The sequence below is a fragment of the Bos indicus genome, chromosome X, assembly GCF_029378745.1.
Source record: "Bos indicus isolate NIAB-ARS_2022 breed Sahiwal x Tharparkar chromosome X, NIAB-ARS_B.indTharparkar_mat_pri_1.0, whole genome shotgun sequence".
Taxonomy (NCBI): domain Eukaryota; kingdom Metazoa; phylum Chordata; class Mammalia; order Artiodactyla; family Bovidae; genus Bos; species Bos indicus.
Window position 1 is genome coordinate 51980063 of NC_091789.1, and position 72089 is coordinate 52052151.

At 39.1% G+C, this 72089-nt stretch overlaps 1 protein-coding gene across 1 annotated transcript; it reads left to right on the top strand.

Moving 5' to 3' along the window:
* Positions 1 to 30750: 30750 nt before the first annotated feature.
* Positions 30751 to 52489, top strand: TNMD (tenomodulin). The gene is made up of 7 exons (XM_019955686.2): positions 30751 to 31008; positions 31180 to 31311; positions 41406 to 41546; positions 41758 to 41859; positions 49680 to 49833; positions 51450 to 51619; positions 52112 to 52489. Exons 1-7 carry the CDS (start codon positions 30961 to 30963, stop codon positions 52319 to 52321), a joined length of 957 nt encoding a protein of 318 aa, XP_019811245.1. The 5' UTR covers positions 30751 to 30960; the 3' UTR covers positions 52322 to 52489.
* The last annotated feature ends 19600 nt before the right edge of the window (positions 52490 to 72089 follow it).

A 72089-nucleotide genomic window follows, 5' to 3' on the forward strand; every position in this document is an offset into this window, starting at 1 on the left:
CTGCCTTTTCTAAAACCAGCTTGAACATCTGGAAGTTCACGGTTCACGTATTGCTGAAGCCTGGCTTGGAGAATTTTGAGCATTACTTCACTAGCGTGTGAGATGAGTGCAACTGTGTGGTAGTTTGAGCATTCTTTGGCATTGCCTTTCTTTGGGATTGGAATGAAAACTGACCTTTTCCAGTCCTCTACCCACTGCTGAGTTTGCTAAATTTGCTGGCTTATTGAGTGCAGCACTTTCACAGCATCATCTTTCAGCATTTGAAATAGCTCAACTGGAATTCCATCACCGCCACTAGCTTTGTTCATAGTGATGCTTTCTAAGGCCCACTTGACTTCACATTCCAGGATGTCTGGTTCTATGTGAGTGATCAGACCATCGTGATTATCTGGTCGTGAAGATCTTTTTTGTACAGTTCTTCTGTGTATTCTTGCCACCTCTTCTTAATATCCTCAGCTTCTTTTAGGTCCATACCATTTCTATCCTTGATTGAGCCCATCTTTGCATGAAATGTTCCCTTGCTGCTGCTGCTGCTGCTGCTGCTAAGTCGCTTCAGTCATGTCTGACTCTGTGCGACCCCATAGACGGCAGCCCACCAGGCTCCCCCATCCCTGGGATTCTCCAGGCAAGAACACTGGAGTGGGTTGCCATTTCCTTCTCCAATGCATGAAAGTAAAAGTGAAAGTGAAGTCACTCAGTTGTGTCTGACTCTTAGCAACCCCATGGACTGCATCCTGCCAGGCTCTTCCATCCATGGGATTTTCCAGGCAAGAGTACTGGAGTGGGTTGCCATTGCTTTCTCCGAAATGTTCCCTTGCTATCTCTAATTCTCTTGAAGAGATCTCTAGTCTTTCCCATTCTGTTATTTTTCTCTATTTCTTTGCATTGGTTGCTGAGGAAGGCTTTCTTATCTCTTCTTGCTATTCTTTGGAACTCTGCATTCAAATGGGTATATCTTTTCTTTTCTTCTTTGCTTTTCACTTCTCTTCTTTTCACAGCTATTTGTAAGGCCTCCTCAGACAGCCATTTGCTTTTTTGCATTTCTTTTCCATGGAGATGGTCTTGATCCCTGTCTCCTATACAATGTCACGAACCTCCGTCCATAGTTCATCAGGCACTCTGTCTATCAGATCTAGTCCCTTAAATCTATTTCTCACTTCTAGTGTATAATCATAAGGGATTTGATTTAGGTCATACCTGAATGGTCTAGTGGTTTTCCCTACTTTCTTCAATTTAAGTCTGAATTTGGCAATAAGGAGTTCATGATCTGAGCCACAGTCAGTTCCCCGTCTTGTTTTTGCTGACTGTATAGTTTCTCCATCTTTGGCTGCAAAGAATATAATCAATCTGATTTCGGTATTGACCATCTGGTGGGTGCCCCTAACCCTCACTTTATTCAAGGGTCAACTGCCTATGGCTTTGCAAGTGTTTTCTTGCAGTCTTTGCGTTGTCTTTTTCTTTCACGGCTGGTGCTCTTGATATGACATCTAAGAAAAACGCTGACTAATCTGAGATCATGAAGATTTCTTCCTATGTCTTCTTGTAAGAGTTTTATATTCTTAGTCTTTATTACATTTAGGTCTATGATCCACTATGAGTTAATATTTTTATGGGAGATAATGTAAACAATCCTAATTCATTCTTTTGTGTGTGGATAGCCAGTTGTCTCAACACTGTTTGTTGAAAAGACTGCTCTTTGAGTGGACCCAGTGAATTGTCACTGCTTCTTTTTCAAAGTCAATTAATTACAAATATTAGGGCATATTTTTGGACTCTCAATTTTATTTAATTGATATATATATATATCCTATATCAGCACAACATTGAGTTATTATTTTTAACCATGTATACATATGAGGAGAAAAATAAGCAAAAAATAAATACATCAAATTATTTAAAATAAAATGTTCTATTGTATTGCTTACCATATGCATTTAAATATTTTCCTCTTGTTTGGCATTTTAAGCTGCTTCCACATTTCATTTATTATAATTAACACAAAATAATCTATTTCAAAGTATTCCTATCAGTGGACTTACTGAATCAAAAGTAAGAATATTTTTAAGATAGATGATAGATAGATATGAAAAAAGGAAGGAGGAAAGGAAGAAGGAAGGAAGGAAAAGAAGAAGGAAATATAGATTTTGAAATTACTTTACATAAAACTTGTATTGATTTACATTCCCAACAAGACTCATTATTTAGAGCAAGTCACTTATCTCATGTGTCAGGTTTCTTATTTGTCAAATAAGGTTAGCAAAGCAAGCCCTCCTCTGTTTATAAGGATACTGCAAGCATGAAATGAAATCCTTGATATAACAGAGCTTTAACAAGTTTTAAAAGTGCTACAGACATATAGCATAGTATTATTTCCATTTATTTTGTCCAATTATATTCAAAGAGAATTTACCTGCCTTCTATAGAGAACTATGAGAGACATACAAATAAAAGAAAAATAAATTTTAAAAGTAAAGAAATATCTATTTTGGACTGTAAGCTGCTTGAAGGCAGAAACCGTATCAGGAAGAGGATATTTAAAAATTATAGTATAAGAGAATGTGATAGATGCTATAATAAATGTTATAAAAATCCTTTTAATTCACAGGAGATGAGGAGGTTAATTTTAGAAGGGGGAAATGGAAAAGACTTCTCAAAAGAGGTAGTATTTGAGCTAGGAATGGAAAGAGGATTATTACGCTGGGTTTTCCTGCCCCACTAAGAAGGCAACATTTCTGCAGAGAAGTCTATTCTACCTCTGACTCTGTTTATAATTTGTATAGTAAAAGTTGTTTATTACACTTGTTTTATTGTAATAAGGAAACAATTGTTGTTGTTCAGTCACTAAGTCGTGTCCGATTCTTTGCAACCGCATGGACTACAGCATGCCCGGCTTCCCTGTCCTCCACTATCTGCTGGAATTTGCTCAAGTTCATGTCCACTGAATCGGTGATGCTATCTAATCATCTCATCCTCTGTTGCCCTTCTCTTCCTGCCTTCAGTCTTTCCCAGCTTCAAGGTCTTTTCCAGTGAGTCAGCTATTCACATCAAGTGGCCAAAGTGTTGGAGCTTCAGCTGAAAGGAAACAATATAAAAAGGTAAAAGTAAAATTTTACAATTTTTTAAAGTTACTCACAATATGATTTGTTTTTATTATTCTTTTTTTCCCTCATTATTTTATTCATCTAACTAGAAAGTTAGGCTTACCATATCAGACCTGGAGTTGTTAAACACGTGTTAGTGGTCAAGTAGAATACAGAAGTTTGGATATGCCTTCCCCCACAAATCTATTCTAGCCTTTAATACAATTTGAAAGGGTCCATTTGTATGATTTGACTTCATCCATCATAAGAGGAACTGTCAAAATTATTGACTCTGATTGATCAGGTAAGTTCTCATTTAACATATAGCTATCATAATCTTACAGAATTTTTACTACCATCATCAAAATACAGTTGTTCTGCAATACTATTGTCTTTGTACTGGAAGACAATTATGCATGAGTCTCTCACATTTCCACATGTCTTGCAAGCAGAGGCTCTTGCAAGAATGTTCATATAGCAAATATCCATGAAAGACAAAGATAGTATCCCCCTCTGGGGTAAAATTCAGATTTGTTTATTGTCCAGTATAATCACATCTTCCTAAAGAAGCCTGGGGACACCTCATCCTCTTGATACCACAAAGCTTGCCTCCCACAGCCCCTGGTTGTTAACTGTGTTCCTGTATGCAATCCCGTGTGCCCTGCAGAGCAGGTCATGTTCTCCTACCCTGAGCTGTGAATGTGTGTGACTAATAAAGCGCTATAGCTCTCCTCTGTGCAATGTTGGGTGTCACATTTGCTGTTGTTGTTGTTCAGTCGTTAAGTCGTGTCTGACTCTTTGCAACCCCATGGACTGCAGCACATGAGGCTTTCCTGTCCTTCGCCAATTCCCGGAGTTTACTCAAACTCATGTCCACTGAGTCAGTGATGCCATCCAACCATCTCATCCTCTGTTGCCCCTTCTCCTCCTGCCGTTAATCTTTCCCAGCATCAGGATCTTTTCAAATGACTCGGCTCTTCTCATCAGGTGGCCAAAAGTATTGGAGCTTCAGCTTCAGCATCAGTCCTTCCAATGAATATTCAGGACTGGTATCCTTTAAGATTGACTGGTTTGATCTCCTTGCAGTCCAAGGGACTCTCAAGAGTCTTCTCCAGCATCACAATTCAAAAGCACCAATTCTTTGGTGCTCAGCCTTCTTTATGGTCCAACTCTCACATCCATACATGACTTCTGGAAAAACCATACAACAAAGTGATATCTCTGCTTTTTAAAATGCTGTATAGGTTTTTCATAACTTTTAATCCAAGCAGTAAGTGTCTTTTAATTTCATAACTGTAGTCACCATCCACAGTAATTTTGGAGCCCAAGAAAATAAAATCTGTCACTGTTTCCACTTTTTCCTCATTTATTTGCCATGAAGTGATGGACCCAGATGTCATGATTTTAGTTTTTAAATGTTGAATTTTAAGCAAATTTTTTCACTCTCCTCTTTCATCCTCATCAAAGTGTTAGTCACTCAACTGTGTCTGACTCTTTGCGACCCCATGGACTGTAGCCCACCAGGCTCCTCTGTCCATGGAATTCTCCAGGCAGGAATACTGGAGTGGGTTGCCATTCGCTCACCCTCATCAAGAGGCTCTCTAATACCTCTTCACTGATATTATCTGCATATCTGAGATTGTTGATATTTCTCCCCAATTCAGTTGCTCAGTCATGTCTGACTCTTTACAACCTTATGGACTGCAGCACACCAGGCTTCCCTGTCATCACTAACTCCCAGAGCTTACTCAAACTCATGTCCATAGAGTTAGTGATGCCATCCAACCATCTCATCCTCTGTCATCCCCTTCTCCTCCTGCCTTCAATCTTTCCCAGCATCAGGGTCTTTTCCAATGAGTCAGCTCTTCACATCAGGTGGCCAAAGTATTGGAGTTTCAGCTTTAGCATCAGTCCTTCTTGTGAATATTCAGGACTGATTTCCTTTAGAATGGACTGGTTGGATCTCCTTGCAGTCCAAGGGACTCTCAAGTGTCTTCTCCAACACCACAGTTCAAAAGCATCAGTTCTTCAGCACTCAGCTTTCTTTATAATCCAACTCTCACATCCATACATGACAAATGGAAAAACCATAGCTTTTACTAAATGGACCTTTGTTGGCAATGTCTCTGCTTTTTAATATGCTGTTTAGGTTGGTCATAACTTTTCTTCCAAGGAGCAAGTGTCTTTTAATTTCATGGCTGCAGTCACCATCTGCAGTGATTTTGGAGTTCCCCCAAAAATACCAAATGGATATTTCTCCTAAAAATCTTGATTTAAGCTTGTGAGTCATCCAGCCCGGCCTTTCACATGATGTGCTCTGCATACAAGTTAAATAAGCAGGGTGACAATACACAGCCTTGATGTACTCTTTTCCCAATTTTGAACCAGCCCATTGTTCCGTGTCTGGTTCTAACTGTTGTTTCTTGACCTGCCTACAAGTTTCTCAGGAGACAGGTAAGGTAATCTGGTATTCCCATCTCTGAGAATTTCCCACAGTTTGTTGTGATCCATATAGTCAAAGGCTTTAGCACAGTCAGTGAAGCAGAAGTAGATGTTTTTCTGAAATTCCTTTGCTTTCTCTATGATCCAGCGTATGTTGGCCATTTGATCTCTGGTTCCTCTGCCTTTTCTAAATCCAGATTGTTTGGCCACATCCATAACTCTAGGGTGAACTCCCTCTCACCAACGGAGTGAAGAGGAGGTGATTAAAACTTCCAGGATAATAAACAATGTTTCCCTATAAAGTAAAAGTTGAACAGGTTAATGTGCAGCCAATTATGAATGACTCAATTTCCCTAAGCTCAGGGTTCCTTAGCTGTGATGCAAACCCACCGTGTGCACAGCTTTCACTAAGCCCCCTCTTCATCATCTTGAGGGAAGAGGAGTAGGTGTGGCAAGGGTGCTTGATATGAACATAAAGCTCATGTTGATTGCTGTGCAATAAGTAATGAAGTCCTCTGTTTCTGACCCAGGGGTTTCATATCTTCTGCCAATATCCTTGAAACTGGCATGCAAATAAGTCTCAGGGCCTTCAGAATTCTTGACATTTGTAAAGCCTGATATACCTACCTTGCAGTGCTTTCTTGAGTGTCTTTTCTTTTCAATCAACCAATGTAAGCCCATTTTGCAACGTTTCTAGGTAGGACATAGTCTGGTTCATTTCAAGTTAAAGCGTTTGATCAGTCTGGTTCATTGATATCAGAAGTTTTCTTTCTCATACATTATTAAGACCTACAACACTGACTTCTATTGGTTTAAAAATATTGCTACCACTGGTACACTGAATAATAAATCAGTTTTTAAATCATAGATTGATGCTTATGGTAAAATAATCCTAATTAAATAAAGATGGAATTTATTGGATGTTCAGAAAGGTTCTTATTATCCAAGTGTTCATTATTTGAGTCTACACAGTAATTTCCTGCAGGGAGCAAAATTTTCCATAACACAAAAAATTTTCATCAATGTGTTGGTGCTAAGTTGCTTCAGTTGTGTCTGACTCTTTGCAACCCTATGGACTGTAGCCCACCAGGCTCCTCTGTCCATGGGATTCCCCAGGAAAGAATACTGGAGTGGTTTGCCATTTCCTTCTCCAGGGGATCTTCCTGACCCAGGGATGGAATCCATGTCTCTTCAGTTCAGTTCAGTCGCTCAGTTGTGTCCAACTCTTTGCGACCCCATGGACTATACAGTCTGTGGAATTCTCTATGACAGAATACTGGAGTGGGTGGCCTTTCCCTTCTCCAGGGGATCTTCCCAACCCAGGGATTGAACCCAGGTCTCCCACATTGCAGGCAGATTCTTTACCAACTGTGCCACAAGGGAAGCCCAGGAATACTGGAATGGGTAGACTTTCCCTTCTCCAGCAGATCTTCCCAACCCAGGAATTGAACTGGGGTATCCTACATTGCAGGCGGATTCTTTACCACTGAGCCACAAGGGAAAATGATAGGTATATATGACAAAAGTTACAACTATGACACATAAAGGACTCAGCTCAGATGATAAAGAATCTGCCTGAAATGCAGGAGACTCAGGTTCAGTCCTTGGGTTGGGAAGATCCCCTGGAGAAGGGAATGGCTACCCACTCCAGGATTCTTGCCTGGAGAATTCCTTGGACAGAGATTACAGTCCATGGTGTCACAAAGAGTCGGACATGATTGAGCGACTTTCACTTTTAACTTTCAAGGTATCAGACACAAGTGTCAGGCATCTTCAAAAGATGATATCCAATGGCCAAGGGTGTGTTGAACAACAGAGTCTCATATTAGTGATTGGACAGGACTTTTCACATTGTAATCATTAAAACAAGACCCAAGTACCCAGACACGTGTAAAACTTTCCTGAAACAATAGTTTAAAAAAAGTTAAGGACAGTTTTTTTTTTTTTTTTTTTTCCCATCTCTCTTCTCCCTTCTATGTATGTCACTGCATTTTCCTCTACTTTTAATCACCCTACACCCCCATCCCTCCACATTCTTACCCTTCTTAACTGAAGGCTTGACCCTATCACACTTTCTTACAGCTATTCAGTCTGGAGGTGCAGAGTACTTTAAAAGCTTCAGTACTGACCATCCCAAACATCAAGAAAGCAAAATGGCTCTCCCTCTAAGTGCAGACATGTTTGTGTTTGTGTGTGTGTGTGTGTGTGTGTGTATTGTGGGAGATAGTATGCAGGAAGTCATGGTCATGGGCTTCTATCTTTATTTTCAGTTCAAATGCTTTTTCTAATAAATTAGTTCTTACATCAATTGTTGCAGGAAAGGGAAGCTCTGATGAAAACTTCACTAAGGCTTTTGAAACATTAATCAAGAATGTAGGGGGAAAACTTGATTTTAAAGCTTTACAATATAGTGCTTTCAAGTTTTCCAAACTTCAGTCATCTATCAACTCTCAGTTTTTGCTATGTCCAATTATCTGTGCTATAATTCACTTAATATGTTTCTTTAAATCAAGTAAATTTTCTTACTTTGCTTCATTGAAGCACGATACTTGTGAAATTATAGTTTTTTGCCCTAGTTACATCTTCTATACAATTTAAAATATATAATATCCAACATTTACTGAATGAGTACCATGAGACAGATACTGTTCTAAGTGCTAATATGGGGTATGTTAAGTCGCTTCAGTTGTGTCCAACTTTGTGTGACCCAACTTTTTGCAACCCAACTTTTTGCAACCCTATGGACTGTAGCCCACCAGGCTCTGCTGTCTATGGGATTCTCCAGGCAAGAATCCTGGAGTGGGTCACCATTTCTTTCTCCAAGGGCTTTTCCCAACACAGGGTTGAACTCACATCTCTTAAGTCTCCTGCATTGGCAGACAGGAAGCCAAGTGCTTATATTAATTACTTCATATAATCTACACATCAAGCCTATGAATTAGATACTACCATTATTTTCATTTTACAGATGAGAAAACTAAGGCACAGAAGATTAAGTAACATGCTAAAGGCCACATAGCTGGAAGTCTGCAAGAACTAACAAATGAATTGCACGAAGTTACAAGAAAATCAACACAGAAAAAAATCAGTTGCTTTCCTATACACTAACAATGAATTATCTAAAAAGTAAGTCTACCCAAACCCATGTCCATAAAGTCAGTGATGCCATCCAACCATCTCATCCTCTGTCGTCCCCTTCTCCTCCTGCCCTCAATCTTTCCCAGTATCAGGGTCTTTTCAAATGAGTCAGCTCTTCACATCAGGTGGCCAAAGTACTGGAGTTTCAGCTTCAACATCAGTCCTTCCAATGAACACCCAGGACTGATCTCCTTTAGCATAGGCTGGTTGGATCTCCTTGTAGTCCAAGGGATGCTCAAGAGTCTTCTCCAACACCACAGTTCAAAAGCATCAATTCTTCAGCTTCCATTAAAAAAAAGAGACTTTTTAAAAGCTTACATTAATATCCCTAGAAAATTAAGAAATTATCATATCCATAGTACAAGAGCAGAATTCTTTGAAAAAAGAATAAAAAATAAGAAGATACTTTTGGAATTAAAAAAAATCAATTTCATTAAGATGTTAGAAGATAAAGTAGAGCAAATCTTCTGTTTAAAAAGCAAAACAGCCAAAAGTTACACAGGAACAAACACTCTATTTGAATAGCCATATACATATTAAAGAAATGGAATCAATAATTAATAACCTTCCAAACCAGACAGTACTATGCCCAGAGGTCACTGTTGAATTCTGCCAAACATTAAAGGAAGAAATTGTACCAATTCTATATGATCTCTTCTAGAAGATAGAAGCAGAAGGAATACTTCTTAACTCATTCTGTGAGACCAACAACATCCTAATACAAATACCAGACAAAGACATTACAAGAAAAGAAAGCTACAGACCAATATCTCTCATGAACATCAATTCAACCAATACAATATTGTAAAGTAAAATAATAATAATAAAATTTAAAAAAAATCCTCAACAAAATAGCAGCAAATTGAATCCAATAGAGAATTGAAATCCAATATAGAAAGGATTTTACACAATGGCCAAGTGGGATTTATCTTAGGTATGTAACACTGGTTCAACATTTGAAAATCAATTAATGTAACCCACCAACAAGCTAAAAAAGGAAAAATCAAACAAAATCAATAGACGTAGGAGGAAACCAGAATTGAAAGAGACACGTTTACCCCAATGTTCATCACAGCACTGTTTACAGAAGCTAGGACATGGAAGCAACCTAGATGTCCATTGGCAGACGAATGGATAAGAAAGCTGTGGTACATATACACAGTGGAATATTACTCAACTATTAAAAAGAATGCATTTGAATCAGTTCTAATGAGGTGGATGAAACTGGAGCCTATTATACAGAATGAAGTAAGTCAGAAAGAAAAACACCAATACAGTATATTAATGCATATATATGGAATTTAGAAAGGTGGTAATGATGACCCTATATGTGAGACAGCAAAAGAGACACAGATATAAAGAACAGACTTTTGGACTCTGTGGGAGAAGGTGAGGGTGGGATGATTTGAGACAATAGCATTGGAACATATATATTACCATATATGAAATAGATCACCAGTCCAAGTTCAATGCATGAAACAGGGCACTAAAAGCTGGTGCACTGGGACAACCCTGAGGAATGGGATGGGGAGGGAGGTGGCGGGGGGTGTTCAGGATGGGGGCCATATGTACACCCATGGCTTGTTCATGTCAATGTATGGCAAAACCCACTACACTATTGTAAAGTAATTAACCTCCAATTAAAATTAATTAATTAATTTAAAAAATAGAGGTAGAAAAAGCATTTCACAAAATCCAAGAATCATTCATGATTAAAACTCTCAGCATAGTAGGACTAGAGGGTGACTCAATAAAGAACATTTATAAGAAACCTACAACTAACATCATATTTAATGGTAAGAAACTAGAATCTCTTCGGCTAAGATGAGGAACAAGACAAGGACATATGGTCATCACTTCTTTACAACATTGAACTGCAAATTCTATTGATCGTTAATACGATAAGACAATAAAAGGATCTAAAAGGTAAACTTATAGAGAAAGAAGTAAAACTTTCATTGTTTGCAGATGAAATGACAGTCTATGAAGAAAATCCAAAAAAATTGACCTAAAATTCCTGGAATTAATAAGCAATGATAGGGAAAATATAGGATACAAGATTCACACAGAGAGGTCAGCCACTTTCCTATATACCATCAATGAACAAGTTAAATTTGATATTAAAAACACAATACCATTTTTTAAAATCTCTTATGTTTTATTTTAGATTCCTCTGTTTTGATGATTTTCCCAACCCACCCACTGCTACTACTTCTTTTTTTAATTTATTTATTTTTAGTTGAAGGATAATTGCTTTACAGAATTTTGTTGTTTTCTGTCAAACCTCAACGTGAATCAGCTATAAGTATACATATATCCCTTCTCTTTTGAACCTCCCTCCTATCTCCCTCCCCATCTCACCCCACTAGGTTGATCAGAGTCCCTGTTTGAATTTCCTGAGCCATACAGCAAATTCCCATTGGCTATCTATTTTACATATGGTAATGTAAGTTTCCATATTACTCTCAACATACATCTCACCCTCTCCTCCCCTCTCCTCATGTCCATAAGTCTATTCTCTATGTCTGTTTCTCCATTGCTGCCCTGCAAATAAATTCTTCAGTACCATTTTTCTAGATTTCGTATATATGCATTAGAATATGATATTTATTTTTCTCTTTCTGACTTACTTCACTCTGTATAAAAGACTCTAGGTTCATCCACCTCATTAGAACTGACTCAAATGCATTCCTTTTTAAAAACACAATACCATTTACATTAAAACCAAAAAATGAAATACTTAGATGTAAATCTGACAAAATATGTACAAGATATATATGAAGAAAATTACAAATCTTTCTAATGAAAGAAATCAATCAAGGACTAAATAAATGGAGAAATATTCCATGTTTATGGATAGGAAGACTCAAAATAGCCAAAATATTGGTTATTCTCAGCTTGATCTATAGATTCAATGCAACCCCAATCAAAACACCAGGACTTTATTTAGTGAATATTGACAAACTTACCCTACTGTTTTTACAGAGGGGCAAAAGACTCAGAATGACCAGCAAAATATTGAAGTAGAAGAACAAAGTTGGATGACTGAACCTATCCAACTTCAAGACTTACTGTAATCACGACAGTGTGGCACTGGCAAAAGAATAGACAAACAGATCAATGGAACAAAATAGAGAGCCCATAAACTGACCTAGATAAATACAGTTAACTGATATTTCATAAAGGAGTAAAGACAGTACAAGGGAGCAAAAACAGTCACTCCAAGAAATGGTGCTAGAGTAATCAGACATCCACATCCAAAGTAACATCTAGACACAGATCTTCCACTCTTCATAAAAAGTACTGCAAAATGCATTATAAACTTCAATGTAAAACCACAGATTAAGATTAAATACTTGCAAAATACATTTGATAATGTTCTGTTATCTAAAATACACAGACTCTTAAGACACAACAATAAGAAAACAAACAAGATTTTAAAATGGGCCAACAACTTTAACAGACACTTCACCAAAGAAGATATACAGATGGGAAGTAAGTACATAAAAAGTTACTCACATCATATTTCACCAGGGAAATGAAAATTAAAACAACAATGAAATACCACTATACAACTATTAGAATGGCCAAAATCCAGAGCACCAACACCACCAAATGCTGACCAGGATGTATAGCAACAGGAGCTCTCATTTATTGCTGGTGGGAATACAACATGGCACAGCCACTTTGTAAGACAGATTGGTAGTTTCTCACAAAACTGAACATGCTCTTACCATACAATCCAGCACTCCTCATTATTTACTCAAAGGAGTTAAAAACTTATGTCCACACAGAAACCTGCATACAAATGTTTATAGCAGCTTTATTCAAGATTGTCAAAACTTGGAAGCAAGTAAGATATCCTTCAGTAGGTGAATGTACAAATAAACTGTGGTAGATTCAAACATTGAAATATTACTCACCACTAAATATAAATGAGCCATGAAGCCATGAAAAGACATGGAGGAATAGTAAATGCATATTATTAAGTGAAATAAGCCAATCTAAAATGCTACATATTATATGATTCCAACCATGGGACATTCTTGATAAAGCAAAACTATACGGACAGTGAAAGGTGGCTTCTAGGAGTTAGTGAAGAGGGAGAGATGAATAGGTGGAGCAGAGAGAATTTTTAGGGAAGTGAACCTATTCTGTATGATACCATAGTGGTAGACACATGTCACTGGCATTTTTCAAAACCCATAGTGTATACAACACCAAGCATGAACCCTAATGTAAAGTATGGACTTCAGGTGATTATGATGTGTCCATGTAAGTTCATCAACTGTCATAAGCGTACCATTCTGGTAGGGGATTTTGAGAGTGTGGGAGGCTATGCATGCATAAGGGCCAGGGGTACATGGGCAACCTCTGTACCTTCCATTCACTGATGCTCTTACCCTAAACTGCTCTAAAATATAAAGTGTATTTTTTTCAAAAAAGCAAAACCAGAAGATAAAGAGGTAAAAAGAAGAGAAAGATAATAAAATTTGAGGGCCAGAGAGTATAATACCCACCTAATAAAAGTTCGGAAAGAGTGAAAATGAAGGGCATGAAATTATCTAATAGTGCAAGAAAATTTTCCAAAATTGAGGGATACAAGTCCCTAGTATACTTGGTAAGTACCTGCTGAGCCCACCAAATGCCCAGCAACATCCATGAAAAGAGCTTGACCATTTGGAAGTGATTTGCCTATCATCAATTAAGCTTATGGAGGTTTCTTTTTTTGATTTATTTTTTAATTGGAGGAAAATTGCTTGCCAATGTTGTGTTAGTTTCTTCCATACAACAATGCAAATCAGCCATAATTATACATATATCCCCGTCCTCTTGAGCTTCCCTCCCCTCCCCCATCCTACCCCTCTAGGTTATCACAGATCTTGTGTTATAAAAGATAATTGTTCTTTTTTAGTAGCTCCCACGTGGTACAGCGGTAAAGAATCTGCCTGCCAGTACAGGAGACACAAGAGACACAAGTTCAGTCCCTGGGTCAGGAAGATCCCCTGGAGCAGAGCATGGCAACCCACTCCAGTACTCTTGCCTCAAGAATCTCATGGACAGAGGAGCCTGGTGGGTTACAGTTCATAGGGTTGCACAGAGTAGGACACGACTGAGTGACTGAGCACACACACACATAATATAAGGCTTTTGAATACATTACAGCCACTTCAGTGGAGTTTTCATTAGAATCAGTTAGCTGGATCAAAGTGCTGATGAGGCCCCAGTCATCGGCTAAAACCCTGGGTGGGCCATTCAATTAATTCTGTTCCATGCCCAGCCTCTTAACATTGAACACGAGGGAGGCAGTGTTAGTACAGATGGGTCAGTTCAAAACCCACCCCCAGTAAAGCATTCCAACTACCTGTCCTAGTGGAAGTTCTGTATCTTCATGTATAAAAGGCAGACCCCTAATTTTGGATAATCAAAATTTACTAATTATTTTATATAGTCAACTACTATCCATATACTGGGTTGGATCTGGGTCTTGAAATATTCTCTGGAGAAGGAAATAGTTGGATTCTCTGTATTTTTTGGTGGTTTCCTAGTTTTCTTTATTCATGTAAAAATTCAAGCAAGAGCCCAAAAGTTATTTTTCATGCTAGTATTTCCAAGCACATGAATTTTATATGCCAGTCAGATTTATTGTAATAGAAATAGAATGAATTAAGTCAGCTGCTTCTAGATGTTTGTGATTGATTTTCCAGAGCACCTTGGAGACTGCCCATTTATCTCCTACTGTTCTTAATTTAAAAAAAAAAAAAATACATCTTTGGTAAGGCCTATGCTATTTTCCATCTATCCTCCTTGGCACCTACTACTACATAGCACCACATGTTCTTTTCATGCGAGTTGCTTGATTTTACCACGTTTCTCTGAGGTTCTTTTTTTCTCCCTATGATCACTGTTTTTTTGTCAAATTCTCTTTGAATGATCGCTTTCTTTTCCTGTCTCTATTTCACGCTCACTTTTGAATGATACTTTTGGTAATATCCAAAAGGCTTATTTAGAAAGAAAAAGATCAGTAGGAAGAAAAACATTTTCTCTTACTCTAGGTTTTTCTCACATCTTAAAATATGATATTCTATTAATCTTGAAGATTTTTTAAAGTTTTCAAAAGTGAATATTAGTCAAGCCACAGTATAAGGCAATGCAGAGTCCGTTTACCTTTCTATGGCTCAATTTTATTCTTTGTAAAAGGCAGTCACTAATTTGTCCAGAGGTGATTCTCCTGGAATATAAGTAACTTCTTTCTTTTTTTTGTTACTTCTTTCTCATTGGTCTCTGCCTAAGCACTCTGAGCAGAGTCTGTCCTGTAAGATGAAGAAACTGAGGGACAGAGACCCATTGTGATTTGATGAAGGTCACATGGCTTGTCTGTGGCCTTCAGAAATAGTTTGGTAAATTCAGGACACCAGTCTTCCCACTCAATTGTAAATCATTTAAACTCAGATTTAAGTATAATACCTTGCCTTGCTTACAGTGCCACAGCAGTCATTTTATTGTTACTGGCAGAGAAGGGGAGGGGGGGAATGAAAACTAATACAGTGGTTGAAAGTTAAATCTCTTTAACAGGCTAAGCTTAAAAACAAACTTACTGTTTTCCTTCAGTTCTTCGTTTTGCACCCTAGATTTGGTCTTTCTTGAAGAACATATGAAAAATTATTCCTTTGTCTTCTCTAGGGACAACTATCCCTGCTATAGTGAGAAGAGCCCTGTAAAAGCCCTGATTCTAGATGGATCATTAGCTATGTTACTTTGGGTAAGTTGTTTCATGACTGGCCTTCAGTTTTCTTGCCTTTAAAAATGAGGATTAGAGCAGAAAATTGCCAAGATCATTGTAGTCCCAACTTTTCTTCATGCTAAAATAAATAAAAGAAACCACACTCTGTGAGTGAGCACATGGAGTAAATAGAGAAGAAAGAAAAGAGACCAACCTTCGGTCAGGACTCTACACAAAGAAAAGTCCAAAGAGGTATGAAGCTGAGAAGTATGAGATGCTGTTAGCAACCTAGAAATGGATTTAGATATCATTTGGTATAGGTTCGTCATTTTACAGAGAACCTAAAGACTTGGATTAGATGGTCAAATTCCACCCCTAAGCTGTACTTTTTTGTTTATTGGTGTAGTTACCAATCAAAGGGAATATAGGATGAGCTGGAAGCAAGGACCTTAAGAAGTGAAGAGTATGGAAAGACAGAGTCTGACCATAATCTACAGAAAATGGACACCACTCTTTCAGCCAAACACTGATAACGTCATTCGTAACATAACAGAATGTTTGACACTTGGCAAACATTCTGTGAGGCTATGCACCCATGAACACAGAGGCAGACAAATAAACTCATATTTCTCAAATTTAGGAATGCATGAGAATGATCTGAGGAAACTTGTTAAAACACAGATTCCAGGGTATGGCTCCTGGGATTGTGATTCAGTAGGTCTGTAATTACACCCACCAATCTGTATCTTTAAAAAAGTATTGCTGGTGATTCTAATGCAAGTCAGAACATACTGTAAGAAACTCTGGAGTAGAGAGAATAGATCAGACTGCTTCTATCTGGCACCCGTTCGTATATGGCCCATTAGAACAAGGTCTTCCAAGAAAAGAGTGCTCTACAGTGAGTTTTCTTTCACATTAAAAAGTCAAAAGCAATACACAAAAGATTCAGGTATAATCCAAATCCAAGAATAGTATTTACTGACTGAAATAGATATAGGCTGCTAATTATCCCCTCTATCTTTAGCATCTTCATCATCACCTTTAATTATCTTTGCCCCTTGAGCATTTTAATCTACCATAGACATTATTTTACTAAACTTTACAGCAGCATTTGAAACATTTCGTATACTCTAAAGTAATGACCACCTCCACTTTTTTGAAATTCTTGCTTCACTTGACTTGCATGACATCAAGTTCTCAAGATTTAGCTCTTAATTTTCTGGCAGTGACTACTTAGTTTCCTTTGTGATACCTTCTTCCTATTCCCATTCCTGATAGGATGCTGATCTCCTCTGTTCTGGCCCTCTTCTCATTCTAAACATTCTTCTTGGGCAAGGTCATCTTTTCAAGGGGCTTCATTTAACATCTACTAAATTTTAATCTCTAGACCAGATCTCTCTCCTGACCTGAATAGTCAGTCATCTCCTTGACTTCTCCACTTGAATAATGCTCAAGCACCTCTAACTTGGCCTGTCCAAAACTGAGGATCTAGCCATGAAAATTAGGAAAGGAAAGAAATAAATGGCAGCAGAAATGGAAAGGAAGAAAGTGAAATAAAACTGACAAATAAAGCTATTTGTAGATGACATGACCATATAATGGAGAAAAATCTAAATAAGCCACTAAAAAAACTATTGGAACTAATAAACAAGTTCAGCAAGGTTTCAGGATATAAGATCAATATACAAAAGCTAGTTGTATTTCTATACACTAGCAATGAATGATATAAAATGAAATTAAGAAAATAATTCCATTTACAATAGTATCAAAAAGAATAAAATCTTAGGATGTAATTTAACCCAAAAATGCAAGACTTGTACACTGGAAACTAGATAACATAATTGAAAGACATTAAGGAAGACCTAGATAAATGAAAAGACATCATTCTATGTTCATGGATTGGAAGAGTTAATACTGTTAAGAAGGCAGTACTGCACATAGGTCTACAGAGTCAAAAATAACCCCCATCAAAGTTATAACATTCTCTTTTGCAGAGACTTAAAGGCTAATCTTAAATTTTATATTGAAATTCAAGGGACACATAACATCCAAAACAATCTTGAAAAACAACAACAGAGATGAAGGAGTCACAATTTCTGATATAAAAACTTATTACAAAAGCTACAATAATCAAAACAATGTAAAACTGGCATAAGGATAGACCATTTAGATGACCATCCATCATATCCATGGATATGATATTCCATTTAGACCAATGGAATAGAATTACAATAAACCCAAACCTCTTTGGTAAGTTGATTTTTGACAAAGGTGCCAAGACCATTAAATGAGAAAAAACAATCTTTTCAGCAAATGGTGCTATATACACTGGATATCCACATGCAAAAGAATGAATTTAGATCTGTACCTCACACCACATGCAAAAACTAATTCAAAATGAGTCAAAGACTTAAATGAAATGGCTAAAACTGTAAAACTCCTAGGAAAAAATCATAGGGATAAATTTTCTTACCTTGGATTTGGCAAGGTACTCTTAGATATGACATCAAAAGCATAAGTAACAGAAGAAAAATATGTAAGTTGAAAATTAAAACCTTTGTGAATCAAAGGACATTATCAATAACTATTAAGGTCATCCATAGAATGGGAGAAAATATTTGCAAATTGTATGCTTAACAAAGGATTGGTATCTATAATAGATCATAAAATCTCTTCTAACTCAAAAATAAAAAGACAAATAACACCATTTAAAATGATCAACGGATTTGAATAGACATTTAAAGGATATACAAATGGCTAATAAGCACATAAGTCTCCTTAGTTAAAGTCGCTCAGTTGAGCCCAACTTTTTGTGACCCCATGGACTATATAGTCCATGGAATTCTCTAGGACAGAATACTGGAGTGGGTAGCCTTTCCCTTCTCCAGGGGATCTTCCCAACCCAGGAAACAAACCCAGGTCTCCCACATTACAGACAGATTCTTTACCAACTGAGCTATCAGAGAAGCCCTGACAGAAGCTTCTTCTTCTGACAGAAGCAGAAGATATTAAGAAGAGGTGGTGAGAATACACAGAAGAACTGTACAAAAAAGATCTTCATGACCCAGAAAACCAAGATGGTGTGATCACTCACCTAGAGCCAGACATCCTGAAATGTGAAGTCAAGTGGGCCTTAGGAAGCATCACCACGAACAAGGCTAGTGGAGGTGATGGAATTCCAGTTGAGCTATTTCAAATCCTAAAAAATGATGCTGTGAAAGTGCTACACTCAATATGCCAACAAATTTGGAAAACTCAATAGTGGCCACAGGACTGGAAAAGGTCAGTTTTCATTCCAATCCCAAAGAAAGGCAATGCCAAAGAATGTTCAAACTACCACACAATTGCACTCATCTCACACGCTAGCAAAGTAATGCTCAAAATTCCCCAAGCCAGGCTTCAACAGTATGTTAACAGAGAAATTCCAGATGTACAAGCTGGATTTAGAAAAGACAGAGGAACCAGATATCAAATTGCCAACATCCGTTGCATCATCGAGAAAGCAAGAGCATTCCAGAAAAATATCTACCTCTGCTTTATTGACTAAATCAAAGCCTTTGACTATGTGGATCACAACAAACTATGGAAAATTCTTAAAGAGATGAGAATATCAGGCCACCTTACCTGCCTCCTGAGAAATCTGTATGCAGGTCAAGAAGTAACAGTTAGAACTGGACATGGAACAACAGACTGGTTCAAAATTGGAAAAAGAGTATGCCAAGGCTGTATGTTATCACCCTGCTTATTTAACTTATATGCAGAGTACATTATGAGAAATGCTGGGCTGTATGAAGCACAAGCTAGAATCAAGATTTCAGGGAGAAACATCAATAACCTCAGGTATGCAGATGACACCATCCTTATGGCAGAAAGCAAAGGCTCTATAAGAAGAGTCTCTTGATGAAAGTGAAAGAGGAGAGTGAAAAAGTTGGCTTAAAACGCAACGTTCAAAAAACTGAGATCATAGCATCTGGTCCCATCACTTTATGGCAAATAGATGGGGAAACAATGGAAACAGTGACAGAATTTATTTTCTTGGGCTCCACTATCACTGCAGATGGTGATTGCAGTTATGAAATTAAAAGACACTTGCTCCTTGGAAGAAAAGCTATGACCAACCTAGACAGCATATTAAAACACAGAAATATTACTTTGCCAACAAAGGTCTGTTTAGTCAAAGCTATGGTTTTTCCAGTAGTCATGTATGGATGTGAGAGTTGGACTATAAAGAAAGCTGAGTGCAGAAGAATTGATGCTTTTGAACTGTGGTGTTGGAGAAGACTCTTGAGAGTCTGTTGGACTACAGGGAGATCCAACCAGTCTATCCTCAAGGAAATCAGTCCTGAATATTCATTGGAAGGATTGATGTTGAAAATGAAACTCCAATACTTTGGCCATCTGATGTGAAGAACAGACTCACTGGAGAAGACCCTGATGCTGGGAAAGATTGAAGGCAGGAAGAGAAGGGAATGACAGAGGATGAGATGGTTGGATGGCATCACCGACTTGATGGACATGAGTTTGGGCAAACTCATGTCACTGCCCAAAAATGTTAGATGGTCCCTCAGAAACTTAAACATAAAATTATGAAATGGTCCAGCAATTCTCCTCCTAAGGACATACTCAAGAGAATTTTAAAACATATGTTCACACAAAAACTTTTACATGAATGTTCGTTCATAGCAACATTTGACTTCTTTTATTTAGGGTAATGTTTTCAAGATTCAGTCACGTTGTACCATGTAGAAGCATTTCATTCTTCTTTATTGCCTAACAATATTCCATTGCATGTCTATACTATATTTTACTTAATCATTCATCAGGTAGATGGAAATTTTTATTGCATTGTTTATGGAATGCTGTTCAATTGTCAATACGGTTCTTGTATTGAAAAGTAAGGATATCTGTGATATATTTTTAAATGGCAATTCACATAGAAGACAAATATGAATATTTTATAAGATGATATATTTTTCAGACTATTAATAAAGTATATATACACACATACATGTGTATGTGAGTGTGAATTTTCACTTGAAGAGTTCAGTTCAGTTCAGTGGCTCAGTTGTGTCCAACTCTTTGCAACCCCATGAATCGCAGCAAGCCAGGCCTCCCTGTCCATCACCAACTCCCAGAATTCACTCAAACTCACGTCCATCGAGTCGGTGATGCCATCCAGCCATCTCATCCTCTGTCGTCCCCTTCTCCTCCTCCCCCCAATCCCTCCCAGCATCAGAGTCTTTTCCAATGAGTCAACTCTTCACATGAGGTGGCCAAAGTACTGGAGTTTCAGCTTTAGCATCATTCCTTCCAAAGAACACCCAGGACTGATCTCCTTTAGGATGGACTGGTTGGATCTCCTTGCAGTCCAAGGGACTCTCAAGAGTCTTCTCCAACACCGCAGTTCAAAAGCATCAATTCTTCAGTGCTCAGCTTTCTTCACAGTCCAACTCTCACATTCATACATGACCACAGGAAAAACCATAGCCTTGACTAGACGGACCTTTGTTGGCAAAGTAATGTCTCTGTTTTTGAATATGCTATCTAGGTTAGTCATAACTTTCCTTCCAAGAAGTAAGCGTCTTTTAATTTCATGGCTGCGATCACCATCTGCAGTGATTTTGGAGCCCAAAAATATAAAGTCTGACACTGTTTCCCCGTCTATTCCCCATGAAGTGATGGGACCAGATGCCATGATCTTCGTTTTCTGAATGTTGAGCTTTAAGCCAACATTTTCACTCTCCTTTTCACTTTCATCAAGAGGCTTTTCAGTTCCTCTTCACTTTCTGCCATAAGGGTGGTGTCATCTGCATATCTGAGGTTATTGATATTTCCTCCCCGCAATCTTGATTCCAGCTTGTGCTTCTTCCAGCCCAGCATTTCTTGTGATGTACTCTGCATATAAGTTAAATAAGCAGGGTGACAATATACAGCCTTGACGTACTGAAGAGTAAAGGATATTAAAATAATACTCACTAAACTATTAATGGTTAATTTGTGGATTGTAGAGGTAAGGAATAAACTTTCATTTTTTTTTTTTACTTCTTACTTTTGATTGATTATTTCCCAGTGAAGATGTACTTCTTTTGTAACAGAAAAAATTTTAAACACTCCTTCCACACTAAAATTCTTTCAGTTGCTCAAACGTTCCATTCTCTTTCACATTTTCAAGATTTTATCCATGATTTCCTTCTGCCTAAAACACTATTTCTCTTGATAGCTTTGCCTGCCTATTCATCTTGCAAGTTTTGATTCCTCCATCATTTTCTCCTGGAAGCCTGCCCTAAGTACCCTTCCCTTGAACTGAACTAAACCTCCCTGTAACCTTGCAGAGCAGGCTTTCCTCTGCATTCCAAAGCACCCCATACTGCCTTAAGATAGCACTTAGCACACACTGGGCTGTGATAGTTGCATTCCCTGTCTTCACCATTATACTGTTTTATATACTACAGCATTCTCAATAGATATTCAATATTTATTGAATTGATTTATTGATTTTTGGACAGGACATTACTGAAAATCCCATTTTTTTTAATTCCAAAAAATAAAGAAATATAGAAGACATTGACCATCTGGTCAAAGCTATGGTTTTTCCAGGAGTCATGTATAGATGTGAGAGTTGGACCATAAAAAAGACTGAGCACCAAAGAATTGATGCTTTTGAACTGTGGTGTTGGAGAAGACTCTTGAGTGTCCCTTGGACCACAAGGAGATCAAACCAGTTAATCCTAAAGGAAATCAATCCCAAATAATCATAATTGGGACTGATGCTGAAGCTGAAGTTCCAATATTTTGGCCACCTGATGCAAAGAGCTAACTCATTGAAAAAGACCCTAATGCTGGGAAAGTGGAAAAGACTGAAGGCAGGAAGAGAAGGGAATGATAGCAGATGAGACAGTTGGATGGCATCACCGATTCAATGGACATGAGTTTGAGCAAGCTCCGGGAGATGGTGAAGGACAGGGATGCCTGGTGTGCTGCAGTCCATGGGGTTGCAATGAGTCGGACAAGACTGAGCAATGGAAAAACAACAAATGGAAAACAACAATGGAAAAACAACAAAAAAAGACACTAAAGAAGGGAGCAAGAGAAAGCTAACTCAGAGATATCTTTCTTTAATCCAGATGAAGAGCTAGGTGGACAGGCAGAAGGAAAAAAAAAAAAAAAAACAAAAAACAAAGCGGCCTGATAGAAAAAGAGATCTGGGCAACATGGTCTGTCATAACTTCATCTTTCCCCTGAAATCAATTTTCCACCCACAATGGACTACTCAGTACTCCCACAATCCAAACACATACTTATACACCTATAAAATTTTCATTTATTATTGCAGCCCCAAATGCTCTTCCACATTCTCTGTATCCACCCAAATCCTATTTTTGACAGGCTTTTGACCTTGTAGAGGCTTCTGACAGAATTCACTACTGCCATCTTTGTCAAACCTAACCTTCTCTTGGCTTTTGTGACACCTCAGTGTTTTCCTCCCTTTTTCTTGGCTACACTATTTCAATCTCATTTGACAGCTCCTCCTCCTCCATCATTTGACTCCTAATGCTGGAATTTCTGCAATGAAATCCATCCAGCCAATGGACGAATGGAAGAGGCCATGATGAAAAGACCAGTGTAGCCCACAGTGCCATAGACAGTGGAGTGATAATCAACAAACTCCCGAGGGAACCAAAGTGTGACCCAAGAATTTTCTATCCTATCAGTTTGCACTTCAACACACAGATATTCTCAAGCCTGCCAAAGTTCAAGAAATGCAACACTCATGAGGGCTGGTTTAAAAAAAATAACTAGCATCTTATAAAACCTAGACAACCAAGAGATACATGAAAACAAAGAACTCAGGAATAAAGAAGCTGTAATAAAAGGAGTAGTGTTAGGCACTGAATTCATTTAAACACAGAAGCAGGACCGAACAACTTAGAGAATTCTAGGTGGAGAACAGAATATAAATGTTATAAACTATGAGAAGGTAAAAATAATAATATAGCTAACAAAAATCATGAGATGGAAGGAAAAGTGTATTTCATCACACTATATAATGATAACTTATTTCCTCATATTTATAATAATAGTTCATTATGTACCAGGCACTGTGTCAAGTATTATGTATGTATTAACTCTCTTATTCTTTACAATCCAGTGAAGTAGGAAATTTTTTAACATTTTATTTTATATTGAAATATAGCCAAAATGTTGTGATAGTTTCAGATGGACAGCAAAGGGACTCAGCCATACATACACATGTATCCATTCTCCCCCTTATGAAGTAGGCACTTTTTAGTCTTCGTTCTAAAAACGAGAAAACTGAGGCAAATAGAGATTAAATTATTTGCCTACCTTATAGCTAGTAAGTTGCAGAACTGAGCTTAACCCAAGCAGGCTGTCTTCAGAACCCATATCCTTAATCAACTAGCCAGGGAATCAGTCTAACACTCTCAAGAACTGAAACATGGAGATAAAAATATAGTAACTATAACTTCTTTGTATTTTCCAAATCTTTAATCTTAACTTTAAAAGTCTTTCAGAGACTACTATTTCTTGAGAGGGAAGAAACATTTATCTGAAATTTGTCAGTTTCTTTACTTTCACTTTAATCTATTAGTCTTTTGTTCAACTTCTGACTTTTTGAAAGAGCATGTATATTATTTCTATTAAAATTTTATATCTATCCATTCCTTAATCCTTTATAATAAAAGCGATGTCCAGAATAATGTTCATTAATCTTAGTAATTAATGTTTATGAACTATTTACTATTTGCCAGATAGCAAAGTAAGCACTTCAAATGGATTATCTTATTATCACAGCAATCTTATAGTTACTATTTTTATCCTCTTTTATTCAGATAAGCAAATTAAGGCACATACTGATTAGTTCTATTTCCTGCAGGTTTCTGGAGGTATTTTTTCCCTCCTTTTTGTACTTCTCTATATTGCTGGCTTATTTTATAATGAATACTGCATGCATTTTTTAATAAAATGCAAAAACCATTGTAAAAGCATATTTTTAAATAAATAACTCTTGAAGATTCCCAGTGGTCAGCCTTAAGCCTTTCTCTCCTGTTCTGTACTCATTTTCTAAACCATGTCATCAACTCCCATAGTTTTGAATACCATTCACAGGTAAATGGCTCCCAAATCTCTATTTCTACTTCAGGGCCCGTCTTTTGAATTCCAGACACATATGTTCAACTGCCAACAAGATATCCCCTTTTTATGCTTCATAAGCACCTCAAATTCAACATGTCCAAAATCATACTCATCACCCCAATCTGGTCCTCCATGTTTCATAATCTAATAGATGATAGCACTCTCCATCCAAATGCATAATCCACAAACACATGAATCATTTTTTATTCCTCTCCTTCTCTCACCCTGTGGATCCAATTTCTCACCAAAAGCATGCTACCTCTACTTCTCTCTACTGTCTACTTATCTCCATCTCTACTACCACTTCCTTTATCCAAGGCATCATAAGCTCTTGCAATTACCTTCTAACTGGTCAACCTTTAAACCACTCTTGCCCCCCTTACAATTCATCCTTCTCACAACAGCCAAACAGATGCTAATCAACATAAAAGGAACTGTGTATCTCCCCTGCTTAAAACCCTTCAATGAATTCCCACTGTTTTTAGAATAAACTAAGAAATTCCACACACTTTGTGGTAGCAACTGCAAATTGCCTACCTAATGTGTTTTCCCCTTTTCTAATAAAACCAGTAGATTTTTTTAGGAGTAGTAATAGACTAAATTGAAAATGAAACCTCCTCATACTCTATTGTAGCTAAAGGTGGCCATCCAACCCAGTTCTATCTAATAGATAAATGGGGCTTCCAGGAAAACTTACTTTCCTGATGGAATGAGACAGACTTAACTGTCATATGTTTGTTTTTTTGTTTTTTGGTTTTTTTTGTCCTTTGCATTCTTTCCTTTTGCTTCCTGGAAGTAGAACAGCAGGAAGCCTGAAGATAGAAGCCATGCTCACTGGATCATAGAACAAAAAGATAGATGCTTGAGTCCTGAAACTTATGAGTCCTGAACTGTTGACATTGAGGTTCCTTTATGTTAGAAAAATAAAGTTTTTATTTTGTTAAACCACCATAACTTGGTTTCTGTTACATGCAGCCTAAGAGTCCTAATAGATACAATCTTGTATGATATAGTCCCTGCCTACCTCTTCAGACTTATCTCAAGCAACTCTCCTCCACATTCACTATATTACCACCACACTGACTTTCCTTTTATTTTTCAAACACAATCTCTTTTCTGCTTCAAGGTATTTGGATTTGCTGACCCCTCTGCCTGGAATAATCTCTTTCCCACTCTTCACAGGCTAATTTCCACTCATTATTTAGATCTGAGCTTAAGGGACTTCTCTTTAGTGTGGGCTTCCCTGACCACCCCCTCCCAATCTAAATTAGGTGTTTTCATAATATTCCTTGAACTTTTCCTTCTTAGCCTGTTTTGTTATTTATATATATTTTTTTTATTTGAAGGGTTTTCCCCCTTTAGTTTAACTTCTGTCTCCCTAAATAGCTTCTGAGCTCTATAATGTCAGGGACTGTGTTTGTCTTGTCCACTACTGAGTATGTATCTAGCCCCTACAACAGTGCTTGCCACATAGAGTGCTAGTAAGTGAACAACCTACTGAAATTTCAGGTGCTTTGTGTCATTTTCCCTGCTCTCCTGAATCAGAATTAATCATTCCTCTTTCTGTGCTTCTATGGCATATCAATTGGACCTTTATTTTATTTCATGTTTTAAAGGATCTCAAAGTCTACTCAGAAGAAAAACGCAGAAACTACTTATAATACAGTGTAACAAGTGCAACATTTGAAGTATGAGCAAGATACAAAAATAGAACAAGGGAAAGGCCTATGAACTCAATGAAGTTGTAGAGATGAGATCAGTGAAGTCTGTCAGGAACTGGTAACATCTAGGCAGTATTTTAAAGACTAAATGAGAATTTTCAGGTAGACAAGGGGAAGAAGGGAAACCCAAGCAAAGACTGTAGCCCAGCAACCACACTGCTGAGCATATACACAGAGGAAACCAGAATTGAAAGAGATGCGTGTACCCCAATGTTCATCACAGCACTGTTTCTAATAGCCAGGACGTGGAAGCAACCTAGATGTCCATCAGCAGATGAATGGATAAGAAAGCTGTGGTACATATACACAATGGAGTATTACTCAGCCATTAAAAAGAATACATTTGAATCAGTAATAATGAGGTGGATGAAACTGGAGCCTATTATACAGAGTGAAGTAAGCCAGAAAGAAAAACACCAATACAGTATACTAACGCATATATATGGAATTTAGAAAGATGGTAATAATAACCCTGTATGTGAGACAGCAAAAGAGACACAGATGTATAGAACAGTCCTTTGGACTCTGTGGGAGAGGGAGAGGGTGGGATGATTTGGGAGAATGGCATTGAAACATGTATAATATCATATGTGAAACGAATCACCAGTCCAGGTTTGATGCATGATACAGGATGCTCGGGGCTGGTGCACTGGGATGACCCAGAGGGATGGTATGGGGAGGGAGGTGGGAAGGGGGTTCAGGATGGGGAACACGTGTATACCCATGGCAGATTCATGTTGATGTATGGCAAAACCAATACAATATTGTAAAGTAAAAAAAAATAAATAAATGAAAAAAAAAAAAAAAGAAAATGCATTGCAGGGTAAAAAAGCAAAGAGTGCTCAGAATCAATAAAGCACAAAGTGTAAGGAAGGTATTAGAAGCATAGTGTGAGTAACATTGTTGAGGGGGAAAAAAATCTAACACAATAAACATGGATTTCTTCATAAGACTGCTCTCATAGATTCATTTTGTTTTAAGTTTGGCCAAAGAATTGTAGAACAAATAGAACCATGATTGATATTTCATAACTTCCATAATCAATTCATGCGTGTTCATGTCTGCAACAAATTAGAAAAATATTTTCCTTTGAGACATTAGGATGTGGGTGAAGTCACACATATATATTCCATAGCTCTGCCCAGCTAAGACACCCAGTTGTCTCCATTTCTACAGAAGAAATTGTCCAAAAGCAAGGCTGGGGGTATTAGACACAGTCAAGACCTTGAAGTGCCTATGATGTCACCATAATGAGTTTTGATGTTTATAGACAATGAATAAACACAGAAAGGTTTTAATCATGGCAGAGATTATCCTCAAATCTGAGTCCTAGAAAAGACCATTGAAGGTAAGGGGACCAGTAAAGACTCTATTGCAACAATAAAAGTAACTATGAGAACCTCAACTAAGACAGTGGAACTTGAGGATGGAAAGAATAAAACTGGGAAGATAATTCAGAGGCAAAAATGACTGGATTTAATAATTCACTAGTTATGGAGGCCTAATTAGGCAAGAGAGGAAGAAATAAAGGATCATTTGGAGGTTTCCATTCTAGAAACTGATCATCATGCCATTTAGTGAGAGAGAGAATATAGAAAGAAAGGTATATTTGGAAGGAGAGATAATTAATTCAGTTTGAGACATGTGGGTCAGGAAGATCCCCTGGAGGAGGAAATGGCAACCTATTCCAGTATTCTTGACTGGGAAAAATCCCATGGATAGAGGAGTCTGGAGGGCTGCAGTCCATAGGGTTGCAACGAGTTGAAGATGACTGAGTGACTGAGCATGACACAGCAGAGGACATGTGGTATTTGAGGCATCTCTGAGATATCCAAGTGGGAATATCTAGCAGGTTAGATGGACCCATGAGTCTGGAGCCCTAAACAGACTGGATAAAAGATATGGATTTGAGATTTATCAGAGAAGAGGACAACCTAAACTAAGGCTTTAGAAGTCAATATAGGGAGAAAAGAATGGCCTTGATAGATTTACAAATTTAGAATAAGAAATACCTAGTCACTGATTGGATAAGGGAATGTGACAGAGAGGGAAGTCTAGGACAAACCATAGATTTTTGGTTTTAGAGCCTGAGTGAGTAATGGTTCCAGTGTTACAAACTAAATTGTGCCCCCGCCACAATCCAAATTCATATGTTAAAGCCCTAATATCCATTATTTTTTAATGTGATTGTATTTGAAGACAGGGCCTTTAAAGAAGTAATTAAGGAAAAATGAAGTTGGATGGCCTAATCCAATATGACTGGTGTCTTTATAAGAAGAGAAGATTAGGACATATATATGCATAGAAGGGGAGTACCACGTGAACATGAAGGCCATCTACAAGTCAAGGAGGAGGCTTCAGAAGAAGCCAACTATGCTGAGGCCCTGATCTTGGACTTCTAGCCTTCAGAGCTGTAGAAATATAAGTTTCTGTTGTCTAAGCCACACAGTCTGTGGTACTTTATTATGGCAGCTCTAGCAAACTAACGCAGCCACCAACTGAGATTAACATTGTGGGAAAAAAAGTAGGTTGGAAGAAAGTGGTGTTGAAAGGTTTTTTTTATTTAAATTTATTTTAATTGGAGGCTAATTACTTTACAATATTGTAGTGGTTTTGCCATACATCAACATGAATCCGCCATGGGTGTACATGTGTTCCCCATCTGAACCCCCCTCCCACCTCCCTCCCCATACCATCCCTCTGGGTCATCCCAGTGCACCAGCCCCAAGCTTCCTGTATCCTGCATCAAAACTGGACTGGCGATTCGTTTCACATATGATATTATACATGTTTCAATGCCATTCTCCCAAATCATCCCACCCTCTCCCTCTCCCACAGAGTCCAAAAGACTGTTCTATACATCTGTGTCTCTTTTGCTGTCTCACATACAGGGTTATTGTTACCATCTTTCTAAATTCCATATATATGCGTTAGTATACTGTATTGGTGTTTTCCTTTCTGGCTTACTTCACTCTGTATAATAGGCTCCAGTTTCATCCACCTCATTATTACTGATTCAAATGTATTCTTTTTAATGGCTGAGTAGTACTCCATTGTGTATATGTACCACAGCTTTCTTATCCATTTATCTGCTGATGGACATCTAGGTTGCTTCCACGTCCTGGCTATTAGAAACAGTGCTGCGATGAACATTGGGGTACACACGTCTCTTTCGATTCTGGTTTCCTCTGTGTGTATGCCCAGCAGTGGGATTGCTGGGTCATAAGGCAGTTCTATTTCCAGTTTTTAAAGGAATCTCCATACTGTTCTCCATAGTGGCTATACTAGTTTACATTCCCACCAACAGTGTAAGAGGGTTCCCTTTTCTCCACACCATCTCCAGCATTCATTGCTTGTAGACTTTTGGATCGCAACCATTCTGACTGGCTCGAAGACCAGAAACGATAAAACTCCTAGAGGAGAACATAGGCAAAACACTCTCCGACATAAATCACAGCAGGATCCTCTATAACCCACCTCCCAGAATATTGGAAATAAAAGCAAAATAAACAAATGGGACCTAATTAAAATTAAAAGCTTCTGCACAACAAAAGAAACTATAAGCAAGGTGAAAAGACAGCCTTCAGAATGGGAGAAAATAAAAGCAAATGAAGCAACTGACAAACAACTAATCTCAAAAATATGCAAGCAACTCCTGCAGCTCAATTCCAGAAAAATAAACGACCCAATCAAAAAATGGGCCAAAGAACTAAATAGACATTCCTCCAAAGAAGACATACAGATGGCCAACAAACACATGAAAAGATGCTCAACATCACTCATTATCAGAGAAATGAAAGAAGATTTTGATGTGGGACATGTTGCATTTTGAGATTCTTGAGATCCATCGAGGTAGAGATAGTCAAATGACTTTGAAATTCAAAAGACAGATTGGAGTTGTAAGTATAGATTTAGAAATCATTGGTATGTAAGTTATATTTTAAACTGTAGAAGTGGATGAGATCATCTAAGAAGGGTATATATAGTGAGAGGATCATCAGTGATAGAATCATAAGGAATATCAACATTAAGGAACAGACTAAGGAAGACAGTGTAGGAAAAGAAAATAATCAGAGAGACAGAATGAAAAGAGAGAGAAAACTTGTAATTAACCATTTAAATCTTGTTTTTAATTATAATTTGTTGACTACATATTGATCTTAGTCCTCAAAGAGCTTTAATATAGAGAAGAAGGCACTATCTTATTCATTTCTGAATCTCCTATACTAAGCACAGTGCTTGACATTTAATATCCTTGCAGTAAATATTTGTTAGATCAAATGGAATTGAAATTAGGTCTCCATTCCTTTCTTTGTTTTGTTTGCTTATTTCTGGAGTATGCAGCATGCATTGCCACTGATATTTTAAGTTCATAGTGAAAAATCATTTCAAAGTGTCCTAGGCTTGGTCCCCTTCCAAACCAACCCCCAGGACAATAGTTTTCATTATAACCTTCTGTCTTTGCCATTCTGGATGGAATTCTGTGCACAGAAGTTATATACATATATGGGTATATCGATGCAACAAATCGCAGCACAGGAGCCCCCTGGGCTCCCTCAGGCTCTGGTATGACATATTTGAGCCATATAAATTCAGCTTCTCCTCTGGCATCTGTTAGTCGACTCACTTGCAACTCCACCTCAGCAGTGGTCTCTCAGTCCTCTCAAAGCAGGGAAAGAGTGCTGTGTGCCGAGAGATCATGGCAAAGAATCCTCCAGAGAACTGTGAGGACTGTCACATTCTAAATGTAAGTTGATTCATATTTTTTCCCCTTTTGAGCAAAAGCATGGCTTTACAGAGATATCGTATTGCTATGTGAACATTAAAAAGTGAAATTAAAAGTGACTTTGAATAACGGCTTGCATTTTTAAGGGCTATTGTTTATTTTTTGTTGTTGTTCTCTTTGTATTTTGCTTAGGCAGAAGCTTTTAAATCCAAGAAGATATGTAAATTACTTAAGATTTGTGGATTGGTATTTGGTATCCTCGCCTTAACTCTTATTGTCCTGTTTTGGGGGAGTAAGCACTTCTGGCCTGAGACACCCAAAAAAGTAAGTAAATGAACACTATTATCCAAAGATTCTGTTTTGAGTTTATTGAATTTAATTAGTGGTTGACATGTATATTACTCTGAAAATGAAAATCACTGTTTGTTTTACATTTATTTTTTGGTGACGTGAAAAACTGAACCAAGATTTCGGTTCACTCTTTTTCTGCCTAATTATTTTGGCAATGGAGAACAAAGTTTTCTCTGTATTTCAGTTAGTAATGATAAGATGTAGAATTATCCATTCTTTTTTAATGCTTGGTTTTAAGGAGTTAAAGTTCCTCCTAGAAGAAAAATTCTTACTGTAAGAAAAAATAGTTTTCATCTTTCTTTCAATTATCTGGGCAGAAACTGATGGAAAAGTAATTATGCTACCACATAAGAAGAAACCACCAGAAATGGCAGCAAAAGATTTTCAGGGATTACGTTTCTGACTTAATGCATCTCCTGTGAGGACAGGCAGCAAGCTCCTTTTCAGAAGGAGTAATTCTCGTACCTGAATTCACATTTATTTGTGACTCAAAAAAAAAAAAAAAAAAAAAAACTAGAGCTTTTCAGCTTCTCACTACAGGTTAGTGTTATGTTAGGGTTTAGCCACAGTTGTTGCTGTCCCAGTGAGATAGTAATGCCACAAGGTAGAAAAGTGACACCAAGTCATTAATCACAGATGTCTCAGAATGCTTCTGATATTAGGGTTATTTAGTGAAGCTTAGCAGGCCACTGTAGTTGATATTAGTGTACCTTAGTGTTATTGTCACCCCTGGGCTCATACACAATGAGCAAGTTTAGCTGTGACTCAAAGGAAATCATAGCCCCTTCATGCCAACAATTTCCATTTGAAAGAGAATTAATAAATTTACAAGCTGTAAAGTGTGAAGATGATTTTCTGGTTTTATCACATTTTTTTTCAGGGTGTAGGATGTTGCTGTTGTTACCACTGTTATTAATTATTTGCTAGCAGACATAGGAAGGGAAAGGCACACATCTAGGAGGCAGGATGAAATAATGGGGAAGGGAAGAAGAAAATAATGGGTTGTTATGAACCATTAGGGGGCTTCCCCAGTGACTAAGTGATAAAGAATCCACCTGCAATGCAGGAGAAACAGAAGGTGCAGGTTTGATCTCTGGGTCAGGAAGATTCCCTGGAGGAGGGCATAGCAATCCACTCCAGTATTCTTGTCTGAAAAATCCCATGGACAGAGGAGCCTGACAGACTACAGTCCGTGGGGTCACAGAGTTGGACACAACTGAAGTGACTGAGCATGAACCATTAGGAGCCAAAGGAGTGATAGGAGCAAAGAGAAAATAATATGGATTAATAAGGAAGGACACTGGGGGTATAGAAAATAGAAAGTCAACTGGAAAGTGAAAAGTGAAAGTGAAAGTCGTTCAGTCGTGTCCGACTCTTTGCGATCCCACTGACTATACATTCCATGGAATTCTCCAGGCCAGAATGCTGGAATGTGTAGCCTTTCCCTTCTCCAAGGGATCTTCCCAACCCAGGGATTGAACCCAGGTCTCCCACATTACAGGCGGATTCTTTACCAGCTGAGCCAGAAGTCAACTGGACAAATGTCTAAAAAAAAAAAAAAAAAAAACAGAGAAGTAAGACATAACACCCTTTGGATTCTTCACCTCTGCTGCCATACTGACTTTCATTTAGTCCCAGGGGCTACCTTATCAAGTTTAAACAGGAGAAAGAATAGTGAACTTTCTTTGCTTGTTTTTTTTTATACCTTGCTCCAGAAAGGATTTTTTGCATCATCCATTGCATATAGTTAGCCCTTTCTCTTATCATTCTCACTGTTCTCTGCTTCTCAACTACTTTCTGTTCACATGTTTTTCTAGAGAAGCCATCTAACGTTGAGGCTAGCAAAGTTGGCAAAGTAATTAAGATCAGGAAAGAAATAGTAAATAAATAAGAGTGCCAAGATACATTCTGATCCAATTTTGCTATTACATAACTCATTCCCAAGGTGACACGCTGCCCCACAAATTGAATCTTGGGTCCTCTTGACAATTACAGATGGGACAGAGAAGAATTGGTCTTCCCCAGTGGCTCAGAGGTAAAGAATCTGGCTGCAATTGCAGAGATGCAGGAGATACAGTTTCAGTCCCTGGGTAGAGAAGATCCCCTGGAGGAGGGCATGGCAACCCACTCCAGCATTCTTGCCTAAAGTATCCCATGGGCAGAGGAGCCTTGTGGGCTACAGCCTAGGGTCTCAAAGAGTTGGACACGACTAAAGTGATTGAGCATGAGCACAAGAGGAGAATAAACTGTTTGTCCTTCATGACCATAATGTACTTAACTGGGTGTAGTCAGTCACTAGCCCTTTCAGCCACCAATATGTATGTGCCTAAATATGGGGCTCTATGACTTTTCTGGTTTTATTGTAGCCATTGTAATTGCAAATCTTATTCTGAAAAATTTTGTATTTTCCTAAAATTGCAGTGCTATTTGTCTCAGTGTAATTATAAATGACTGTGTGGGGACCTCGCTTTTATCTAACAAGGTGTCAAGCTCACTAACAGAGCCCATGGTCACCTCTGCTTTTGTATTATATCATCTTTGCTTCTCACTCCAGTTTGCTTTTTAATGCAATCCTGTAATTTCCTCAAACCAAATGTCAAATCTTGTCACTGTGGGCAAAGAAGAGGTGGGGTATGTTAGTAAATAAAGTTTATCAAGAACCAAATCTTTCAAGAAGTAATCCATTTGAGTATGTAACTTTTTAGCAAAGGAATTCTCAGAAATGAACGCAAAGCAATCTGGTAAAAGATAATACATAGGTGTCTCCTGAGGTAACTTTTTTCTACTGTGAACAAAAGTTGTTTGTTCTTCATTCCAATGGGGAGTTGTGATTTATTGCCTTTGATATTGAAGTCCAGGCCTTGCCCCAGAAGACCAGGTTAGGTCCACTGCAAACCAAGGACCCAGTTGGAGATGTGGATGCTCCACTAAGTCCACTACCTTCAATTCCCAGACAAAGAGCCCCAGGGAGCATCTAGGTTTCCGATGGCTAGGGCTGCTAATAAGGCTGCCTCAGAGAGGACTTAATAAATGCTGGGAACTGAAGAGAAGTCAGACTAGTCTTGGAAGAAGATTTGCAGAGGAAAATGATCCAGGCATCTTGCACAAATTAAAGAGGCTCCCCTTAAGAGTATGGTCTGGCAAGAATCATCAGTTAGCAGATGAAAACCCAGGATCTTCTGGACTTTCCTTTACAAGACTGTGGGACCTATGGAGACTGTGGGGACCTTGGTGGAGAGAACTGGTGATGCTGTTATGCTCATGGATGACAGTGATGTGTTTGGCATCCCAGGACTCCCTCCAAGTTTTTAATGTTTGCTCCTCTAGCCTCCAACCACACCTCATTTTTATTTTGCTTTTTGACATTTGCTTATAATAAAGTGTTTATTTAACATTCCACATCTGGTGTTGACATTTCCATGCCAGTAAGTTCTCCCCTCCTCCTCCCATTACCTCCCACCTTGATGTGGACAAAAGATCCAGATTTTTGATCTGAAATGGGAAGTAAGCTATGATGGACTCCTTCTCTCCACACACCTCAGGCATGAGCACATGCACACAGAAAAGAGAGAGGAAGGGATGAAAATAAAGTGAAACAAGGAAGACTAACTTTGAGAGAACTGCTTCACTCCCTTACAGGCTACAGATCCCCAACCCACAGCCACGTATAGAAGCCACTCGAGCTGAATGAAAGCCAGTCCATTGAGTTCTATATTCAGCTTTCTTAAACCGAGCAGAGGGTACCTATTCAGTCCCAGAGGTTTCAAGAGGGCATCACAAGGCTCCACTTCCATGCAGTGACTGCCCAGTCATCTTTGAAGCAGATTCCCTAGAGATACATTCTTGCTTAAGGCTCCCTGTATCACACATAGAACTTGAAACAAGGAGAAATCAACTCTCCAGCTAATTTATTCAATATGGAGAAAACAAGGCAGAAAAATCCCAGCTTTTAAACCAACAGTTGATAGATATAGCACAGACCTTGTAGCCTATCCTCCCTCCAATCCTTTGTAGAATGAGGCAGAAGAATAATTAATTAAATAAATGAAAGGCTGCCCTTCCTGCCATATATAGGAACTGCCTGGTGATTTTAGGGCTATTTGGAAAGCCTAAGTCCTAAGACCCACATGGCAATCCGCAGATTCCTGGAGATGTCCCCTCAGCTCCTGCATATAAACAGGATGAAATGAGAATGGTTAGGATAGGTGGGCATCTGTCTGCCCTCCCCCTCACATCAACTGCAGATGACAATTCAAAGAGTTTCACTCAGGACTGCAAACACAACAGCATTCTAGCCTGAAAATCCTTTGCTCAGAAAAAGCACTTTCCTGATAAGTCAGGATCTGGCTTTTTTGAGGCTATTTCTCTAATACTAATATTGGCCAGGGCCAACTTTATTCATTCCCCTTGTAGGCACACAGGGGATACAACTTTCTTCCCTGAGTTCCCCGGGTTTTCCAGTTTGGTGGGTGAAATGTGGGTCTGGAGAAGCATTTCATCCTCTCAAGTGAAAGATGGAGCTGGAATCTATTTAGCAGGGGAACTGAACTTTACCAGATGGTGCCATGTCAGCATTTTAAAATTTTATTTTCCTCCCAAACCATGCAAAAGTGAAGTCCACCGTTGTCTAGAAACTCTCTTGAGTCAGCTCTTACTCTGTGTTGTTGAGGGTCCGCATCAATCACATAGGTTAGGACTCTGGCTCCTAGGAACACATTTGTATTCAGTCTCCTTATTCTCCTAAGGCAGCATTGCTGGCAAATCACATGGTACCAGCCAGAAAAACCCTAGGTCTTCAAAGGGAGCTGTCCTTTAGTGGCTAAGAGAGGGGCTGTGGCTACTGTAAGGAAGTAGCTCAGGAATCAACAGGTAGTAGTAGTTCAACAGTTCAACTTGACCTCTGTCTATCAAATCTGAAAAGAATTCATTTTGCCAAACTACTGTATATAAAATAGATTAACAACACGAACCTACTGTATGCATAGGGATATATTCTATATCTTGTATATATATATATTCTATATCTTGTAATAATCTATGATGGAAAAGAATCTGAAAAGCTGAATCACTTTCCTGCACACCTGAAACTAACACAACATTGTTAGTCGTAGCTACCAGTCTATCAGCCGGTGGCTCAGTCGTTGTGTTCGACTCTTTGTGACCCCATGGACTGTAGCCCACCAGACTCCTCTGTCCATGGAATTTTTCAGGCAAAAATAATGGAGCAGGTTTCCATTTCCTACCCTAGAGGATAAAATCAACTATACTTCAATTTAGAAAGACAATTAATTTTGTCAACTATTCAACATTGCATATGGCAAGGGGTGAGAGATAAAGATGGGACCCAAGCCTCCAGAGACATCTGGTGACTTGTCCAAAGTCACACAGCTTGTAAGTGGCAGAGCTGAGGCTAGGACTAGAAACTGGTCTAGAGATTTTTTCCACTATTCTTCATCTGCATTTAAGAATAAGGAGTGGTAAGGGTAGTGGGTAGGAAAAACTTCCAAGTCAGCTTGAATCTCTAGATGAAAGAAATGTGGGTTTTGTTTTTTTTTTTCTTTTTGAAAAAGAGGAATGTCTGTGCTGCCTAGTCAATTTTTTTTCCAGGGGTGAGAACTGGTGATTGAAGATACAGAAGTCCAACTTTGCATAAGAAACAATGTGTCTGCTCTGTGTTAGTTAAGGAAATACCCAGAGGCCCTTTAATTCCCACAAGCTAGTTCGGTAATAATACGGCACAATACATTCCCTTCCCTTCCTTCCAGCCTAACATCTGCTAGCCAGCTATTCTGAGCATGTATTTCACCTTTGGAGGGTGTACCTCATAAACAGACAGTAAAGAAGGACGGTGGAGAGAAGAACAGCTAGATTAATCACAGGCTTCAAAAAACAAACCTAAGCCAAATGTGCTCAAATACTTTTTCAGGACAAGCTAAAGCTACTTGCCCCCAAACAGATCTATCACACTGAGGTCTCAGGCAGCTTCACTCTTTATAAAAAGCTTTTTTTTTTCTTATCTCAGAGATTGTCACAAATGGAGGCCTGAAAGCACAGCAAACTGTGAAAGAGGGATGTTAGGGCTCATTTGCTGCCTGAGTGGAGGATTTAACTGCACTGAGGAAAGAATTCCTGGGCAAGGAAGAGAAATGAGTCTGTGTTTTCTCCATGTTTTATCAGTGCACTCCTCTTATATCTCTCACTCCTTGGACTTCACCACATATATATCTCACTTTACTTCTGAGTCATATCTCATCCCATTGGTTTACCTGTCCCACTCCAGTGTTCTGGTCCTTGGTATTTGAGATCAGCCTTACCTGTGGATGGAGCTGGAGCCCATTTGAGTGGTGCAGGAAAGATGCCCTTAAAATATCTCTTATTCTTGTTGCCATTGTGTTTAAAATCCACCAGTAGTAATTCTTTCCTTTGAGTTAAGTATCAAACTCAATTTTTTAAACAAATGCCCATCACTAATATCTTCGTGTGAAATCATTTGCCAGATAGATTTCTTTGATATAAAGTATCAGAAAAATCACGAAATTCCTAGATGTCTAGACAGGAGACAGAGGAATAGAGGGAGATGGGAAGAGGAGGAAGGCATAGAAAGGCGCAAAAGGAACAGGATATAAAAAGTACAGAAAAGGGAAACTAGAAGCACCAAAGATTAACTTGCCCTAATTTGCCAGTTTGGCAGAAGTGTTCTTATCATACTCTGACCCTGCTCTGTCCTTCCTGGAATAAAGCTGACTTAGAGGCAGTCTGAAATGAGGTATGAGGAGCCCACTCACACTTCTCTCAGACAAGTCATCCTGTCTCTGCTTTAGTTTACACCCAGAGTGGACAAAATCATTTATTCCTTCATCTCCAGAAAGACCCTTCTTAGCCCCTTAGCCAGTGAGCTTAGTAGAAAGAAAAGTACTTCTAAAGCCAGAGGCATGAGCTCAGTCTTCATATGGGCCAGTTAAGCAATGTGCTCCATGGGGACTCGGACAAGACAGCATGTCTGGATTTGCTCAAACTCATCCCTAAGCAGTCCAAAGTGGGCCACCAGCATCATCTTCTAGACAAAGTTTGTTCCAAAAGGACACCTTTGATAATGGAATTCCATCTGAGTGAATATATAGCCCCCACCTCCCACCCAGAATTCACATACAAATGAAGTCATTCTGATCCCACTATCATTATTAACAAAAAGGCAACATGCTGGTTAATAATTACAATCAGAATGGATGCCTCCTCCCCCAACAACAACAACAAAACTCTTTGAAAGAATGCTGAAAATAATCAGGATCTGCTGAGCGTGGCAGTTTCCAATAGTTTTCATCTAGCAAGGTGTCCAAGTGAAGTGCATTGCCAACAGTGCAGGAAAATTCATTCCACAGAAGTACACTGAAATCCTAAATGTCACCAGTATGGTTCCATAGTCTTCTCCCAATGATTGAAAATACAGCCTGTATTTTCTCTTTTGCCCAGGTAGGCAGCGTTCCAACAGCCCCTAGTCTCTAACCTCATTTTTCCGTGCAATAATCCATCAGTTGTGCTACTGATGAAACAAACACCCCACCCCACCCCCAGTGACTGGTGGTGTCGACATTTGTCTCAGCAATGGATAGTATTTCTAAAGAAATTCCACCCTGTTGAGAGATCTGACAAGGCTGAATCTGCATTAGATGCCTCTCTCCTCTACTTAGGTCAGGCCCACTGAGAGCTCAATTTGTTGCCATAAGGTAGAAGTTTCTCAGGCTGGCCGCAGAGCTGCAACTCAGAACAAATTTATAACTAGAAGCAAATAACAAGTCTAAGGGAATTTGCTACCTGTCACAAACCAAGTCAGACTCACTGTGTTAACTCTGCAGTTGCTGGAAAGTTCTAAATAGTGTTTTCCTTCCCCTTTTAAAATGTTGTCTCTTAAAAGACCTTGCCAATGCTCAAATTTCTTTAGGAAGCCAAGAATTTGCCATTGGTGATAAAAATGTATTCAACAATTATTTCAGCTCTGACCATGTCTAAGTTACTGTAGGGCAGCAAAGAGGTCAATATCATTGTCTCTTGCTTTCCTATTCAGTAACTAAATCAACTTTTCACACTTGAGGTAACAGTGCTTCTACAAGCCCTTCCAACATGTTTTTCTACTTGAGGTGGGGAAAATTTGACCAGGTTAATCTAACATTCAGTCACAGACACTGGCAGACATTAAAAAACAACCCAACCCAGTGCAAGCTCTAAAAGACTGCCACTGGGAACAGAATCATTAGAAAGCAACGTTGGCTCTGTGGATGACTTGCTTTTTCAGGCTTTCAGTTTACCAAATGCTTTTCATAAAGAAAAATGAATATGAAGAAACGTGATAGCAAAAGGCCTCCTAACAACAGGGATAAGATAGACTTCCATATGACACCATCAGGGCTGCCCTGGTTTGTGATAGCAAATTCCTTCGGGTTTTTCTTATGCTTCTAGCTGTAAACACATCTGGCTTCCCTGGTGGCTCAGCAGTAAAGAATCGGCCTGCAGTGCAGGAGACCCAGGTTTGATCCCAGGGTTGGAAAGATCCCCTGGAAAAGGAAACGGCAACCTACTCCAGGATTCGTGCTTAGAGGATTCCATGGACAGAGGAGCCTGGCGGGCTACAGTCCACAGGTTCTCACAGAGTCAGACACGACATAGAAACTAAACAACAACAACGTAACACGTCCTCAATTATAAGCAATGGGCTTGTTAATAGACTGGGATATTCTATGGGCCTTAGAAAGAGGACGGTCTCTTTTAGAGGTTAGCAGAGAGTCTGGGGTTTTGTTTCAACCATTCAGGAGTAACCTGATATTTAGCTTTACCAAGGTGCTCTTCTTGGAAGATACCATATTACATAGTGCATATTACAATTCATGGTTATTAAATTCTATATGCAGGAGAACCTGAAGACTTAAAGTCAGCTGAATCTAGTTTGGAAAAGAGAATTCAGTAATAAACTGAATAGATTTTGTTAGCCCATAACAGAGAAGGTTAGGGGAAGGCAGTAAATGTTTCCTGGAGTTTAAAGGGCAAAAGGAAGCAGTTGAGGTCAGGGTAAGACTTTTACTTAATATTCGCCAAAGACAATGGTCTTCAGTGCTTAAAAAGGACATAACCAAGACTGGTAAGGCAATATTAAATCTCTTGGTAGATAAGGAGATAAAGAGCAATACCTAAGCATTCTAAATCTGTTCAAATCTCTTTCTCAGCCCTACTGAATTTCACAGGAAGAAAGTGGGTGACCTTTGAGTACTTAGAAAGGGAAGTGGCAGTTTAAAGAAGCAGTAGAGGTCTTTGGCGGTTCCTTTTCTTACCATAAGGGAAAAACACCTTATAGACTGCTTTGCAAAATATCATTTGCTATTTAGTCAAGGGTGCCAAGAAAAACTGTTGGAATTCTTAGTAATTAGTTCAACAACTTGGCTTGAATACAAAATACTAACTCTGAAGGGATCCCCGTATCAGCTCTAGTGCCAAAAAACACCTCACTTTAATCTCAAGTCTCAGAGAATTCCCAACAGCAAGCTGCTGAGACAGCACCTCTCTACAAAGGCTCTGGAAAAAGAATGTGCCCCAGATATTACCCAATTAAAGTGTCTTATGAACGAACATGCTTCCCTAGTGGCTCAGTGGTAAGGAATCTGACTGCAATGCAGGAGACCATCCCTGGATGGGGAAGATCCCCTGGAGGAGGAAATGGCCACCCACTCCAGTATTCTTGCCTGGAGAATCCCATTGACAGAGGAGACTGGCAGGCTAGAGTCCATGGGATCGCAAGAGTCAGACACAACTTAGCTACTAAACCACCATCACCATGAACAGACATCTGTGTGTGTGTGCTAAGTTGCTTCAGTTGTGTCCGATTCCTTGTGACCCTGTGGACTGCAGCCTGCCAGCTTCCTCTATCCATGGGATTCTCCAGGCAAGAATTCTGGAGTGAGTAGCCATTCACTCCTCCAGGGGATCTTCCTGACCCAGGGATCAAACCCAAGTTTCTTACATCTACCTGCATTGGTGGTCATACTGAGTATCTTACAGCTTGTTTTCCTTTGTTCTCCCAGACATATGACATGGAGCACACTTTCTACAGCAATGGAGAGAAGAAGAAGATTTACATGGAAATTGATCCCATTACCAAAACTGAAATATTCAGAAGTGGAAATGGCACTGATGAAACATTGGAAGTACATGACTTTAAAAATGTAAGTTGGATGTTTTCTCCCTAAGGCTTCCCACTTAAAATATTAGAACACTTGAGTCAAGTTAAAAATAACCTGTAGCCTCCATTTAATTTATAAGAGAAAGCTTTCCTTTTGAATTCAAATTTTGCCAGCCTGGGGCCCTAACAAATCATGACACTCATTAATTGTGGCTACTTCAGAAAGTTTTCTTATTTTTTTGTCTGTTTTATAGGGATACACTGGCATTTACTTTGTAGGTCTTCAAAAATGCTTCATCAAAACTCAGATTAAAGTGATTCCTGAATTTTCTGAACCAGAGGAAGAAATAGATGAGGTATGTAAGAATGACAGTAGTAGTAAAAGCCATAATTTGTTGGGGACTAATTATGTGTCAGACTTTGTACTAAATGCTTTACTCTTATTTGATTCTCACAATGATCCTATAGACAGGTACTATTATTGTCCCCATTTTCAGATGTGAACCAAAAAGTAACTTGCCCAGTGTTACACAGTTAGAGAAGAGCAGATTGGGATCTTGAACTCAGACCTTTCAAAAACTAAAGTTGATGCTTTTAGGTCCAACACTGTACTTTTCTTTTTTTTTTAGTTTTAGTTTTTTTTTTAACTTTTTATTTTATGTTGTAGTACAGTTGATTAACAGTGTTGTGTAGTTTCAGGTGTACAACAAAGTGATTCAGTTATATATATACATATAACTATTCTTTTTAAATTATTTTCGCAATTAGGTTGTTACAGAATATTGAGCAGAGTTCCTTGTGCTATAGAGTAAGTCCTTGTTGGTTTTCCGTTTTAAATATAGCAGTGTGTACATGGCAATCCCAAAGTCCCTAACTGTTCCGTGCCCCCTGGTAAACATAAATTCATTCTCTAAGTCTGAATCTGTTTCTATTTTGAAAATAAGTTTATTTGTATCATTTTTTTAGATTCCTCATATAAGTGATGCCATGATATTTCTCTTTCTCTGTCTGATTTACTTCACTAAGTAAATGCTCTAGGTCCATCCATGTTGCTGCAAATGGCATTATTTCATTTTTAATGACTGAATAATATTCCACTGTATATATGTACCACATCTTCTCCATCCATTCATCTGTTGATGGACATTTAGGTCGCTTCCATGTCTTGGCTATTGTAAATAGTGCTGCTATGAACATAAGGGTGTATACTCTTATATATCTTATAACAACTTTTATATATATATATATATATATATATATATATATATAGCTGATTCACTTTGCTGTACACCTGAAACTAACACAACATTGTAAATCAACTATACTTCAATAAAAATTAAAAATTAACTTAAGGATAGCAGCCATTAACATGGCTTATGTGCATTTGCTTCCAAACCAAAGATTTCTGGTAAGAGTGGTGAGCTAGAAGAACAAAATCAATCCTGCCAAAACAAAAGCCCCAGGGCCACTCGGGATCCTTGCTGCTTTTGTCACACTTTGACATTCACCTATTCTAAAGATTTTAATTCAACACTACTATATACAAAATAGATACCAACAAGGACATACTGTATAGCACATAGAACTCTTCTGAGTATTATATGGCAGCCTGAATGGGAAGGAAGTTTTGGGGAGAACGGATACATGTATATATGTGGCTGAGTCCCTGCGCTGTTCACCTAAAACTATTACAGCATTGTCAATCAACTATACCCCAATGCAAATTATAAAAGTTTAAAATAAGAAATAAAGATTTTAGTTCAACACTACCATATATAAAATAGACAACCAACTGCATAGCACAGAGAACTATACTCAATATCTTGTGATAACTTAAATATATAGCTGAATCACTTTACTGTACACCTGAAAGTAACACAACATTGTAAATCATCTATATTGCTATTGCTTGTGCACTCAGTCATGTCCAACTCTCTGTGACCACATGGACTGTAGCCCTGCCAGGCTCTTCTGTCCATGGGATTTCCCAGGCAAAAATACTGGAGAGGGTTGCCATTGCCTTCTCCAGAGGATCTTCCTGACCCAGGGACTGAACCCACATCTCTTGTGTCTCCTGCATTGGCAGGTGGGTTCTTTATGATTAAGCCACAAGGGAAGCCCAAAATCAACTATACTTCAATAAAAAAATTAAAATTAAGGGACTTCCCTGGTGGCTTGGATGGTAAAGAATCTACCTGCAATGTGGGAATCCCAGGTTGGATCCCTGGGTTGGGAAGATCCCCTGGAGTAGGAAATGGCAACCCACTCCAGTATGCTTGCCTGGAGAACTCCATGGACTGAGGAGCCTGGCAGGCTACAGTCCATGGAGTTGCAAAGAGAGGGACACAACTGAGCAACTAACACTGGTGGCCTAGTGGCTAAGACTCCACACTTCCAATTCAAGGGGCCTGAGTTCCATCCTTGGTCAGGCAGCTAGATCCCACATGCCACTACTAAGACCCAGCACATCCAGGTAAATAAAAATTTTTAAAAATTAAAAAAATATTTCAGTTCATTCATCTTACCATTTTATGCTGGGCTGCTAATGGAATAATCTATCCTTAATATCACTAAGAAAAGAAAAAGCAAAGAAGGTTAGAAGTACAGTGTAATACAAATTCTCTGAAAGCACACCCCTAGGTCAGGGTAAGATAACCTAGTGCATCAGGGCAACAGCTTAGTGGCCCTTGTAGGCCTAGTGGGAGATGGAGGATTATTGCTTAAAATACAGCCATCAATAAAGCCCAGGAGACTCTTCATTTTTCCATGATATTCTGACAATAATTATGGTATGTTGCTGTCAGTGGAGGAAGGAGGGGAACCTTAGCTAAGGATGTATTGTGACTATAGCCAGAAGAAACAAATGGGTTGGGTTGGTTTTCTTAGTGCTTAACTGGCAAATCTAAAATGAAATTATCCCAATAGCACAGAGACCACTCTATGTACTATAAATACCTCTTTCTTTTTCTTCTCTCTTTCCTAGGTTCTTTTACATTTTTCTCTTGCCCAACTCTCTCCATCTTAATTCTCATCTACCCATTTACCTTTTTCTTTTACTTTTATTTATTATTTGCAGGGATGAGGTGGTGTGGGGATCATTTTTACTTTCCATTTTCCAAGTCTCATGGCTGTCGCTGGTTCCCACAGAACCAGTAACTTCCAGAGAAGTTACAGACTCTTACAGAAGTTACAGAAGTTCCTAGAATTTCCAAGAAAAGGATTTCCCCCAAAGACGATGCTCTGCTCCCAAGGTCTATGGCAAGTGAAAAGTTTGGGAGTCTTTTTTTTTTTTTTTTTAAATAAGCCTATTTTGGATGCTTCCCTAGTGGCTTAGACGGTAAAGAATCTGCCTGCAATGCAAGACACCCAGGTTCAATCCCTGGATCGGGAGGATCCCCCAGAGAAGGGGATGGCAACCCACTCCAGTATTCTTGCCTGGAAAATCCCATGGACAGAGGATCCTGGCGTGCCCCAATTCATGAGGTTACAAAAGTCGGACATGACTGAGTTAATAACACACACTCAATTTGGATGCATCCGAGGAACAGAGCAACTTCTAGGATATTAGAGACTACTATAGGAGGCAAGAATAAGATGAAAGGAGAATGAATAAGATTAAAAGCTATTATATCCAGTATCACATACTGCTTTTTACAGAAAATAATGTAAGACTTTGAGTTGGGCCAGCCAACAATGACATTCCAAACTGACATGACAAGATTTCTTTTCTGAAAAAGTTAAAGGCAGGGACTTCCCTGGTAGTCCAGTGGTTAAGACTCTGCACTTCCACTGAAAGGGGCATGGGTTCAATCCCTAGTCAGGGAACCAAGTTTCCACATGTGGTGCTGCCCCCCAGAAAGATCAGATCAGATCAGTCGCTCACTCGTGTCCAACTCTTTGCGACCCCATGAGTCACAGCACGCCAGGCCTCCATCTCCATCACCAGCTCCCAGAGTTCACTCAGACTCACATCCATCGAGTCAGTGATGCCATCCAGCCATCTCATCCTCTGTCATCCCCTTCTCCTCTTGCCCCCAATCCCTCCCAACATCAGAGTCTTTTCCAATGAGGCAATTCTTCGCATGAGGTGGCCAAAGTACTGGAGTTTCAGCTTTAGCATCATTCCTTCCAAAGAAATCCCAGGGCTGATCTCCTTCAGAATGGACTGGCTGGATCTCCTTGCAGTCCAAGGGACTCTCAAGGGTCTTCTCCAACACCACAGTTCAAAAGCATCAATTCTTCGGCACTCAGCCTTCTTCACACTCCAACTCTCACATCCGTACATGACCACAGGAAAAACCATAGCCTTGACTAGACGAACCTTTGTTGTCAAAGTAATGTCTCTGCTTTTCAATATGCTATCTAGGTTGTTCATAATTTTCCTTCCAAGGAGTTAAGCGTCTTTTAATTTCATGGCTGCAGTCACCATCTGCAGTGATTTGGGAGCCCCCTCAAATAAAGTCTGACACTGTTTCCTCTGTTTCCCCATCTATTTCCCATGAAATGATGAGACCAGATGCCATGATCTTCGTTTTCTGAATGTTGAGCTTTAAGTCAACTTTTTCACTCTCCACTTTCACTTTCATCAAGAGGCGTTTTAGTCCCTCTTCACTTTCTGCCATAAGGGTGGTGTCATCTGCATATCTGAGGTTACTGATATTTCTCCCAGCAATCTTGATTCCAGCTTGTGTTTCTTCCAGTCCAGCGTTTCTCATGATGTACCCTGCATATAAGTTAAATAAACAGGGTGACAATATACAGCCTTGACGAACTCCTTTTCCTATTTGGAACCAGTCTGTTGTTCCATGTCCAGTTCTAACTGTTGCTTCCTAACCTGCATACATATTTCTCAAGAGGCAGGCCAGGTGGTCTGGTATTCCCATCTCTTTCAGAATTTTTCACAGTTTATTGTTTTCCACACAGTCAAAGGCTTTGGCATAGTCAATAAAGCAGAAATAGATGTTTTTCTGGAACTCTCTTGCTTTTTCGATGATCCAGCGGATGTTGGCAATTTGATCTCTGGTTCCTCTGCATTTTCTAAAACCAGCTTGAACATCAGGAAGTTCACAGTTCACATATTGCTGAAGCCTTACTTGGAGAATTTTGAGCATTACTTTACTAGTGTGTGAGATGAGTGCAATTGTGCAGTAGTTTGAGCATTCTTTGGCATTGCCTTTCTTTGGGACTGGAATGAAAACTGACCTTTTCCAGTCCTGTGGCCACTGTTGAGTTTTCCAAATTTGTTGGCATATTGAGTGCAGCACTTTCACAGCATCATCTTTCAGGATTTGAAATAGCTCAACTGGAATTCCATCACCTCCACTAGCTTTGTTCGTAGTGATGCTTTCTAAGGCCCACTTGACTTCACATTCCAGGATGTCTGGCTCTAGGTCAGTGATCACACCATCGTGTTTATCTGGGTCGTGAAGATCTTTTTTGTACAGTTCTTCTGTGTATTCTTGCCATCTCTTCTTAATATCTTCTGCTTCTGTTAGGTCCATACCATTTCTGTCCTTTATCGAGCCCATCTTGGCATGAAATGTTCCTTTGGTATCTCTGATTTTCTTGAAGAGATCTCTAGTCTTTCCCATTCTTTTGTTTTCCTCTATTTCTTTGCATTGATTGCTGAAGAAGGCTTTCTTATCTCTTCTTGCTATTCTTTGGAACTCTGCATTCAGATGTTTATATCTTTCCTTTTCTCCTTTGCTTTTCGCTTCTCTTCTTTTCACAGCTATTTGTAAGGCCTCCCCAGACAGCCATTTTGCTTTTTTGCATTTCTTTTCCATGGAGATGGTCTTGATCCCTATCTCCTGTACAATGTCACGAACCTCATTCCATAGTTCATCAGGCACTCTATCTATCAGATCTAGGCCCTTAAATCTATTTCTCACTTCCACTGTATAATCGTAAGGGATTTGATTTAGGTCATACCTGAATGGTTTAGTGGTTGTCCCTACTTTCCTCCATTTCAGTCTGAATTTGGCAATAAGGAGTTCATGGTCTGAACCACAATCAGCTCCTGGTCTTGTTTTTGCTGACTGTATAGAGCTTCTCCATCTTTGGCTGCAAAGAATATAATCAATCTGATTTCGGTGTTGACCATCTGGTGATGTCCATGTATAGAGTCTTCTCTTGTGTTGTTGGAAGAGGGTGTTTGTGATGACCCATGCATTTTCTTGGCAAAATTATATTAGTCTCTGCCCTGCTTCATTCCGTATTCCAAGGCCAAATTTGCCTCTTACTCCAGGTGTTTCTTGACTTCCTACTTTTGCATTCCAGTCCCCTATAATGAAAAGGACATCTTTTTTAGGTGTTAGTTCTTAAAGGTCTTGTAGGTCTTCATAGAACTGTTCAACTTCAGCTTCTTCAGCGTTACTGGTTGGGGCATAGACTTGGATTACTGTGATATTGAATGGTTTGCCTTGGAAACAAACAGAGATCATTCTGTCGTTTTTGAGATTGCAAGGCCCACAGTGTCTCATTTTGGCCATAATTTATTTTTCAGTTAATTTTGCCAGATTGTCTAAATAACATTAAGTATTCATCTCATGATAGTGAAATTGCTTTATCTTCAAGAAAATCCTATTTGTTTGTACTTAGGCTACAGATTTTTTTATGAGACAAAGTTGTGATCCTGAATGACAAAAACTTTTTATTCTGTACTTCCCTCACCATTGCATCCATAGTTTGCACATGTTAAACATGCAGAACAGTTATATAAATAGCCCTGATTTTTCTAACAAAGCTAGTCAGTGTACCAACCTCATTCTATACAGTCCTTTTCAGTGCATACCAAGGTCTTTACAGACTCCTGAACAAAGGAGCTAAGATGAAGAATTTTAAATGACTAGGAGAAAAATTACACATAGCCATATTTCAAAGAATAAAAACAGTGAAACCATAAAACTAGAGGGAAACAAAAGAGAAAAGGAAAAACCTAATTAAGAGTACTGGGTAAATTGTCAAAGCCCAGGAGATTAAGAGATAAGTATACCGGACTTCCCTGGTGGTGCAGTGGCTAAGACTGCATACTCCCAATGCAGGGGCATAGAGTTCGATCCCTGGTCAGGGAACTAGATCCCACATGTTTCAACTAACAGTTTTCATGCCTCAAAGAGGATCAAAGATCTCGTGTGACATAACTAAGACCTGATGCAGCCAAACAAGTAAATTTAAATATATATATATGTTTAAAAAGAGCTAGGTATACACGACAACTACTTCCAACATTATAAACAGAAAAGTAGGTAGTGCTCTTGACAATAAAAAAGAAAGATTGCCTAAATAAAAACCATTCTGTCAGACAAACTCCAAGCATCTAGAATGAAAGGAGTAAAACCAGTAGTCAGGGCATTGTAGTCACAAGTTAGAGACTTGACTTCAAAACAAACAAATAAAAAATAAAGACATCTTTGGTACTACAACTATACCATTAACAGGCAATCTTGAAAGCCAAAATATTAGGTCCTGGTGCTACTTAACTGATTTCACCAATTTGGATTATAGGAGTGTTTTTCAGCTTGTGATCAAATTAAACTTGCAATCCTAGTCATAAGCCTAAAATAAGGCAGGCACTCACAACACCAAGGGGTTCCCCCATGGGTCAACAGGTACAGAATCTGCCTGCAGTGCAAGCAACACAGGACATGCAGGTTCAGTCCCTGGATCAGGAAGATTCCCTGGAGGAAGGCATGACAACCCACTCCAGAATTCCTGCCTGAAGAATTCCATGACAGAGGAGCCTGGTGGGGTACAGTCCATGTGGTCATAAAGAGTTAGACATGACCCAAGTGACTGAGCATGCACACACAACATCCATTTAAAAGAAAACAAACATAAGTCACTCAAGGTTCCAGAAGGCCAAATTAAAACATACTTGGCCCAGTGAGAGACCTAGAAAATGACAGAGAGCCTTCCTGACTTTAAGAGAAATTAAGCAGAGAAGGCTGCTGTTTCAGTGAGCAGACTTACAGTTAGAGGGGAGAAGGAGGAACCAGTTGCTAACTCTCCCAAAGGCACCTACTGTATGCATGGCACAGAGCTACTTCACAGGAAGCTCTGGGACTATAATTATTATTCAGACTTGAAATATGGTGTTTTCCAGTATCCCATAATTTCTCACTCACTTTATTAATTTCTCTGCCTATCCCTACCCTGAACAACTTTCTTCTCTCAGAATGAAGAAATTACCACAACTTTCTTTGAACAGTCAGTGATTTGGGTCCCAGCAGAAAAACCTATTGAAAACCGAGACTTTCTTAAAAATTCCAAAATTCTGGAGATTTGTGATAATGTGACCATGTATTGGATCAATCCCACTCTAATAGCAGGTATGGCTTCACCCTCCTCCTCTTTCTCCTCCTCCTCTTCATCCTCTGCTTTCCAAAATCAGTAACGGGTTAATGTTACCAGCATTCAGAGACTACATTTCTAGGAAAACAAATGATAAGCTTGTATCTTCTTAGATGAAACTGTATATGCTGACAGCCAGTGAGGAGGAGATTTTTCACAGCCAAGTTATAAATCAGATAAATTAATGCTGACAGGCTATTAAATATCCCATCAAAGGTAACGCCACCCCAATGTTTGCAGTGATAGCAAAAAGCTAATCTGTCTCTCTTTGTACATCTATATTCATTGCAGTCGAGCTACCAAACTATGGCTCAAACCACTATGTGCCCAACCCAAGAACAGAGGAGAGAAGAGCCAAAATAATGCCCTATTGTCTCAAGAAGGATTTTCTATGTCAAATGGTGGCATTCTCCTCAGAAGAAAGGATGGTCACTGCAATACCAATTTCTTTGTGACTATTTTAGGAATCAGTATAAAAGCAATTGGATGCTAAAGGTAGAGTTAAAGACTCCAGATCTCAACTTCCAGTCAGCCCACAGAGAGGGCAAATGTCCTTGGACATCTTATTCTGCCTAACTAGCATAAAATTTGGCCTCCCTCATTCTGGACAGCATAGATCACTATATTGCCCAAGAGAGAAGGATCTAATCAATGCGGGCATCTATTGGTACTCTTTGACCTTAAAAAAAAAGCAATTGTGGTTTCCTGGATTGGACACTACAACTTCTGCTTCAACATCCTTCTCTTAAATGACATTAGTGGAGATAATGATGAAATTTGAGTAAAGTTTGTAGTTTAGTTAATTTTATTGTACCTATAAAGGGCTTCCCTGGTGGCTCAGTGGTAAAGAATCTGCCTGCCAATGCCTGCAATACAAGAGACATGGGTTCAATCCCTGGGTCAGGAAGATCCCCTGGAGAAGGGCATGGCAACCCACCCCAGTATTTTTGCTTGGGAAATCCCATGGACAGAGGAGCCTGGTGGGCTAAAGTCCATGGGATCACGAAGAGTCAAACATGACTTAGTGACTAAACAACAACAACCTATTGTACCAATACTAATTTCTTAGTTTTGCTCATTGTACTGTGGTTATATAAAATGTTAACCTTAGGGGAAATTGGGTGAAAAGATATACAGATACTCTGTACCGCCTTAGCAACTCTTCTATAAATCTAAGATAATTTCTAAATACAAAGTTTAATAAAAAAGCATTTAACACAGAAAAGAGAAGGGATGAGGAAGGAGGACAGAGGACACTATATCAAATCAGGCAACCAAAAATATTTACTGAGCACCGACCATGAGTAAAATCATTGTGGGAGACACCAAAGTATCCTGCCCTCAATTTTTAATTTAACATGCTAATAAAGCAAAACAGTAAGTGTCTGATGCCAAATGAGCAAAGGTGTCTGTGTACATAGGAATGGTCAGATCTCTTTTGGAAGACCTTAAAATGTCAGCTACAGAACCCTGGAAAAGTGGTTCATGCATACCTAAATGAGGACAGTGAGAAGACACAATGAAAATCTCTATCCCCCAATGCTAGTCCCCCAAGCAAAGTGGTTGCATCACAACTTTGTGTGTATTACCTTAGTTTCAGAGTTACAGGACTTTGAGGAGGATGGTGAAGACCTTCACTTTCCTACCAGTGAAAAAAAAGGCATTGAACAAAACGAGCAGTGGGTGGTCCCTCAAGTGAAGGTGGAGAAGACCCGTCACGCCAGACAAGCAGCAAGTGAGGAAGAACTCCCAATCAATGACTATGTGAGTTCTGTGCACATTATTCTTGTTTAGAGGAAAAAGACAAAGAGCCTTCACAAATCTCACTATTTTTCAGATCAAAGTCACTGAAAGGAGACTGGTCATTGTTTTAACAACAACAAAAAAAGTATTTAAGAAACTTGGAATACCTAAAAGGCTCATTCAAAATCAATCTTGTCAATATTTCACAATAAATGATAATGGAAAGGAATATGAAAAAGAATATATATAAATATATGTATAATTGAATCACTTTGCTGTACAGAAAAAAATTAACACAACATTGTAAGTCAACTCTATTTCAATAAAACTAAGTTTTTAAAAAAAATTTTAAATTAAGAAAACTAAAATCAATCTTGATCTAGTCCATTGATATATCTCCAAGATCAGGCTCAGGAACTTAATTACTCACCAGGCCCCAACTTCTATAGTTTCATATTCCTCCCCTGCTTGGCAGACCTCTTCCCCTCCAACACTGGTTTCTTCTTCTTTCAGACTGAAAATGGAATAGAATTCGACTCCATGTTGGATGAGAGAGGTTACTGTTGTATTTACTGCCGTCGAGGCAACCGCTACTGTCGCCGCGTCTGTGAACCTTTACTAGGTTACTACCCGTATCCATATTGCTACCAAGGAGGGCGGGTTATCTGTCGTGTCATCATGCCTTGCAACTGGTGGGTGGCCCGCATGCTAGGGAGGGTTTAATAGCAAGTCTGAGCTCGAGTGCTTAAACTTCTGGCACCCAACATATAACAAATGCATGCTATTCAATGAATTTCTGCCTATGAGGCATTTGGCTCCTGGTAGCCAATACTCCGGAATTGCTTGTAGGTAATTCTTCTCTTCATGTTCTAATAAATTTCTACATCATCATCAATGGCCTGATTGCTGCTGAACACACTGGGTAAGTGTTTGCTAAGAATATTTCCTGCAATGAATGGAGCAGATCTGCCTCACGTGGAAGATGATGAAAACTTGCACTTCATCAGGTTTGGGGTGTAAGAAAGGGCAAAGCATAAAGATTCTCAAATATTGTATTTTACTGGGCTGCATTGAGAAAGTGGAAATAGGGGCTGATGATAAAATGGCCCCATAACTAATGCCTAAAACCATGTCCTTTTGTGCATATCCCAGTGTTTCATTATCTGAGATACCTATTGTGGACTTAGTTAAGCATCTCTTAAGCCACTGGACAGGCAGTGAGTCACAGCAGGCCAACACTAAAATACTCCAAGTGCTCAGACTCAGCAAAGGAGAAAGCTAACCTAGCAAAAATGGTCCCAGGCTCTCCTCCTGTGAATAAGAGCTCAATTTTGGACAAATTCAACACTTTATAACTTTCAGATCTGATTATGTAACTTCCAAGGCAATAAGCCTGGAAAATGGGGACCCATAAATATCATTCACAGAAACAGGCATTATAGGACATTACTGAGGTGAGGAGTCCAATAGAATGCTGTTTTTCCTCCAAAACCACAAGAAACTAGCAGTATGGCACTTTCTTAAAGGAGGGGTAAGGCCTAATTTCTAATCATTTGATACTCTGCTTGGGAATGGGAAAAGGGCCAAAATGGAGAGAAGAAGTGGTTAGAGGGTCATGTTAAACTTGGAGTCCCAGCCATTTCTAGTTTCAAAATTCCTGTTCTACTCATCTGCCACCCCTTCTAGTTTCACTGGCAGGTAGTCCTTTCACTGTGTGTATGCTCAGTTGTGTCCGACTCTGCAACCCTATGGACTGTAGCCCTCCAGGCTCCTCTGTCCATGGGATTTTCCAGGCCCATAATACTGCAGTTTGTTGCCATGCCCTCCTCCAGGGGATTTTCTCAACTCAGGGATAGAACCCCCATCTCCTGCATCTCCTGCATTGGCAGGTGGGTTCTTTACCACTAGCACCACCGGGGAAGCCCATAGTCCCATCATTGCTAAACTTCAAAGTTATTGTGTCATGAAATACCTGTCTGGCACATTCTATTTTAAAAGAGTAAAATCTTCATCTGGATGCCTGTGAGCCAGCAGTCATTTTCCCCCGTTTAACAGCTGAGAAAGCACATAGAAGCAGATTTGCCCAAGGTTGAGTTAAGATTAATCAGTCATTAATTCATAATTACCATACATACCATACTTAGATTACCAATTTTCACAGGATGAGAGCATAGTAAAACATATCTGACAATGCAACATCACTAAAAGTATTTTACTGTTTTATTAATGATTTAGAAGTCATCTGAGAATTTTGGAATACTTCAATTATCATAATAGGCATTAATTTGTAGTTGAAATAGAAAAATATAAAAGATATAAAATTAATCTGAGGTTGTATGGACTTTACAACGTTCTCTATCATTTTTTAATAAAATTTTTGTTTTTAAGATTGACCTATAATTTTAAATTCCTAAGATGCTCTATTCGATGCAATCTACATTATTTTATATATATACACACACACACACTATGTTCTGTGGGGGATACAAAGGAAGTAGAAGGCATACTCCTTATTGTCCAAGAAAAATAAGACATGCCAAATATACAAGCCCATATACAGAAACTTATGCACAACTAACTACAGTTGTATATGACATGCTAAATGTGTGTGCAGACACACATACACACACAAGAAGTGCTGGAGAGGGTGTGGAGAAAAGGGAACCCTCTTACACTGTTGGTGGGAATGCAAACTGGTACAGCCACTATGGAGAACAGTGTGAAGATTCTTTAAAAAACTGGAAATAGAACTGCCATATGACCCAGCAATCCCACTGCTGGGCATACACACCGAGGAAACCAGAATTGAAAGTGACATGTGCCCAGTGTTCATCGCAGGACTGTTTACAATGGCCAGGACATGGAAGCAACCTAGATGTCCATCGACAGACGAATGGATAAGAAAGCTATGGTACATATACACAATGGAATATTACTTAGCCATTAAAAAGAATGCATTTGAATCAGTTCTAATAAGGTGGATAAAACTGGAGTCTATTATACAGAGTGAAGTAAGTCAGAAAGAAAAACACCAATACTGTATACTAACACATATATATGGAATTTAGAAAGATGGTAACAATGACCCTATATGTGAGACAGCAAAAGAGACACAGATGTAAAGACCAGTCTTTTGGACTCTGGGAGAAGACAAGGGTGTGATGATTTGAGAAGGTAGCATTGAAACGTGTATATTATCATATGTGGAGCGGATTGCCAGTCCAGGTTCTATACATGAGACAGGGTGCTCAGTGCTGGTGCACTGGGATGGCCCTGGGGATGGGATGGGGAAGGAGGTGGGAGGGGGGTTCTGGATCGGGGACACATGTGCTTCTGTGGCTGATTCATGTCAATGTATGGCAAAAACCACTACAATATTGTAAAGTAACTAGCCTCATATTAAAATAAATTAATTAATTTTTTAAAAGAAGTTTTCATATCATATGTGAGAGCTAAGAGTTCCTACTCACATTATTTTAATTCAGGAAGCATTTCTTGTTCAAATGCGATACCTAGACTTCACATGTTTCACACTGAGATAACTTCATACTGAGAACATGTGGATCCCCTTAATGAAGCAGATCACGAATTTTAAAGGAAAATACAAGGACATGCTGGAAAAAAGCACCCAAATCATCTCATGCTTAGGAAAACACAAACCAAAATAGCAAACAGACCCAAATACATAAGTCTACCACTCACATAGGCCTAAGTCATATTAAACAGGAAGAAAGTATGGTATCACTCTCCCATCATAGATTTTTACCCCTTGTTCAAGGCATGAATACAGTGGGGGTGACAAATAAATTGAAGAGATTGGATCTGGTAGACAGAGTGCCTGAAGAACTATGAACAGAGGTTTGTAACATTGTACAGGAAGTGGTGACCAAAACTATCCCCAAGAAAAAGAAATGCAAGAAAGCAAAATGTTTGTCTGAGTAGACCTTACAAATAGCTTAAAAAAGAAGAGAAGTGAAAGGCAAAGGAGAAAGGGAAAGATATACCCATCTGAATACAGAGCTCCAGAGAATAGCAAGGAGAGATAAGATAACCTTCTTAAGTGAACAACACAAAGAATGGGAAAGATTAGAAATCTCTTTAAAAAAATTAGAGATAATCAAGGGAATATTTCATGCAAAGATGGGCACAATAAAAGATAGAAACAGCAAGGACCTAACAGAAGAAAAAGATATTAAGAAGAGGTGGCAGGAATACACAGAACTATACCAAAAAGACTTAATGACCCAGATAACCATGATGGTGTGGTCACTCACCTAGAGCTGGACATCCTGGAATGTGAAGTCAAGTTAGCCTGAGGAAGCTTTACTATGAACAAATCTAGTGGAAGTGATGGAACTCCAGTTGACTGACTTAAAATCTTAAAAGATGATGCTGTTAAAGTGCTGCACTCAATATGCCAGCAAATTTGGAAAACTCAGCAATGGCTACAGGACTGGAAAAGGTCAATTTTCATTCCAATCTCAAAGAAAGGAAAAGCCAAAGAATGTTCAAACTACTGTCCAACTGTACTCATTTCACATGCTAGCAAGGTAATCCTCAAAATTCTTTAAGCTGGGCTTCAACAGTACATGAACCAAGAACTTACAGATATACAAACTGTATTTAAAAAAGGCAGAGGAACCAGAGATCGAATTGTCAACATCTGTTGGTTCACAGAGAAAACAAGTGAATTAAAAAAAAAAAAAAAAAAAAACTACTTCTGCTTCATTGACTATGCCAAAGCCATTGACTGTGTGGATCACAACAAACTGAAAAGTTTTTAAAGAGGTGGGATTACCAGACCACCTTCCCTGCTTCCTGAGGAACCCATATGCAGTTCAAGAAGCAACAGCTAGAACTAGACATGGAACAATGGACTAGTTCAGTCTTGGGAAAGGAGTATGTCAAGGCTGTATGTGGTCACCCTGCTTCTTTAACTTCTGTGCAGAGTGCATCATGTGAAATGCTGTGCTGGTTTGATCACAATTTGTAATCAAGATTATCAGGAGAAATATCAACAACCTCAGATATGCAGATGATACCATTCTAAAGCAGAAAGCAAGGAGGAACTAAAGAGCCTTTTGATGAGGGCAAAAGAGGAGAGTGAAAAGGCTGGCTTAAAAATCAACATTCAAGAAACTAAAATCATGGCAGTGTTCCCATCACTTCATGGCAAATACATGGGGGAAAAGTGGAAACAGTGGAAATTTTTATTTTCTTAGGCTGCAAAACTGAAGTCAGTTCAGTTCAGTTCATTTCAGTCACTCAGTCATGTTCGACTCTTTGCTACCCCATGAATTGCAGCACACCAGGCTTCCCTGTCCATCACCAACTCCCAGAGTTCACTCAAACTCAAGTCCATCGAGTTGGTGATGCCATCCAGCCATCTCATCCTATCTCGTCCCCTTCTCCTCCTGCCCCCAATTGCTCCCTGCATCAGGGTCTTTTCCAATGAGTCAACTCTTTGCATGAGGTGGCCAAAGTATTGGAGTTTCAGCTTTAGCATCAGTTATTCCAATGAACACCCAGGACTGACCTCCTTTAGGATGGACTGGTTGGACCTCGATGCAGTCCAAGGGACTCTCAAGAGTCTTCTCCAACACCACGGTTCAAAAACATCAATTCTTCGGCGCTCAGCTTTCTTCACAGTCCAACTCTCACATCCATACATGACCACTAGAAAAACCATAGCCTTGACTAGATGGACCTTTGTTGGCAAAGTAATGTCTCTGCTTTTCAATATGCTATCTAGGTTGGTCATAACTTTCCTTCCAGGGAGTAAGCGTCTTTTAATTTCATGGCTGCGGTCACCATCTGCAGTGATTTGGGAGCCCCCTCAAACAAAGTCTGACACTGTTTTCACTGTTTCCCCATCTATTTCCCATGAAGTGATGGGACCAGATGCCGTGATCTTCATTTTCTGAATGTTGAGCTTTAAGCCAACTTTTTCACTCTCCTCTTTTACTTTCATCAAGAGGCTTTTTAGTTCCTCTTCACTTTCTGCCATAAGGGTGGTGTCATCTGCATATCTGAGGTTATTTATATTTCTCCTGGCAATCTTGATTCCAGCTTTTGCTTCATCCAGCCCAGCATTTCTCATGATGTACTGTGCATATAAGTTAAATAAGCGGGGTGACAATATACAGCCTTGATGTACTGCTTTTCCTGTTTGGAACCAGTCTGTTGTTCCATGTCCAGTTCTAACTGTTGCTTCCTGACCTGAATATAGGTATCTCGAGAGGCAGGTCAGGTGCTCTGGTATTCCCATCTCTTTCAGAATTTTCCACAGTTTATTGTGACCCACACAGTCAAAGGCTTTGGCATAGTCAATAAAGCAGAAAGAGATGTTTTTCTGGAACTCTTGCTTTTTCGATGATCCAGTGGATGTTGGCAATTTGATCTCTGGTTCCCCTCCCTTTGCTAAAACCAGCTTGAACATCTGGAAGTTCACGGTTCACATATTGCTGAAGCCTGGCTTGGATAATTTTGAGCATTACTTTACTAGCATGTGAGAAGAGTGCAACTGTGTGGTAGTTTGAGCATTCTTTGGCATTGCCTTTCTTTGGGATTGGAATGAACACTGACCTTTTCCAGTCCTGTGGCCACTGCTGAGTTTTCCAAATTTCCTGGCATATTGAGTGCAGCATTTTCACAGCATCATCTTTCAGGATTTGAAATAGCTCAACTGGAGTTCCATCACCTCCACTAGCTTTGTTTGTAGTGATGCTTTCTAAGGCCCACTTGACTTCACATTCCAGGATGTCTGGCTCTAGGTCGGTGATCACACCATCATGATATATACGTCGTGAAGATCTTTTTTATACAGTTCTTCTGTGTATTCTTGCCACCTCTTCTTAATATCTTCAGCTTCTGTTAGATCCATACCTATCTTCAGCTTCTGTTAGGTCCATACCACTTCTGTCCTTTATCGAGCCCATCTTTGCATGAAATGTTCCCTTTGTATCTCTAATTTTCTTGAAGAGATCTCTAGTCTTTCCCATTCTGTTGTTTTCCTCTATTTCTTTGCATTGATCGCTGAGGAAGGCTTTCTTATCTCTCCTTGCTATTCTTTGGAACTCTGCATTCAAATGGGAATATCTTTCCTTTTCTCCTTTGCTTTTTGCTTCTCTTCTTTCCACAACTATTTGTAAGGCCTCCTCAGACAGCCATTTTGCTTGCTTGCATTTCTTTTCCATGGGGATGGTCTTGATCCCTGTCTCCTGTACAATGTCATGAACTTCCATTCGTTGCTCATCAGGCACTGTGTCTATCAGATCTAGTCCCTTATATCTATTTCTCACTTCTACTGTATAATTATAAGGGATTTGATTTAGGTCATACCTGAATGGTCTAGTGGTTTTCCCTACTTTCTTCCATTTCAGTCTGAATTTGGCAATAAGGAGTTCATGATCTGAGTTCATGATCTGTCAGCTCCCCATCTTGTTTTTTCTGACTGTATAGAGCTTCTCCATCTTTGGCTGCAAAGAATATAATCAATCTGATTTTGGTGTTGACCATCTGGTGATGTCCCTGTGTAGAGTCTTCTCTTGTGTTGTTGGAAGAGGGTGTTTGCTATGACCAGTGCGTTCTCTTGGCAAAACTCTATTAGTCTTTGCCCTGCTTCATTCCGTATTCCAAGGCCAAATTTGCCTCTTACTCCAGGTGTTTCTTGACTTTCTACTTTTGCATTCCAGTCCCCTATAATAAAAAGAACATTTTTTGTGTGTGTTAATTCTAAAAGGTCTTGTAGGTCTTCATAGAACCATTCAACTTCAGCTTCTTCAGCATTACTGGTTGGGGCATAGACTTGGATTACTGTGATATTGAGTGGTTTGCCTTGGAAACGAACAGAGATCATTCTGTCATTTTTGAGATTGCATCCAAGTAATGTATTTTGGACTCTTTTGTTGACATCATGGCTACTCCATTTCTTCTAAGGGATTCCTGCCCGCAGTAGTAGGTGTAATGGTCATCTGAGTTAAATTCACCCATTCCAGTCCATTTTAGTTCGCTGATTCCTAGAATGTTGACGTTCACTCTTGCCATCTCCTGTTTGACCACTTCCAATTTGCCTTGATTCATGGACCTAACATTCCAAGTTCCTATACAATATTGCTCTTTACAGCATCGGACCTTGCTTCTATCACCAGTCACATCCACAACTGGGTATTGTTTTTGCTTTGGCTCCATCCCTTCATTCTTTCTGGAGTTATTTCTCCACTGATCTCCAGTAGCATATTGGGCACCTACCAACCTGGGCAGGTCCTCTTTCAGTATCCTATCATTTTGCTTTTTCATACTGTTCATGGGATTCTCAGGGCAAGAATACTGAAGTGGTTTGCCATTCCCTTCTCCAGTGGACCACATTCTATCAGACCTCTCCACCCTGACTCGTCCATCTTGGGTGGCCCCACAGGGCATGGCTTAGTTTCATTGTGTTAGACAAGGCTGTTGTCTGTGTGATCAGAATGGCTAGTTTTCTGTGATTATGGTTTCAGTGTGTCTGCCCTCTGATGCCCTCTTGCAACACCTACCATCTTACTTAGGTTTCTCTTACCTTGAGCGTGGGGTATCTCTTCACGGCTGCTCCAGAAAAGTGCAAAACTGAAGTCAGAAAGAGTTAAAAGATGCTTGCTCCTTGGCAAAAAAGCTATGACAAACCTAGACAGTGTATTTAAAAGCAGATACATCACTTCATTGACAAAGGTTCATATAGTCAAAGCTATGATTTTTCCAGTAGTCATATATGGATGTGACAGCTGGACCATAAAGAAGGCTGATGCTTTCAAATTGTGGTGCTGGAGAAGACTCTTGAGAGTTCCTTGGACAGCAAGGAGATCAAACTAGTCAATCCTAAGGGAAATCAACCCTGAATATTCATTGGAAGGACTGATGCTGAAGCAAGGCTCCAATACTTTGGCCACCTGATGTGAAGAGCTGACTCATTGAAAAACACCCTGGTGCTGGGAAAGATTGAGGGAAGGAGGAGAAGGGGGTGACAGAGGATTAATGGTTGGATGGCATCACTGACTCAAGAGACATGAGTTTGAGCAAACTTCAGGAGATGGTGAAGGACAGAGAAGCCTGATGTGCTGCAGTTCAAGGGGTTACAAAGAGTCATATATGACTGAGCCCCTGAACAACAACAAGGCATGAACAGATAGACTTCTTATATCATGCCTTGTACTTCACTCAGACCAACCTCACTGAAGCTAGAGTTGCCTCTGTTTCTTCCACCACCCTTCCTTCCCATCACAAGAAGTGACCTTATATTTGTTTTAATGTATCCCTATCCTCTACTCCAGTAGCTCACCAAATACTTTCAGCTTATCCTCCTAAACCACTCCTCAATTACGCTCTAGTCCAGGCCATAGGTTATTTCTTCACATAGCTGTTACAACCTCCTCCTTGCTCAAGTTCCCAGGCTACAGACTGAAACGAGAATAAATGCTTTTACACAAAGTGGATTTTTCACTTATAGATTTTATAAATGCCATTTCCTTTCCTGAAAGTTGATAATAGTACTTACTATATTAAAGATCGGGCCTAACTTGTATTCAAATAATCCTCCTCAAACCATCTTTAACCACCATCTCACATCACTTTTATCTTCCCATTATCCTCCCTTCCCCTTTTGCTTATCGCAGGTACATTGGCTTCGTGCTCTATTTGTGCAGTCAACCCACTTCCTTTATAGAGCTTCCTCTTACTAATTGGAAGATATTTTAAAATCCCATTTTCCTTTTACCCAAACATGAAACTTCAGTCTTCTCTATTTTATTCTATGCCTGTTTAGGTTAATATATCATTCAGGGCACATACTGTTTACACATGAGTTTACCCTGAAAATTCTTTTTTTAAAAAACAGCCCATACCCTCTCCCATTTTTCTCTGTTCAGAACCCAGTACAGTATCAAAAGCATATAAGTGGCCTTTGAATTTTAATTGAAAGCAAGAAAGAAGAGAGAGAAGAAGGTAGAAGAAAAAGAGGAATTTCCAAAAGACCACAGCTACAAGGCTCTTCAGAATGTCAATACAAAAACTTGAATTTGAGTTCTGTTGAAATTTAGGATGAAATTTCTTATCTTACTTAAATCCATATTTGCACTTCTTATCTTTTGACACAGTCTGGTTCTACAAGTATGAAGAATTCCTCTAATCCCAGAATGATCAAAAGCATTGTTGATGGCCCACAGCTCAATTATCTCTTTCCTTCATACAAATGCAGGCTATTTGCATTTTCTTCTCAATTTTCAATGATTCAATGCATAAAAAGGAAAAAAGGCAAAAAGCACATCTGCTGTGAAATCATGAAGACTGTATCACCTTTCAGATTCTTTCGGAATCTAGATCCCAGTCAAAAGGGGTCAGGTGAAGCAGGGCTACCCACCGCCCTACTCAGCAGAGGGCACTATGCACCAGTGCACTCAGCGCCTTCCTGTGCACCTAAAATGGCTCTTTGGCAGGACTAGGGGCAAAGGAAATCTATTTTGAGTCTTTATATATAAGGCTTACTGTCTGCTGAGTCCAAAACTGTCACTTTGGCTCCTAAAGTCTAACGCTGAAAGCTTACTGAGATAAATATGGACCTTCTCATTCACACTGTCAGGAAATGTGTGTAACTATTTTATTTATACCCTTAAAAATGATTTCATTTTGGCTTTCTTTTTTTGAAGAAGTTTCATTCCAGGACTTAATTTTGCTGACAACATGCTGTTCCCTAACAAGACAGAAAAGTGGCTCCATATTTAAAACCAGGTATGAAAGTATATGCAAAAAATATTGTTTGTGGTTCATTCCAAAGTCCTGCTTCTAAGTCTCCTCTGGTATCTTTAACTAACTTGTATGAAAACTACTTACCCAAGGACAGCAATTCAGATTAATGGTCAATTCTGGCATTTGTAGCTTAATGAGTGAATAGTCACTTGAATACTTACTGCTTTGATATTTAGCTCCCATTTGTCTGGCTTCTCTGGTGGCTCAGAGAGTAAAGAAACTGCCTGCAGTGCAGGAGACTTGGGTTCGATCCCCTGGAGATCCCCCTTGGGTTAGGAAGATCACCTGGAGAAGAGAATGGCTACCACTCCAGTATTTTTGCCTGGAGAATTCCATTTACAGAGGAGACTGGTGGGCCACAGTCCATGGGGTAGTAAAAAGTTGGACACAACTGAGCGACTAACACACACACACACACACACCCATATGCCTATTTTTTCTTTTAATCACTTATTTGACACTGGGACCTATTGTCCTTGCTAAAAAGACTGAGAGGGAGAAAAGCACATTGAACCAAGGGAAAACAGCCAAACCAAAATAAATCCCTCAACCCAAACAAGTAAACAAATAAAAATCAGCGAGTCTATAGTGCTGAGATGAGCTCTGTCTAATAGTGATATGAATATATTATTTATATTTATCCTTCCCCGCTGTTGCTATCATTTGCCATTCTGAATTTTCCACTGACAGCAGTATTTCCGCTGGTCTTACAGAGATGTTGGCTACTGAAATACAATTCAGGCTCATACCCACATCAGTCGTCAGTGGGCCAAGAATAAGACACTTGCCAAAGGTAAGGGATTTAGGGTCCAGGCCCTAGCTAGGTTTGAGTTGCCAAAGTAGACAGTAAAAAACAGCAATGTGGCTAGCTACAAATAAAACACAGGGATTTGAGCTTGTTTATTTTGCAAAGGGGCCCATGTGGCATGCTGACCAAAAATTCACTGTGTCCACTGAAATCTATCCCTTGGGGCAGGGTTGCTTCTTCACAGAAATGTTGCTCTAGCCCTGTGTGTCTGTCTGATGTACCACTGTGATTTAAACCCCCATGTTCCCACTAATAGCTTTTGATGTTTTGGTTATGCTAAATCAAGGGCTTCCTTGATAGCTCAGTTGGTAAATAATCCGCCTACAATGCAAGAGACCCCGGTTTAATTCCTGGGTTGAGAAGATCCCCTGGAGAAGGGATAGGCTAACCACTCCAGTATTCTTGGGCTTCTCTTGTGGCTCAACTGGTAAAAGAATCCACCCGCAATGCAGGAGACTTGGGTTTGACCCCTGGGTTGGGAAGATCCCCTGGAGAAGGGAAAGGCTACCCACTCCAGTATTCTGGCCTGAAGAATTACATGGACTGTATAGTCCATGGGGTCGCAAAGAGTCAGACACAACTGAGTAACTTTCACTCACTTTATGCTAAATCACATTCTCTTCAAATCAGAATAGTTTGAGGTTGGTCTTTTACATTTCCTGTTCCTCCAGACTACTTCCCTCTTTGAGAGTGTCTCTGTATCAGGGCATGTCAGTTTAGGGTAACTGCTAAACCAATATGATTAACAAAATATGAAGAACCCAGTATTTCACTCTGCTAGACAGTGTAGCATGGCAGATAGGTTATCCTCTTTGCTCTCTAGTCATTCATAATACATTTGGCATGATAAGACCTATGCCTTCTGAACAGTTAGGAAAGTATAAGACAGATTTTTTTCAGAAGGATTCAGGAGAGCAACAGTTCTCCACATGCTCTTTCAAAAGCCAACAACGACAGTTTTCTCAGAATTAACCTACCAATTTTGCTGAGATACCACAAAGTCTTGATTTCCAAAAGATATTTGTCATTTGTCTCTTTCAAATCAAGTTCAGTTGCACATAACAGAAAATTCCAAAATGACATAACTTTAAAAAGGTAGAGGACTTCCAAGGTGGTGCTAGTGGTAAAGAACCCACCTGCCAATGCAGGAAATGAGATGATGGTTCAATCCCTGGTTTGGGAAGATTCCCTGGAGGAGGGCATGGCAACCCACTCTAGTATTCTTGCCTGGAGAATCCCATGGACAGAGGATCCCGGCAGGCTACAGTCCTCAGGGTGACAAAGACATGACCAAAGTGACTTAGCACAGCACACAGCACAAACAAGGCAGAAGTAGGTAATCCATGTAGTCCAGTCAACTGTACCTACCTTTCTGCTCCACCATCCTCAGTATATGGTTTCTATCCTCAAGGATAGCTGATGATTACCACTAACTCCAGCTCTAGTCATCATGTTTACATTCTAGATTGGCATCACAAAGAAGCTGGTTAGGACAAAAGTGAAAGTCTCTCAGTCATGTCCAACTCTTTGCGACCTCATGGACTATACAGTCAGCAAAAACAAGACAGGGAGCTGACTATGGCTCAGATCATGAACTCCTTATTGCTAAATTCAGGCTTAAATTGAAAACTTAAATTGAAAAAATTAGGGGACACCACTAGACCATTCTGGTAAGACCTAAATCAAATCCTTTACAATTATTCAGTAGAAGTCAGAAATAGATTTAAGGGACTAGATCTGATAGACACAGTGCCTGATGAACTATGGACAGAGGTTCATGACATTGTATAGGAGACAGGGATCAAGACCATCACCAAGAAAAAGAAATGCAAACAAGCAAAATGGCTGTCTGAGGAGGCCTTACAAATAGCTGAGAAAAGAAGAAAAGTTAAAATCAAAGGAAAAAAGGAAAGATATACCCATTTCAATGCAGAATTCCAAAGAATAGCAAGGAGAGATAAGAAAGCCTTCCTCAGCGATCAATGCAAAGAAATAGAGGAAAAGAACAGAATGGGAAAGACTAGAGATCTCTTCAAGAAAATTAGAGATACCAAGGGAACATTTCATGCAAAGATGGGCTTGACAAAGGACAGAAATGATATGGACCTAACAGAAGCAGAAGATATTAAGAAGAGGTGGCAAGAATACACAGAAGAACTGTACAAAAAAGATCTTCATGATCCAGATAATCATGATGATGTGATCACTCACCTAGAGCCAGACATTCTGGAATGTGAAGTAAAGTGGGCCTTAGAAAGCATCACTACAAACAAAGCTAGTGGAGGTGATGGAATTCCAGTTGAGCTATTTCAAGTCCAAAAAGATGATGCTGTCAAAGTGCTGCACACAACATGCCAGGAAATTTGGAAAACTCAGCAGTGGCCACAGGACTGGAAAAGGCCAGTGTTCATTCCAATCCCAAAGAAAGGCAATGCCAAAGAATGCTCAAACTACCATACAATTGCAATCATCTCACATGCTAGTAAAGTAATGATCAAAATTCTCCAAGCCAGGCTTCAGCAATACATTAACAGTGAATTTCCAGATGTTCAAGCTGCTCTTAGAAAAGGGAGAGGAAACAGAGATCAAATTGCCAACATCCACTGGATCATCGAAAAAGCAAGAGTTCCAGAAAAACATCTCTTTCTGCTTTATTGACTATGCCAAAGCCTTTGACTGTGTGGATCACAATAAACTGTTGAAAATTCTGAAAGAGATGGGAATACCAGAGCACCTGACCTGCCTCTTGAGAAATCTGTATGCAAGCCAGGAAGCAACAGTTATAACTGGACATGAAACAACAGACTGGATCCAAATAGGAAAAGGAGTACATCAAGGCTTATATTGTCATCCTGCTTATTTAACTTATATGCAGAGTACATCATGAGAAATGCTGGACTGGATGAAGCAAAAGCTGGAATCAAGATTGCCAGGAGAAATATCAGTAACCTCAGATATGCAGATGACACCACCCTTATGGCAGAAAGTGAAGTAGAACTAAAGAGCCTCTTGAAAGTGAAAGAGGAGAGTGAAAAAGTTGGCTTAAAACTCAACATTCTAAAAACTAAGATCATGGCATCCGGTCCCATCACTTCATGGGAAATAGATGGGGAAACAGTGACAGAATTTATTTTCTTGGGTTCCAAAATAACTGCAGATGGTGACTGCAGCCATGAAATTAAGACACGCTTACTCCTTGGAATGAAAGTTATGACCAACCGAGACAACATATTAAAAAGCAGAGACATTACTTTGCCAACAAAAGTCCATCTAGTCAAGGCTATGGTTTTTCCTGTGGTCATGTATGGATGTGAGAGATGGACTATAATGATACCTGAGTGCTGAAGAATTGATACTTCTGAACTGTGGTGTTGGAGAAGACTCTTGAGAGTCCCTTGAACTGCAAGGAGGTCCAGTCAGTCCATCCTCAAGGAAATCAGTCCTGGGTGTTCATTGGAAGGACTGATATTGAAGCTGAAACTCCAATACTTTGGCCACTTGATGTGAAGAGCTGACTTACTTGAAAAGACCCTGAAGCTGGGAAAGATTGAAGGCGGGAGGAGAAGGGGATGACAAAGGATGAGATGGTTGGATGGCATCACCGATTCACTGGACATGAGTTTGTGTAAACTCCGGGAGTTGGTGATGGACAGGGAGGCCTGTTGTGCTGGGGTCCATGGGGTCGCAAAGAGTCAGACACGACTGAGAGACTGAACTGACTGGACTTACAGTCTGTGGAATTCTCCAGGCCAGAATACTGGATTGGGTAGCCATTCCTCTCGCAACCCAGGGATCGAACCCAGGTCTCCTGCATTGCAGGTGGATTCTTTAACAGCTGAGCCACCAAGGAAGCCCAAGAATACTGGAGTGGGTAGCTTATCCCTTTTCCAGCAGATCTTCCCAACCCAGGAATTGAACCAGGGTCTCCTGCATTGCAGATGTATTCTTCACCAGTTGAGCTACCAGGGAAGCCAGGTCAGGACAAAAGGCCACCCTCTATCTCTTAGGGAGACTTTGGTGGTTTACATGTTGTCAGCCTGAACTTAGCCACATGGCCAGATATAGCTTCAAAGGAGACTGGTACTAGTATTTGTTCTGAGTGCACAATCACACCAAATGAAATCATGATTCTGTTACTGAGAAAGAAATGAGAAACTGGGGGAGGCAGTTATCGATATTAGCCACACATCGTAATATGTTGCAAGGTCTAGAATCCCTGTTATTAAAGTCATCCCTTTTGTATTAAGTTGCTCCCTCTCAAAATCTCTGTTAAATGCAAATATTACTTGAAAGTGGTAAAACATTAACAAATGAAGACACATTTCCATATGATCACAAGTCTGTGAGATTATTTCTCTGACGAATGTGGCCATAAGTAAAAAGAACCAAAAACATTAATGGAGAAACAAATGAATATGTTAAAGGAAAGCATCCACAGGACACTGTGGGGTCAAGGCACTATAGGCTGAAAGGCTGAGGGTAAGGAGAGAGCCAAAACCAATTTTGCTTACTTCATAATTTTGCTGAAGATTAATCCCACGTATCTAAATTGTTACAATGGAATACAGTTGCTGTAGCCTGTAGATTATATACAAAGACAGTATGTCACAAAGCAAATAATTTTATTTACTATTATCACTTGCAAGATTTTTATTTGTTTTTCATTTTTACCATAGAAGGGGTAGGGGAGTGGTACTAGGAGATTTAGAACTGGTTGGGAAAAAGAGAGAAGAAAACTGCTTTCAAACAACTGTAGTTTTTATTTTGGAATAAAAATAGAGCACTATTTTGAAGAAAAGCAATGGGGACGGGATTTTTCTTTTCAAAAATCTTCATCAGTTTTTAGAATAAGACCTTTATAAAAATGAATATTTTTCATCAAAGAAGTTTTGTTTTGACAGACAAACTGACTAGAGAAAGTTCATGTTCTACATTATGAGGAATCAAAATGTGTCTGTAGAGCAGAGTAAATTTCATGACACATCATACACAGAGCAGATGTGAGAGTCTAAATCCAGAAAAAAACGAATTCTATTTTACTGTCACCCAGGGAAGTTTCCCTTTTCCTTAAAGTAGCTGATAATCCACACTTATTTTTCTGGATCTTCAGTTTTTTGCCCCATCAATGGATCCCATCCATCAACCCAATGAATATAGCTTTGGAGATATAAAAGGCTGTAACCAATTTATAGACCAATCCCAGAAGCATAAGCCTTTATATTCAGAGAAACTACGATGACTATTTAGGCCACCAGAGAAAAAATAAAGGAAAAAATTTATTAATTTGACACTTATTCACAGTCTTCAAGCCAACCAACACAAACTGATTCCCTACAGCATATTCATTGTGGGCATTCAATAAATATTAACCAACACTCCCTGGTGTTTTGACCCAGTGTTATATTTAGCAACCTCAAGAATGAAGCCCACTTCAAGTCTTAAGAGATTTTTCACAGCGATTCTACTTGTCTTGATTTTCAGTCCAATTTTTTTTCTAAAGCTTGTTTTCCTAGTATCTACATTTTATTAATGAATGAATCCTTCCCTTTGAATTTATGAGAAGTTGTACAGAATGTAGCAAAAAAAAAAGGTGTTCATTTGAGGGTTTTGCTATCATGATGTCAGATATTTTGACTTGGGGGGATAAGGAGGAGGGGAGGGAAAGCTGATCTGTGTTTTAGTTTTTTTCCCAAAGCCCCCAAACTCTTGTCATTCCAGTTTCTTTTTAGGTGATAATTAAACGGTCTGTAGGAGCTGAGAAAAAAACACCTCGAACCAAAGAAAATTAAAATTTATCTTTCATCAAGCTTTCAAGTATTCTCCAACCCCCAGCTATCTAATTCCACATGCCAAAGCACGTTATTTTCAAAAATAGAAGAATTCAACATCTCATAATTTTTCTTACACATTTCTCTGCATTTCATATCTTATTTCAAGGTGCTCAGTTGGAACACATGTTACTCATGAAAAGAAGGGATCTGTTTCACTTTATAGAATGGCATGTTGAGGAGAGCACATTTTTCAGATATGAAAGTTTTCATTTTAAAAGTTTCATTCTGTGTCATCTTTGAAAACTAAACAATTCCACCGGGAGGGTCACATTCCTACCCTACACAGAAATGGCCCTTGTCTCTTATTATCCAACCCCCAGGAAAAGATTTCCATACAAAAATAAAGAAGCCATCTCAGACTTCTTTTTAATAACAAGCCTAAGATCAATAGACTGACTGTGCTCCCTACTGGTAAAATGGAGAGCTACAGCCAGCAGTCAAAATTTTATTTGACAAAAGCCTTATAGAACTAGGAATTAAAATTTTATTTATCATGCCTGGAAACAGGAAATCTTGCCACATGAGTTCCAAAATTACATAGAAGATTATTCACTGGCCTGAAAGCAGAAACAAGTGAAGGCAGAGAAGTTACTGGGTCAAGCTCAATGTGGATTTGAACATTAGTACCATTTGATTTTATTGTCAGTGCTACTAGCTGCTTTCTGTGTTCTGACCAAACCATATCTGAACATAGGCTGATCCAAGGGTTCTCAAACTTTAGCCTGCATCAGAGTCTTCTGGACTACCTGTTGAAAATGGATAGTCTTGGTTCCAAGAACCAGAAATTCTGATTCTTCAGGTTTGGAATGAAGCTCTAAAATCTGCCTTTTATCAATTCTTCCCGACCTCGGTGATTATGATGAAAGTAGTTTAAGGAATACATTTTTAATAACACTGACATAGTCTTTACAAAGCGCCCTGGTAGTATGAAAAATTACTGTCTTGTTTGTCAGCAACACCATCTCCCTAACGATGATCTCCCTACTGGGATTGGAGCAAAGTTTCTGGTTTCCCTGCTCCCATACATACCAGCTCTCTGCCTCTACTTGCTTTCTTGGCTCCTGCTAAATGCCAGTGCAGAGGAGAGAACTTTATTATAATAACAATAATAGCTAATATTTATTCAGTGTGTTCTATCTGCCCAGTTCTAAGTGCTTTTCTTATAGTAAGTAATTCAATGCTCATATTAAGCCTGTGTATGGAGGAGGAACTATTATTTTTATTTTACAAATGAAGAAACTGAGACATTGCCCAAGGTCACAGATTGAGTGACTGAGCCAGGATATGAAGGCAGGCAGTCTGGCTCCAAAGCCCATGCACTTAACCACTATGTTATACTAACTGTCTACATATAAAAGGGAAAGGACTAGATTTTTTTTCTTTGTGATTCTATGATTTTTATCTTACTCATTAAGGCATAAAAGTACAAAATTATTGTGAGAAGAAAAAAAAGATTTAAAGTATAGCCCTTTATCAGAGGCTTAATTGACCAAGTTCAATTTCCCTGAATAGTATATGATCATAGTAAAAGCCACCATAATGCTTTTATAATGCTTCCATATTCCCTGCTAATTCATCGCCTCACTTGAGATCAAATTTTCCAAGGTCACCACAGGGTTAATGGTAGCAGCATAGTGAAGCCTGCTCATCTACCCCTCTACCCCTAATTCCTGCATGCTCCCAACTCAGCTTCTCTACATACTGGCCTGATTTGAGTAGTACAATATCCATAGTCTGGGAATGACCATGTATGAAAGATGCAAAAGAATAAGCTGTGTATTAACAAAACTTGGCATGGCTTTTGGAAACCATGCTAATGCTCAGAAAACAACAAATGCAATTGAAGACATCAGCCTAAACAAGGGAGATGTTTTCCCTACAGTTGTCATAATAAATCTCTCTGAACTTTACCTGACATTTAGGTATATCAGGCTTTCAATTGTAGACCTTTGATTTTTTTTCCCCTGTATTTTAACCTCACTTTAAAACATCACTATTTCCTTCTCTTGACTTCTCTCACACGATACTTTTAAAGCAGCTAGGACATAATAGTATTCTTTTCATATCCTCTACAGAAAAACTGTGAGCCCAAAACACGTGCAATTCTTTCCAGTTGCAACTGTGAAGGAAAAAGATCACCAGTTGCTAGTTTAAATGTACGCAAGCAGCTATAAGTTCTAGTCAGAGCTTACCAGTGCCTCATAGCAATTAACAAGAGGGAGGGGCATTCATCATCCTGAGTCTTTATGCCAAATACCAAGGTGTAGAACTTCAGTCTCTCCAACAATCACAATGAATCTTAAACGTGTGGAGTTACCCAAATCCATGAAACAATGGCAAAAGCAGGTTTTGATTGATGGCTTTACCCCCGGACAGCTTTTGCAAAGCACTGGAAAAACCACCTTAGTAATAAGGCATAATCTGTGATGCTCCCAAATCTACAATTTCTTTTTCTTCTATTCTTGCTTTCAAACCCTGTGTGTGAGGTAAGCAGATAGTCGGCTGCTTAATCATATTTATAGCATTAAAACCAATTAGAAATAAATAAGTGAATTAATTGAATGAGTCACCATTTTCTGAACTATTGAGTTAGCAAAAATTAAGAATCTCAGTGTTGGGAAGTATATGTGAAAAAGGCACTTTGATATAGTAGTAGAGATAGTATAATTAGTATAGCTATTTTGAGGGCAATTTGGTAATATCAATGAAAATTAGAACCTCACCTACTCTTTGACTACCTACTCCTTAATTGGGAATTTAAACCAAAGATAGAGAATTGCAATATAATTGCAATATATCATTCAAAAAGGTATTTGCTGCATTAATAGTACTGGGGAAAAAACTAAATGGTCCAATGATAGGTCCTGGTTAAATAAATATGTCCCATCCTTACTCTGGAACAATACAAAAGATCTGTATGATCTGATACAGAAAAATCAAGAGGTATTGTTAAATGGGGAAAAATAAATAAGGAGAAGCTTGAATAATAAAGTAATAGCTAACCATGTGGGACTTCTAGCATGTCAGAGTGAAGGCTTCTATAAATCCATTCTTACATAAAAGCAACAAAAATACT

Bases quoted from the DNA above. Each gene is read 5' to 3' on its own strand.
- TNMD (XM_019955686.2), top strand. From the start codon at position 30,961: ATGGCAAAGAATCCTCCAGAGAACTGTGAGGACTGTCACATTCTAAAT. The intron at 41,547-41,757 runs GTAAGTTGGATG...TCTGTTTTATAG, and splicing joins AAGTACATGACTTTAAAAAT to GGATACACTGGCATTTACTT. The intron at 51,620-52,111 runs GTGAGTTCTGTG...TTCTTCTTTCAG, and splicing joins AACTCCCAATCAATGACTAT to ACTGAAAATGGAATAGAATT.